Source organism: Pelophylax lessonae (assembly GCF_965119305.1).
Source record: "Pelophylax lessonae genome assembly, chromosome: 4".
Classification (NCBI taxonomy): domain Eukaryota; kingdom Metazoa; phylum Chordata; class Amphibia; order Anura; family Ranidae; genus Pelophylax; species Pelophylax lessonae.
Window position 1 is genome coordinate 677,838,665 of NC_138771.1, and position 71,430 is coordinate 677,910,094.

Sequence of the window (71,430 nt, forward strand, 5' to 3'; positions counted from 1 at the left end):
CTCTGTCAGATTGGATGGAGAGCGTCTGTGAACAGCAATTTTCAAGTCTTGCCACAGATTCTCAATGTGATTTAGGTCTGGGCTGTGACTGGGCCATTCTAACACATGAAACCATTCCATTGTAGCTCTGGCTGGATGTTTCGGGTCGTTGTCCTGCTGGAAGGTGAACCTCCGCCCCAGTCTCAAGCCTTTGCTTCTAAGATTGCCCTGTATTTGTCTCCATCCATCTTCCCATCAACTCTGACCAGCTTCCCTGTCCCTGCTGAAGAAAAGCATCCCCACACCATGATGCTGCCACCACCATGTTTCACAGTGGGGATGGTGTGTTCAGGGTGATGGGCAGTGTTAGTTTTCCTACACACATAGCGTTTTGATTAAATTTTGGTCTCCTCTGAGCAGAGCTCCTCCCCCACATGTTTGCTCCTCCCCCACATGGCTTCTCCCAAACTGCAAACAGGACTTCTTATGGCTTTCTTCCACCAATGGCTTTCTTCTTCTCACTCTTCCATAAAGGGCAGATTTGTGGAGCGCACGACTAATAGTTGTCCTGTGGACAGATTCTCCCACCTGAGCTGTGGATCTCTGCAGCTCCTCCAGAGTTCCCATGGGCCTCTTGGCTGCTTCTCTGATGAATGCTCTCCTTGCCCGGCCGGTCAGTTTAGGTAGGCGGCCATGTCTTGGTAGGGTTGCCAGGCCGGTCAGTTTAGGTGGACGGCCATGTCTTGGTAGGGGCCTGGTCGGTCAGTTTAGGTGGACGGCCATGTCTTGGTAGGGGCCCAGCTGGTCAGTTTAGGTGGACAGCCATGTCTTGGTAGGGGCCCGGTCGGTCAGTTTAGGTGGACGGCCATGTCTTGGTAGGGGCCCAGCTGGTCAGTTTAGGTGGACGGCCATGTCTTGGTAGGGGCCCGGTTGGTCAGTTTAGGTGGACGGCCATGTCTTGGTAGGGGCCCGGCCGGTCAGTTTAGGTGGATGGCCATGTCTTGGTAGGGGCCTGGCCGGTTAGTTTAGGTGGACGGCCATGTCTTTGTAGGGGCCCGGCCGGTCAGTTTAGGTGGACGGCCATGTCTTGGTAGGGGCCCGGCCGGTCAGTTTAGGTGGACGGCCATGTCTTGGTAGGGGCCCGGCCGGTCAGTTTAGGTGGATGGCCATGTCTTGGTAGGGGCCTGGCCGGTCAGTTTAGGTGGACGGCCATGTCTTTGTAGGGGCCCGGCCGGTCAGTTTAGGTGGACGGCCATGTCTTGGTAGGGGCCTGGCCGGTCAGTTTAGGTGGACGGCAATGTCTTGGTAGGGTTGCAGTTGTGCCATACTCTTTCCATTTTCCCATGATGGATTGAACAGCGCTCCGGGAGATGGTCAAAGCTTGGGAGATTATTTTATAACCTAACCCTGCTTTACACTTCTCCACAACTTTATCCTTGACCTGTCTGGGGGGTTCCTTGGCCTTCATGATGCTGTTTGTTCACTAACAAATCTCTGAGGGCTTCACAGAACAGCTGTATTTATACTGAGATTACATTACACACAGGTGGACTTTATTTACTAATTAGGTGACTTCTGAAGGCAATTGGTTCCCCTAGATTTTAGTTAGGGGTATCGGAATAAAGGGGGGTGAATACAAATGCAGCCACACTTTTCACAGATTTATTTGTATCATTTATCATTTTCCTTCCACTTCACAATTATGGCCACTTTGTGTCGTCTATCACATAAAATCCCAGTAAAATACATTTACCTTTTTGGTTGTAACATGAGAAAATGTGGGGAATGTTTAAGGGTGTGAATACTTTTTCAAGGCTCTGTACTTCCTGCAAGGTTTATCATCAGATGTGAAAGGAAAACTTCGCTTTCTGTGACTTTCAGGGCTTCCACCATAAAAATCCTCTCCAGGAATCAGCGCCATGGTCACAGTCAGGGCTGTATTCAGACATCATGTCCCAGGGACCGGCCCATTGGACCCATAGTCCCAGTCAGAGCTGTATTCAGACATCATGTCCCAGGGACCGGCCCATCAGACCCATAGTCCCAGTCAGAGCTGTATTCAGACATTATGACCAAGGTACTGGCCCACCAGAGCCATGGTCCCAGTAAGGGCTGTATTCAGACGACATGTCCCAGGGACCGGCCCATCGGACCCATAGTCCCAGTCAGAGCTGTATTCAGACGACATGTCCCAGGGACCGGCCCATCGGACCCATAGTCCCAGTCAGAGCTGTATTCAGATGACATGACCCAGGGACCGGCCAATTGGACCCATAGTCCCAGTCAGAGCTGTATTCAAACATCATGTCCCAGGGACCGGCCCATTGGACCCACAGTCCCAGTCAGAGCTGTATTCAGACGACATGACCCAGGGACCGGCCCATAGTCCCAGTCAGAGCTGTATTCAGACATCATGTCCCAGGGACCCGGCCCATCAGACCCATAGTCACAGTCAGAGCTGTATTCAGATGACATGACCCAGGGACCGGCCCATTGGACCCATAGTCCCAGTCAGAGCTGTATTCAAACATCATGTCCCAGGGACCGGCCCATTGGACCCATAGTCCCAGTCAGAGCTGTATTCAGACGACATGTCCCAGGGACCGGCCCATTGGACCCATAGTCCCAGTCAGAGCTGTATTCAGACGACATGACCCAGGGACCGGCCCATCAGACCCATAGTCACAGTCAGAGCTGTATTCAGACATCATGTCCCAGGGACCGGCCCATCAGACCCATAGTCACAGTCAGAGCTGTATTCAGATGACATGACCCAGGGACCGGCCCATTGGACCCATAGTCCCAGGGAGTATAGGGGATAACGGAAAATTCCCACTAAGTAATAAGATTGACTGCAATACTTTCACAGCCCGCACTGCCTTTGGTCACCACTAGAGGGAGACTCCAATCCAGCTGGCTGACCACACACAGGCAGATACAAATCTTACATACAATCTGGTGCACTGTAAGGGTTGGAGAGCAGTCTAGCAATTACCACACACTACTAGGATTCCTCCAGCTGTCCTACAAGCCAGAACCCCGGTGTTAATCACTCTTCCCACTGTCCCCACACCCACACACCACAAACAATAGCCTGCCACCACCCAACAGTTTGTCCGCAGACTGGTCTGCTGGGACACCACACACACGCAGATCTCTGTTTGGTTTACAATCTGCATGCAATCTGCCAACACACAGTGCAATTGCATACAGATTGGAATATAGCGTAGACCAAGCAATTAGGCACTAAAATGCAACAATTTCTCCAGAGATATGAGTCCTAGCTTAGTACACAGAAGTCACTTATTAATTTTATAATTTAATATCCCGAAAGTGGGCAGTGCATAAGAAATATATACAAAGCAAAAGGAGTTACAAAAATACAAAAAGATAAGAAGACACACAATCGGCAATTTGCTATGAAAATAAAAAGGAATAAAAACAGAAATAAACTTTACTGAAGCTTATCTCTTGGTAGAAGCAAACCGGAAACCGCGTGGGGACTCCCCAGTTTAGAACTGGCTTCAAGGAAGAACAATGTTCATTTCTCAGGTTCCCCAATTTATTGGGATATGGATGTGGGCTGGACTTTAGCCCTTGGCCAATCAACCCCAGGGAGTTGTCCCCGTTCCAGCCCACAGGATGTTCTGTGTTCTGAACTGACCAGAGTTGAATTGGCCCAGAACGGCGCTGACCGCTGAGTCAGGGATAGGAATTCTGACACCAGCGCATCGGTCTGATCGCGACAGTACCAAACACTGCCTGCCTGCCGCAATCAGGGCCATATAGCGGTTTTGTGCATTTCTGTAGGATTCCACACACGCTACAGACACAGATTTACATGTACTTGTAGCCCAACACGTGACCCATAAGAAGGAATTATTTTCATCTCTCTGCCACTAATATTTTAACTTTTATGAGAGATAAAATCCATTCCTTAGATCTGATAATACCAATCCATTCCTTAGATCTGATAATACCAATCCATTCCTTAGATCTGATAATACCAATCCATTCCTTAGATCTGATGATACCAATCCATTCCTTAGATCTGATGATACCAATCCATTCCTTAGATCTGATAATACCAATCCATTCCTTAGATCTGATAATACCAATCCATTCCTTAGATCTGATAATACCAATCCATTCCTTATATCTGATGGTATTGGGGTACAGTGGAGGATAGAGGGGGTATTGGGGTACAGTGGAGGATAGAGGGGTATTGGGGTACAGTGGAGGATAGAGGGGGTATTGGGGTACAGTGAAGGATAGAGGGGTATTGGGGTACAGTGGAGGGATAGAGGGGGTATTGGGGTACAGTGGAGGATAGAGGGGGTATTGGGGTACAGTGGAGGGATAGAGGGGTATTGGGGTACAGTGGAGGATAGAGGGGGTATTGGGGTACAGTGGAGGGATAGAGGGGTATTGGGGTACAGTGGAGGGATAGAGGGGGTATTGGGGTACAGTGGAGAATAGAGGGGGTATTGGGGTACAGTGGAGGGATAGAGGGGTATTGGGGTACAGTGGAGGATGGAGGGGGTATTGGGGTACAGTGGAGGGATAGAGGGGTATTGGGGTACAGTGGAGGATAGAGGGATATTGGGGTACAGTGGAGGGATAGAGGGGGTATTGGGGTACAGTGGAGAATAGAGGGGGTATTGGGGTACAGTGGAGGGATAGAGGGGGTATTGGGGTACAGTGGAGGATAGAGGGGGTATTGGGGTACAGTGGAGGATAGAGGGGGTATTGGGGTACAGTGGAGGATAGAGGGGGTATTGGGGTACAGTGGGGGTATTGGGGTACAGTGGAGGATAGAGGGGGTATTGGGGTACAGTGGAGGGATAGAGGGGGTATTGGGGTACAGTGGAGGATAGAGGGGGTATTGGGGTACAGTGGAGGGATAGAGGGGGTATTGGGGTACAGTGGAGGATAGAGGGGGTATTGGGGTACAGTGGAGGGATAGAGGGGGTATTGGGGTACAGTGGAGGATGGAGGGGGTATTGGGGTACAGTGGAGGGATAGAGGGGTATTGGGGTACAGTGGAGGATAGAGGGATATTGGGGTACAGTGGAGGGATAGAGGGGGTATTGGGGTACAGTGGGGGTATTGGGGTACAGTGGAGGATAGAGGGGGTATTGGGGTACAGTGGAGGGATAGAGGGGGTATTGGGGTACAGTGGAGGATAGAGGGGGTATTGGGGTACAGTGGAGGGATAGAGGGGGTATTGGGGTACAGTGGAGGATAGAGGGGGTATTGGGGTACAGTGGAGGGATAGAGGGGGTATTGGGGTACAGTGGAGGATAGAGGGGGTATTGGGGTACAGTGGAGGATAGAGGGGGTATTGGGGTACAGTGGAGGATGGAGGGGTATTGAGGGCGGGGTTGTAGGTAAAGGAAGTTACTCGGATTGGCTGAGCTGTTGCTAGGGGTAACAGAAGCTTTCTGTGGTAAAGTTAGCAGGGTCATGTGGGCGGAGCTTTGCAGCTGATTGGTCCGTAGAATGAAGGCGGGGAGTCGGTATCACTCGTGGACTGAGGTGATGGTGTGGCGGTAGGCGGGGTTTGCAGTGTTTTTCTCTCGGTCTGGGCGGAGTTTTTGTACGCATTGTCCATTACCGACAGGGGCGTGTCCTCCGCATTTCCCGCCCTTCGTTTTAGCGTACTGACGTCATACGCTGCCTCCCAAGGAGGGACCGGTGCCGTCGCTAATCGAGGCCGAGGCTCCGGGGGCTCAGCTAGGCCGCACGATGGGGGAGACGAAGGTGATTTACCACCTGGATGAGGAGGAGACGCCGTACCTGGTGAAGGTGCCGGTCCCGGCCTCTGACATCCGACTGCGGGACTTCAAGGCCGCCCTGGGCCGGGGACACGCCAAATATTTCTTCAAGGCCATGGACCAGGACTTCGGGTGAGGAGAGGGACCGGGGGGAGGGGAATAGCGGACACCGAACCCCCCCAACACCTTCTGTACTACCCCCCCCCCATGTACCCCCCTATATACCTCCAACTGAACCCCCCTCTACACCCTATATACTGCTAACCAACCCCCCCTCCCCCCAACACCCTATGTACTCCCAACTGAACCCCCCTAATATACCCCCAACACCTTATATACCCAACCCCCCCATACACCCAACCCCCCTTTACCCTCCTATATACCCCCTGTACCCCCTACACCCTATACACCCCCTGTACCCCCTACACCCTATATACACCCCCTGTACCCCCTACACCCTATATACACCCCCTGTACCCCCTACACCCTATATACACCCCCTGTACCCCCTACACCCTATATACACCCCCTGTACCCCCTACACCCTATATACACCCCCTGTACCCCCTACACCCAAGCGACCCCCCCCTGTACCCCCTACACCCTATATACACCCCCTGTACCCCCTACACCCTATATACACCCCCTGTATCCCCTACACCCTATATACACCCCCTGTACCCCCTACACCCTATATACACCCCCTGTACCCCCTACACCCTATATACACCCCCTGTACCCCCTACACCCAAGCGACCCCCCCCTGTACCCCCTACACCCTATATACACCCCCTGTACCCCCTACACCCTATATACACCCCCTGTATCCCCTACACCCTATATACACCCCCTGTACCCCCTACACCCTATATACACCCCCTGTACCCCCTACACCCTATATACACCCCCTGTACCCCCTACACCCAAGCGACCCCCCCTGTACCCCCTACACCCTATATACACCCCCTGTACCCCCTACACCCTATATACACCCCCTGTATCCCCTACACCCTATATACACCCCCTGTACCCCCTACACCCTATATACCCCCTACACCCTATATACACCCCCTGTACCCCCTACACCCTATATACACCCCCTGTACCCCCTACACCCTATACACCCCCTGTACCCCCTACACCCTATATACACCCCCTGTATCCCCTACACCCTATATACACCCCCTGTACCCCCTACACCCTATATACACCCCCTGTACCCCCTACACCCTATATACACCCCCTGTACCCCCTACACCCAAGCGACCCCCCCTGTACCCCCTACACCCTATATACACCCCCTGTACCCCCTACACCCTATATACACCCCCTGTATCCCCTACACCCTATATACACCCCCTGTACCCCCTACACCCTATATACACCCCCTGTATCCCCTACACCCTATATACACCCCCTGTACCCCCTACACCCTATATACACCCCCTGTACCCCCTACACCCTATATACACCCCCTGTACCCCCTACACCCTATATACACCCCCTGTACCCCCTACACCCTATATACACCCCCTGTACCCCCTACACCCTATATACACCCCCTGTACCCCCTACACCCTATATACACCCCCTGTACCCCCTACACCCTATATACACCCCCTGTACCCCCTACACCCTATATACCCCCTACACCCTATATACACCCCCTGTACCCCCTACACCCTATATACACCCCCTGTACCCCCTACACCCTATACACCCCCTGTACCCCCTACACCCTATATACACCCCCTGTATCCCCTACACCCTATATACACCCCCTGTACCCCCTACACCCTATATACACCCCCTGTACCCCCTACACCCTATATACACCCCCTGTACCCCCTACACCCTATATACACCCCCTGTACCCCCTACACCCTATATACACCCCCTGTACCCCCTACACCCTATATACACCCCCTGTACCCCCTACACCCAAGCGACCCCCCCCTGTACCCCAACCTGAGCCCCTGTACACCCTATATACCCCGACCCCCCCCCAACACCCTAAATACTGCAAACTGACCTCCCTCTACCCCCAACCTGCCCCCCCTGTACCCCCAACCCGCCCCCCCTGTACCCTAGGGATGCACCGATCCGATCTTTTTATCCCGATCTTTTGCTTTGTGAAATCTCTGATCCGGAAGTTTCTGTTTTGTGATCTCCTAACAAAATATTTCCGGATCAATCAGCCGATACTTTCTAAAATGTCACAGCTTTGGTCTTTAAGAGGTTAAACTTCCCTCCTCCGGCAGACGGAACAAAAAGATACATTGTAATCCGTGTGGGGTGACTTGTGGGCCCCAAGTCACCTGACATAAGAAAAGCAATGTAAATGAATGAGAGCCGTCGCTCCGACCTCAGATAAAGGTTCTGTACTTCCAGGTGACCTCCATCCCACCTCTCCCATAGACTTCAATGGGAGTCGCCTCCAAGTCTGATCTTTATCTATTATCAGGCCACTGATCCGACCTTCCAGGAAGAAGAAAGAGAATAGCCAGCCATGCCTACAGATTCTATATACCATTATCTCTGCCTGGTCTGTGCGTGGCACTGGTGGGCACTGATGCCTGGCACTAATTTGTGGTGCTGCTGGACACTTAGTGTGAGGAAAGGGATATGCAGTGTAGTTAGGGTGCTATATACCACTATAGTTATATTCAATAATCTAGTTTCTGTAGGGAAAGTGTTAAGTGTCAGGGGACCGTAGTGTAGTGTAGTGTGAACTGACTGCTATGGCAGGGTGACCTCTATAGAGAAGAGATTGTTTGTATAGAATGTTTAGTAGCGCAGGGATGGGGCTCCGCTACTTTCACACCCGGCCGATTTTGTTTCAGGCGTTTATTGGGCATTTTTGGGGTCTTTGGAGGCAGGCTTGACATCTGAACTTCTGTATACGGGTGTACACACCTACACACATATATATATACATACACCCATTATATATAGGTGTGGATAGGAGTGGAGCCCCATCCCTGTGCTACTAAAAATTCTAAGATCTTTGTTTCTGGTTCTGGAGATTCTACAGAGCTGACACTTCACAGGAACACTTTTTACCCCCCCAGGCCCTAAATACAAGGAAATCTTTTTTTTTTTTCAATAATTTTTCCAATAATTGTCTCTCTATCAAAAATAAAAAATTTTTAAGAACTTTTTTTTGGTGGGCAAAAAACAGAGAAGGGGAATTGGGTCACAACTCATCAGATTCTGATTGGCCAAAGTCGTCTATCATACGAGTCACGCTGAAAGTCACCCCTTATGAGGCGACTTTCTAGTAGCGATAGTGAGAGCCGACTCTTCCTGGGAGAGCTGTTCTCTGCTCCCTCACAGCTAAAACCGGATCGGCCCCTGGATCTCTTCATTTTACCCATCCCCCGATCCAGCTATATCGGGGCCAATATCCCATCCCAATATCAAATCAGTGCATCCTACTGTATACCCTACTTCCTACTGACCCCCCCTGTACACCCTATATACCCCCAACCGACCCCCCCTGTACCCCCAACACTCTATATACCCTGACCCCCTTGTACCCCCAACCAACCCCCCTCAACACCCTATATACCCCCAACCTGACTCCCCTTATACCCCCAACCGACCCCCCCTGTACCCCCTACACCCTATATACCCTAAACCCCTTGTACCCCCAACCAACCCCCCTCAACACCCTATATACCCCCAACCTGACTCCCCTTATACCCCCAACCGACCCCCCTCAACACCCTATATACCCTAAACCCCTTGTACCCCCAACCAACCCCCCTCAACACCCTATATACCCCCAACCTGACTCCCCTTATACCCCCAACCGACCCTCCCCCTGAACCCCCTACACCCTATATACCCTGACCCCCTCGTACCCCCAACCAACCCCCCTCAACACCCTATATACCCCCAACCTGACCCCCCCTGTACCCCCTACACCCTATATACCCTGACCCCCTTGTACCCCCAACCGACCCTCCCCCTGAACCCCCTACACCCTATATACCCTGACCCCCCTTGTACCCCCAACCGACTCCCCTGTAAACTCTACACTGATTGTATTCTATATACCCCACAGACACCCCCATATTACCTCGTATTCTATATACCCCCCCAGACACCCCCATATTACCTCATTGTATTCTATATACCCCACAGACACCCCCATATTACCTCATTGTATTCTATATACCCCCCCAGACACCCCCATATTACCTCATTGTATTCTATATACCCCCCAGACACCCCCATATTACCTCATTGTATTCTATATACCCCCCCCCCCCCAGACAATCATTCTCTGATCCCTCCCCCTTCAGGTACAGGTGGGATCCCCTGTGTTGTACTACGGGGTTAAGTCACTCTGACCCCCTCCCCCCCCCCCCCGGTATAGTTGGGGTACCCTGTGTTGTAGGACAGGGTTAATCATTCTCTGACCCCCCCCCCCCCGGTATAGTTGGGGTCCCCTGTGTTGTAGGATGGGGTTAATCATTCTCTGACCCCCCCCCCAGGTATAGTTGGGGTCCCCTGTGTTGTAGGATGGGGTTAATCATTCTCTGACCCCCCCCCCAGGTATAGTTGGGGTCCCCTGTGTTGTAGGATGGGGTTAATCATTCTCTGACCTCCTTCCCCAGGTATAGTTGGGGTCCCCTGTGTTGTAGGATGGGGTTAATCATTCTATGACCCTCCAGGTATATTTGGGGTCCCCTGTGTTGTAGGGTGGAGTTGATCATTGTCTGACCCCCCCCCCCCCCCCAGGTATAGGTGGGGTCCCCTGTGTTGTAGGGTGGAGTTAATCATTGTCTGACCCCCCCCCCCCCCCCAGGTATAGGTGGGGTCCCCGGTGTTGTAGGGTGGAGTTGATCATTCTCTGACCCCCCCCAGGTATAGTTGGGGTCCCCGGTGTTGTAGGATGGGGTTAATCATTCTCGGACCCCCCAGGTATATTTGGGGTCCCCGGTGTTGTAGGGTGGAGTTGATCATTCTCTGACCCCCCCCCCCAGGTATAGATGGGGTCCCCGGTGTTGTAGGGTAGGGTTAATCATTCTCTGACCCCCCAGGTATATTTGGGGCCCCCCGTGTTGTATGACTGGATTTGTGTTTCTCCTGTAGATGGTAAGTGGATTTTGTTGTGTGATTGCAGGGTGGTGAAGGAGGAGATCTCCGATGACAATGCCAAGCTGCCGTGTTTTAATGGTCGCGTCGTGTCCTGGGTAAGAACCGATTATAATGAGCGGAACATCTACCAGATTATGGGGGACCGTGTGTCCGAGACTTCCCAATGGGTCTCCATGATAAGACGTACCCTATGGGGGCGGGGTGTCCTAGTCTCTCCACTGGTCTCCATGATAAGAAGTACCCCCTAGTCTCTCCACTGGTCTCCATCGAGAGAGGTCCCCTATTGGGGCCCTGTGTCCTAGACTCCCCATTGATCTCCATCCAGAGATGTCCCCTAGACTCCCCATTGATCTCCATCCAGAGATGTCCCCTATTGGGGCCGTGTGTCCTAGACTCCCCATTGATCTCCATGATAAGACGTACCCTATGGGGGCGGGGTGTCCTAGTCTCTCCACTGGTCTCCATCGAGAGAGGTCCCCTATTGGGGCCCTGTGTCCTAGACTTCCCAATTGATCTCCATCCGGAGATGTCCCCTATTGGGGCCCTGTGTCCTAGACTCCCCATTGATCTCCATCCAGAGATGTCCCCTAGACTCCCCATTGATCTCCATCCAGAGATGTCCCCTATTGGGGCCGTGTGTCCTGGTCTCCCCATTGATCTCCATCCAGAGATGTCCCCTATTGGGCCGTGTGTCCTAGACTCCCTATTGATCTCAATCCAGAGATGTCTCTCTATTGGGTGAGCTGTGGATCTTTGGAAGTGAAGCCGGTTCAGGCGATGACATTGGTCAGTTGTACGGAGCCTCTGTTGCTGTATTAAGGGTGAGGGCTCCGGCCTTGCTGTCCCTCTTCTGGCATCGTTACTGGGAACAAGCCAGTGTGAAACCCAGAGCCGGTATTGAAGCCAGGTCGGGGGTGACTGCCCCAGGTTGTACCCTTACAGAAACCAGTATGCGGGGGCAGGGCCAATCTTCCATGTTTCTCAGGTATAGATCTGAGATGGGGCTATTGTGAGGTCTATCAGTCATTTGGTTATTCTGTGCAGTAATTGGGGGAAGGGGAAGTTGGGGTCCCACCAGCCAAGTGTTGGTGCTTGTGGACCTTTATTGAGCATCTGACGGCTCAGAAAGGTTTGGTCAGGCAATAGACATTGGATGTCGGGGGCTGGGGGGGTCTGTTGATATTTCAGGCCAGTGATGAGCTCCAGTCCTGGTCACCATTGATGGTTATGGTCACAGGCAGACCTGGCAAGGTTTAGTCAGGGATTGGATGTCTGGGGGTGGCGTTGGGTGATCTGGTGATGATCTCCAGCCCTAGTCAGGTCATCCTGTGTAGATCTAGTCAGGGATTGGATGTCTGGGGGTGGCATTGGGTGATCTGGTGGTGAGCTCCAGACCTAGTCAGGTCATCCTGTGTAGATCTAGTCAGGGATTGGATGTCTGGGGGTGATGTTGGGTGATCTGGTGATGATCTCCAGCCCTAGTCAGGTCATCCCGTGTAGATCTAGTCAGGGATTGGATGTCTGGGGGTGATGTTGGGTGATCTGGTGATGATCTCCAGCCCTAGTCAGGTCATCCTGTGTAGATCTAGTCAGGGATTGGATGTCTGGGGGTGATGTTGGGTGATCTGGTGATGATCTCCAGACCTAGTCAGGTCATCCTGTGTAGATCTAGTCAGGGATTGGATGTCTGGGGGTGATGTTGGGTGATCTGGTGATGATCTCCAGCCCTAGTCAGGTCATCCCGTGTAGATCTAGTCAGGGATTGGATGTCTGGGGGTGATGTTGGGTGATCTGGTGATGATCTCCAGCCCTAGTCAGGTCATCCCGTGTAGATTTAGTCAGAAATTGGATGTCTGAGGGTGATGTTGGGTGATCTGGTGATGATCTCCAGCCCTAGTCAGGTCATCCTGTGTAGATTTAGTCAGGGATTGGATGTCTGGGGGTGATGTTGGGTGATCTGGTGATGATCTCCAGACCTAGTCAGGTCATCCTGTGTAGATCTAGTCAGGGATTGGATGTCTGGGGGTGGTGTTGGGTGATCTGGTGATGATCTCCAGACCTAGTCAGGTCATCCCGTGTAGATTTAGTCAGAAATTGGATGTCTGGGGGTGATGTTGGGTGATCTGGTGATGATCTCCAGCCCTAGTCAGGTCATCCTGTGTAGATTTAGTCAGGGATTGGATGTCTGGGGGTGATGTTGGGTGATCTGGTGATGATCTCCAGACCTAGTCAGGTCATCCTGTGTAGATTTAGTCAGGGATTGGATGTCTGGGGGTGATGTTGGGTGATCTGGTGATGATCTCCAGACCTAGTCAGGTCATCCTGTGTAGATCTAGTCAGGGATTGGATGTCTGGGGGTGGCGTTGGGTGATCTAGTGATGAGCTCCAGACCTAGTCAGGTCATCCTGTGTAGATTTAGTCAGGGATTGGATGTCTGGGGGTGATGTTGGGTGATCTGGTGATGATCTCCAGCCCTAGTCAGGTCATCCTGTGTAGATCTAGTCAGGGATTGGATGTCTGGGGGTGGCGTTGGGTGATCTGGTGATGAGCTCCTGACCTAGTCAGGTCATCCTGTGTAGATTTAGTCAGGGATTGGATGTCTGGGGGTGGTGTTGGGTGATCTGGTGATGATCTCCAGCCCTAGTCAGGTCATCCTGTGTAGATCTAGTCAGGGATTGGATGTCTGGGGGTGGTGTTGGGTGATCTGGTGATGATCTCCAGACCTAGTCAGGTCATCCTGTGTAGATTTAGTCAGGGATTGGATGTCTGGGGGTGATGTTGGGTGATCTGGTGTTGAGCTCCAGACCTAGTCAGGTCATCCTGTGTAGATTTAGTCAGGGATTGGATGTCTGGGGGTGGCGTTGGGTGATCTGGTGATGAGCTCCTGACCTAGTCAGGTCATCCTGTGTAGATTTAGTCAGGGATTGGATGTCTGGGGGTGGCGTTGGGTGATCTGGTGATGATCTCCAGCCCTAGTCAGGTCATCCTGTGTAGATCTAGTCAGGGATTGGATGTCTGGGGGTGGCGTTGGGTGATCTGGTGTTGAGCTCCAGACCTAGTCAGGTCATCCTGTGTAGATCTAGTCAGGGATTGGATGTCTGGGGGTGGCGTTGGGTGATCTGGTGATGATCTCCAGCCCTAGTCAGGTCATCCTGTGTAGATTTAGTCAGGGATTGGATGTCTGGGGGTGACCTCGGCTGATCTGTTAATATTCCAGTCCTGGTCACCATCATTGCTATGGTCTCTCTATGTGTGATAGGCAGGGAAGGTTTGATCAGACAATGGATGTTGGATGCCCATTGGTGGCGTTGGGTTATTGGGTGATATTCCATGCTAGTGATGATCTCCAGCCCTAGTCCGGGTAGATTTAGTCAGGGATTGGATATCTGGGGGTGGCTTTGGGTTATTGGGTGATATTCCATGCTAGTGATGATCTCCAGCCCTAGTCCGGGTAGATTTAGTCAGGCAGTGGACATTGGATGTCCGCCATCTATGGTTATTGCCTATCTTCGTGTGACGAGTTATTTTCTTCTGGTCTTTGTAGTTGGTCTCTGCCGAGACATTACCGCCTGATCAATCTCCACCTCCACCGCCTCCTCCTCCTGAGACCAGACCGGAGCCTTCCCCTCTTCCTCCTCCTCTCCCTCCGCCCCCTGTAGAGAGGACCAGCGGCATCGGAGACTCCCGCCCTCCCTCATTCCAGTAAGTGTATACAGGAAATTGACGCACAACGATTGGTGTGTAGTCAGATCCGTATTCTGTACGATATGTTGGTGAACACATTCTGACTTTTCTCTACATTGTAGTCCCAATGTGTCTGACAGCGCGGAGAACCTGGATCAGGAAACCGAGACCGAGTCTGTTGTGTCTGTCCGAAGGGAGCGTCCCCGCAGACGGGAGAGCGCTGACCAAGGTGAGGAGGGGGAGGTGAGAGCGCTGACCGAGGTGAGGAGGGGGAGGTGAGAGCGCTGACCAAGGTGAGGAAGGGGGAGGTGAGGAGGGGGGGAGGTGAGAGCGCTGACCGAGGTGAGGAGGGGGGAGGTGAGAGCGCTGACCAAGGTAAGGAGGGGGGAGGTGAGAGCACTGACCGAGGTGAGGAGGGGGGAGGTGAGAGCGCTGACCGAGGTGAGGAAGGGGGAGGTGAGGAGGGGGGGAGGTGAGAGCGCTGACCGAGGTGAGGAGGGGGGAGGTGAGAGCGCTGACCGAGGTAAAGGGAGGGGGAGGTGAGAGTGCTGACCGAGGTAAAGGGAGGGGGAGGTGAGAGCGCTGAGCGAGGTGAGGAGGGGGGAAGGTGAGAGCGCTGAGCGAGGTGAGGAGGGGGGGAGGTGAGAGCGCTGACTGAGGTTTAGGAGGGGGGGAGGTGAGAGCGCTGAGCGAGGTAAGGAGGGGCGGAGGTGAGAGCGCTGAGCGAGGTGGGGAGGTGAGGAGGGGGGAGGTGAGGAGGGGGGAGGTGAGAGCGCTGACCGAGGAGGGGGAGGTGAGGAGGGGGGGGAGGTGAGAGCGCTGAGCGAGGTAGAGGAGGGGGGAGGTGAGAGCGCTGAGCGAGGTGAGGAGGGGGGAGGTGAGAGCGCTGACCGAGGTGAGAGCGCTGACCGAGGTGAGAGCGCTGACCGAGGTGAGAGCGCTGACCGAGGTGAGAGCGCTGACCGAGGTGAGGAGGGGGAGGTGAGAGCGCTGAGCGAGGTGAGGGAGGGGGAGGTGAGCGCTGAGCGGGGTGAGGAGAGGGGGAGGTGAGAGCGCTGAGCGAGGTAAAGGGAGGGGGAGGTGAGAGCGCTGAGCGAGGTGAGGAGGGGGGAGGTGAGAGCGCTGAGCGAGGTGAGGAGGGGGGGAGGTGAGAGCGCTGAGCGAGGTGAGGAGGGGGGGAGGTGAGAGCGCTGAGCGAGGTGAGGAGGGGGGGAGGTGAGAGCGCTGAGCGAGGTGAGGAGGGGGGGAGGTGAGAGCGCTGAGCGAGGTGAGGAGGGGGGGAGGTGAGAGCGCTGAGCGAGGTGAGGAGGGGGGGAGGTGAGAGCGCTGAGCGAGGTGAGGAGGGGGGGAGGTGAGAGCGCTGAGCGAGGTGAGGAGGGGGGGAGGTGAGAGCGCTGAGCGAGGTGAGGGGGGGAGGTGAGAGCGCTGAGCGAGGTGAGGAGGAGGGGGGGAGGTGAGAGCGCTGAGCGAGGTAAAGGGAGGGGGAGGTGAGAGCGCTGAGCGAGGTAAAGGGAGGGGGAGGTGAGAGCGCTGAGCGAGGTAAAGGGAGGGGGAGGTGAGAGCGCTGACCGAGGTGAGGAGAGGGGGAGGTGAGAGCGCTGAGCGAGGTGAGGAGGGGGGAGGTGAGAGCGCTGAGCGAGGTGAGGGAGGGGGAGGTGAGAGCGCTGACCGAGGTGAGAGCGCTGAGCGAGGTGAGGAGGGGGGAGGTGAGAGCGCTGAGCGAGGTAAAGGGAGGGGGAGGTGAGAGCGAGGTAAAAGGGAGGGGGAGGTGAGAGCGCTGAGCGAGGTGAGGGAGGGGGAGGTGAGAGCGCTGACCGAGGTGAGGAGAGGGGGAGGTGAGAGCGCTGAGCGAGGTAAGGAGGGGGGAGGTGAGAGCGCTGAGCGAGGTGAGGGGAGGTGAGAGCGCTGAGCGATGTGAGGAGGGGGGAGGTGAGAGCGATGTGAGGAGGGGGGAGGTGAGAGCGCTGAGCGAGGTGAGGAGGGGGGGGAGGTGAGAGCGCTGAGCGATGTGAGGAGAGGGGGAGGTGAGAGCGCTGAGCGATGTGAGGAGGGGGGAGGTGAGAGCGCTGACCGAGGTGAGGAGGGGGAAGGTGAGAGCGCTGACCGAGGGGGGGAGGTGAGAGCGCTGACCGAGGTGAGGAGGGGGGAAGGTGAGAGCGCTGACCGAGAGGGGGAGGTGAGAGCGCTGAGCGATGTGAGGAGGGGGGAGGTGAGAGCGCTGAGCGAGGTAAGGAGGGGGGAGGTGAGAGCGCTGAGCGAGGTGAGGAGAGGGGGAGGTGAGAGCGCTGAGCGAGGTGAGGAGGGGGGGGAGGTGAGAGCGCTGAGCGAGGTGAGGAGGGGGGGAGGTGAGAGCGCTGAGCGAGGTGAGGAGGAGGGGGGGAGGTGAGAGCGCTGAGCGAGGTGAGGAGGAGGGGGGAGGTGAGAGCGCTGAGCGAGGTAAAGGGAGGGGGAGGTGAGAGCGCTGAGCGAGGTAAAGGGAGGGGGAGGTGAGAGCGCTGAGCGAGGTAAAGGGAGGGGGAGGTGAGAGCGCTGAGCCGAGGTGAGGAGAGGGGGAGGTGAGAGCGCTGACCGAGGTGAGGAGAGGGGGAGGTGAGAGCGCTGAGCGAGGTGAGGAGGGGGGAGGTGAGAGCGCTGAGCGAGGTGAGGGAGGGGAGGAGGTGAGAGCGCTGAGCGAGGTGAGGAGGGGGGGAGGTGAGAGCGTTGAGCGAGGTAAGGGAGGGGGAGGTGAGAGCGCTGAGCGAGGTGAGGGAGGGGGAGGTGAGAGCGCTGAGCGAGGTGAGGAGAGGGGGAGGTGAGAGCGCTGAGCGAGGTAAGGAGGGGGGAGGTGAGAGCGCTGAGCGAGGTGAGGGGGAGGTGAGAGCGCTGAGCGATGTGAGGAGGGGGGAGGTGAGAGCGCTGAGCGAGGTGAGGAGGGGGGGGGGGGAGGTGAGAGCGCTGAGCGATGTGAGGAGAGGGGGAGGTGAGAGCGCTGAGCGAGGTGAGGAGGGGGGGGGGGAGGTGAGAGCGCTGAGCGATGTGAGGAGAGGGGGAGGTGAGAGCGCTGAGCGATGTGAGGAGGGGGGAGGTGAGAGCGCTGACCGAGGTGAGGAGGGGGGAAGGTGAGAGCCCTGACCGAGGGGGGGAGGTGAGAGCGCTGACCGAGGTGAGGAGGGGGGAAGGTGAGAGCGCTGACCGAGAGGGGGAGGTGAGAGCGCTGAGCGATGTGAGGAGGGGGGAGGTGAGAGCGCTGAGCGATGTGAGGAGGGGGGAGGTGAGAGCGCTGAGCGATGTGAGGAGGGGGGAGGTGAGAGCGCTGAGCGAGGTGAGGAGAGGGGGAGGTGAGAGCGCTGAGCGATGTGAGGAGGGGGGGAGGTGAGAGCGCTGACCGAGGTAGAGGAGGGGGGAGGTGAGAGCGCTGACCGAGGTAGAGGAGGGGGAGGTGAGAGCGCTGAGCGATGTGAGGAGGGGGGAGGTGAGAGCGCTGAGCGAGGTGAGGAGAGGGGGAGGTGAGAGCGCTGAGCGATGTGAGGAGGGGGGGAGGTGAGAGCGCTGACCGAGGTAGAGGAGGGGGGAGGTGAGAGCGCTGACCGAGGTAGAGGAGGGGGGAGGTGAGAGCGCTGACCGAGGTAGAGGAGGGGGGGAGGTGAGAGCGCTGAGCGATGTGAGGAGGGGGGAGGTGAGAGCGCTGACCGAGGTAGAGGAGGGGGGAGGTGAGAGCGCTGACCGAGGTAGAGGAGGGGGGGAGGTGAGAGCGCTGAGCGAGGTGAGGGGGGGGGAGGTGAGAGCGCTGAGCGATGTGAGGAGGGGGGGAGGTGAGAGCGCTGACCGAGGTAGAGGAGGGGGGAGGTGAGAGCGCTGACCGAGGTAGAGGAGGGGGGGAGGTGAGAGCGCTGAGCGATGTGAGGAGGGGGGAGGTGAGAGCGCTGACCGAGGTAGAGGAGGGGGGAGGTGAGAGCGCTGACCGAGGTGAGGAGGGGGGGAGGTGAGAGCGCTGAGCGAGGTGAGGAGGGGGGAGGGAGAGACCCATACAGGAAGGTGTGGGGATGTGATATGTATATACATGCTTTTCTTTATTTCCCATCATGCCTCAGTTCCACCCTATAAATCTAGGCTCCTCCTCTTTCTGACAGGCCGAGCTGTGAATGGGAGGAGCGATCGGCACCTGTCGGGTTATGAGTCTTCCTCCACCCTCCTCACCAGTGAGATAGAGACCAGTATCTGCGACTCCGAGGAGGACGACACCATGAGCAGGTACTGACTCCGCCCACTCACCTCACCATGTCACATGACTCTGTAATTGTAATTGTATAATAGATGAAAGCTCCGCCCATCACTCTTCTCTGCTCTTTCCTCCCGCAGCTCTGCTGTCTCTGGAGCCACTAATATGCATGTGTAGGGTATGTGTTCTCCATCCCCTCCCCCCATCCCCCGTACTAACCCCGCCCCCACCCCACCCACACATAGACCCCCATACCGTCCTCCCGCAGCTCTGCTGTCTCTGGAGCCACTAATATGCATGTGTAGGGTATGTGTTCTCCATCCCCCCCTCTCCTACAGACTCCCGTACTGTCTACACCCCCCCTACCCTACAGACCCTCATACGGTCTACAGTACAGACCACCCTCTGGTAGTCCTGTACGGGGTGTATACAGTCAGGTCCATAAATATTGGGACATGGACACAATTCTAATCTTTTTGGCTCTATACACCCCCCTCTATATACACCCCCCCCCCTCTCTATACCCCCCTCCCCCTCTCTATACACCACCACAATGGATCTGAAATGAAATAAACAAGATGTGCTTTACCTGCAGACTTTCAGCTTTAATTTGAGGGAATTTACATCCAAATCAGGTGACCGGTGTAGGAATTACAACAGTTTGTATATGTGCCTCACACTTTTTAAGGGACCAAAAGTAATGGGACAGATTACCAATCATAAATCAAACTTTCACTTTTTAATACTTGGTTGCAAATCCTTTGTAGTCAATTACAGGCTGAAGTGTGGAACGCATAGACATCACCAGACGCTGGGTTTCATCCCTGGTGATGCTCTGCCAGGCCTCTACTGCAACTGTCTTCAGTTCCTGCTTGTTCTTGGGACATTTTCCCTTCAGTTTTGTCTTCAGCAAGTGAAATGCATGCTCAATCCGATTCAGGTCAGGTGATTGACTTGGCCATTGCATAACATTCCACTTCTTTCCCTTAAACTCTTTGGTTTCTTTCGCAGTATGCTTCAGGTCATTGTCCATCTGCACTGTGAAGCGCCGTCCAATGAGTTCTGAAGCATTTGGCTGAATATGAGCCGATAATATTCCCCGAAACACTTCAGAATTCATCCTGCTGCTTCTGTCAGCAGTCACATCATCAATAAATACAAGAGAACCAGTTCCATTGGCAGCCATACATGCCCACGCCATGACACTACCACCACCATGCTTCACTGATGAGGTGGTATGCTTTGGATCATGAGCAGTTCCTTTCCTTCTCCATACTCTTCTCTTCCCATCACTCTGCTACAAGTTGATCTTGGTCTCATCTGTCCATAGGATGTTCCAGAACTGTGAAGGCTTTTTTAGATGATGTTTGGCAAACTCTAATCTGGCCTTCCTGTTTCTGAGGCTCACCAATGGTTTACATCTTGTGGTGAACCCTCTGTATTCACTCTGGTGAAGTCTTCTCTTGATTGTTGACTTTGAAACACAGACACCTACCTCCTGCAGAGTGTTCTTCATCTGACACACATACACCTACCTCCTGGAGAGTGTTCCTGATCTGACACACATACACCTACCTCCTGGAGAGTGTTCCTGATCTGACACACATACACCTACCTCCTGGAGAGTGTTCCTGATCTGACACACATACACCTACCTCCTGGAGAGTGTTCCTGATCTGACACACATACACCTACCTCCTGGAGAGTGTTCCTGATCTGACACATATACACCTACCTCCTGGAGAGTGTTCCTGATCTGACACATATACACCTACCTCCTGGAGAGTGTTCCTGATCTGACACATATACACCTACCTCCTGGAGAGTGTTCCTGATCTGACACACATACACCTACCTCCTGGAGAGTGTTCTTCATCTGACACACATACACCTACCTCCTGGAGAGTGTTCCTGATCTGACACACATACACCTACCTCCTGGAGAGTGTTCTTGTGATCTGACACACATACACCTACCTCCTGGAGAGTGTTCCTGATCTGACACACATACACCTACCTCCTGGAGAGTGTTCCTGATCTGACACATATACACCTACCTCCTGGAGAGTGTTCCTGATCTGACACACATACACCTACCTCCTGGAGAGTGTTCCTGATCTGACACACATACACCTACCTCCTGGAGAGTGTTCCTGATCTGACACATATACACCTACCTCCTGGAGAGTGTTCCTGATCTGACACACATACACCTACCTCCTGGAGAGTGTTCCTGATCTGACACATATACACCTACCTCCTGGAGAGTGTTCCTGATCTGACACACATACACCTACCTCCTGGAGAGTGTTCTTCATCTGACACACATACACCTACCTCCTGGAGAGTGTTCCTGATCTGACACACATACACCTACCTCCTGGAGAGTGTTCTTGATCTGACACACATACACCTACCTCCTGGAGAGTGTTCCTGATCTGACACACATACACCTACCTCCTGGAGAGTGTTCCTGATCTGACACACATACACCTACCTCCTGGAGAGTGTTCCTGATCTGACACACATACACCTACCTCCTGGAGAGTGTTCCTGACCTGACACACATACACCTACCTCCTGGAGAGTGTTCCTGATCTGACACACATACACCTACCTCCTGGAGAGTGTTCCTGACCTGACACACATACACCTACCTCCTGGAGAGTGTTCTTCATCTGACACACATACACCTACCTCCTGGAGAGTGTTCCTGACCTGACACACATACACCTACCTCCTGGAGAGTGTTCTTGATCTGACACGCATACACCTACCTCCTGGAGAGTGTTCCTGATCTGACACACATACACCTACCTCCTGGAGAGTGTTCTTCATCTGACACACATACACCTACCTCCTGGAGAGTGTTCTTGATCTGGCCAACTGTTGTGAAGGGTGTTTTCTTCACCAGGGAAAGAATTCTTCGGTCATCCACCACAGTTGTTTCCCGCGGTCTTCCGGGTCTTTTGGTGTTGCTGAGCTCACCGGTGCCTTCTTTCTTTTTAAGGATGTTCCAAACAGTTGATTTGGCCACACCTAATGTTCTTGCTATCTCTCTGATGGGTTTGTTTTGTTTTTTCAGCCTAATGCTGGCTTGTTTCATTTCAAATCTATTGTGGTGGTGTATAGAGCCAAAAAGATTAGAATTGTGTCCATGTCCCAATATTTATGGACCTGACTGTATATACAGGCCGGTCTCCGGTGGTCCTGTACGGGGCGTGTATATACAGACCGGTCTCCGGTGGTCCTGTACGGGGTGTGTATATACAGACCGGTCTCCGGTGGTCCTGTACGGGGTGTGTATATACAGACCGCCCTCCGGTGGTCCTGTACGGGGTGTATATATACAGACCGCCCTCCGGTGGTCCTGTACGGGGTGTGTATATACAGACCGCCCTCCGGTGGTCCTGTACGGGGTGTGTATATACAGACCGTCTCCGTATGCTGTATTAGATTTCTCCTTCTATCACACTTCAGGTTCAGCAGCTCCACAGAACAGAGCAATGCGTCCCGCTTACTGAAACGCCACCGCCGCCGCCGTAAGCAGAGACCCCCCCGCCTGGAGAGGGTAAGTACACCAAACACTGGCTCTGTCTGTCCTCCTGGGGTGGCACAGGGAGGGTCTGTCTGTCCTCCTGGGGTGGCACAGGGAGGGTCAGTCTGTCCTCCAAGGGTGGCACACGTGGGGGGCGGGGGATCGGTGGCACACATGTGAGTGGTGCTTTGTTGTTTTTCAGACGTCGTCGTTCAGCAGTGTGACGGACTCCACCATGTCCCTGAATATCATTACAGGGACCCTCAACATGGGTGAGTTCCTCCCTCCCTTCCTCTCCTCCCCTCCCCTTCCTCCCCTCCCCTTCCTCCCCTCCCCTTCCTCCCCTCCCCTTCCTCTCCTCCCCTTCCTCTCCTCCCCTTCCTCTCCTCCCCTTCCTCTCCTCCCCTTCCTCTCCTCCCCTTCCTCCCTCCCCTTCCTCTCCTCCCCTTCCTCTCCTCCCCTTCCTCTCCTCCCCTTCCTCTCCTCCCCCTCCTCTCCTCCCCCTCCTCTCCTCCCCCTCCCCTTCCTCTCCTCCCTTCCCCTTCCTCTCCTCCCCTTCCTCTCCTCCCTTCCCCTTCCTCTCCTCCCCTTCCTCTCCTCCCCTCCCCTTCCTCTCCTCCCCTTCCTCTCCTCCCCTCCCCTTCCTCTCCTCCTCTCCTCCCTCCCCTTCCTCTCCTCCTCTCCTCCCTCCCCTTCCTCTCCTCCTCTCCTCCCTCCCCTTCCTCTCCTCCTCTCCTCCCTCTCCTCCTCTCCTCCCTCCTCTCCTCCCTCCCCCTTCCTCTCCTCCCTCCCCCTTCCTCTCCTCCCTCCCCCTTCCTCTCCTCCCTCCCCCTTCCTCTCCTCCCTCCCCCTTCCTCTCCTCCCTCCCCCTTCCTCTCCTCCCTCCCCCTTCCTCTCCTCCCTCCCCCTTCCTCTCCTCCCTCCCCCTTCCTCTCCTTCCCTCCCCTTCCTCTCCTTCCCTCCCCTTCCTCTCCTTCCCTCCCCTTCCTCTCCTCTTCTTCCTCCCCTCCCCTCCCTCCCCTCCCCTCCCCTTCCTCCCCTCCCCTCCCCTTCCTCCCCTCCCCTTCCTCCCCTCCCCTCCCCTTCCTCCCCTCCCCTTCCTCTCCTCCTCTCCTCTTCTTCCTCTCCTCTCCTCTTCTTCCTCTCCTCTTCTTCCTCTCCTCTCCTCTTCTTCCTCTCCTCTCCTCTTCTTCCTCTCCTCTCCTCTTCTTCCTCTCCTCCCCTCCCCTTCCTCTCCTCTCTCTCCTCCTCTCCTCTCTCTCCTCCTCTCCTCTCTCTCCTCCCCTCCCCTTCCTCTCCTCTCTCTCTCCTCCCCTCCCCTCCCCTTCCTCTCCTCTCTCTCCTCTCCTCCCCTCCCCTTCCTCTCCTCTCTCTCCTCCCCTCCCCTCCCCTTCCTCTCCTCTCTCTCCTCCCCTCCCCTCCCCTTCCTCTCCTCTCTCTCCTCCCCTCCCCTCCCCTTCCTCTCCTCTCTCTCCTCTCCTCCCCTCCCCTTCCTCTCCTCTCTCTCCTCCCCTCCCCTCCCCTTCCTCTCCTCTCTCTCCTCCCCTCCCCTCCCCTTCCTCTCCTCTCTCTCCTCTCTCTCCTCCCCTTCCTCTCTCTCCTCTCTCCTCCCCTCCCCTCCCCTTCCTCTTCTCTCCCTCCTCCCAGATCTCCTCGGAGGATGGACTGTCCTGCTGGGGGAACGCGGCTTTCAAATGTGTTCCTAAATGTGATCACCAGGGGGCGCACTCCATTATGAGTGTAAGGGATATTCCTCCAGGCCTTCTCTTTCCCCTGTCCCCTCCCCTTCTCGCTTTTCCACCCTGTCCTCTCCTCCCTCGCTCCCTCTTCTCGCTTTTCCACCCTATCCCCCCCTACCCTCTCCTCCCCCTCTTCTCCTCCTCCCCCTCTTCTCCTCCTCCCCCTCTTCTCCTCCTCCCCCTCTTCTCCTCCTCCCCCTCTTCTCCTCCTCCCCCTCTTCTCCTCCTCCCCCTCTTCTCCTCCTCCCCCTCTTCTCCTCCTCCCCCTCTTCTCCTCCTCCCCCTCTTCTCTTCTCTCCTTTTCTTCTCTTCTCTCCTTTTCTTCTCTTCTCTCCTTTTCTTCTCTTCTCTCCTTTTCTTCTCTTCTCTCCTTTTCTTCTCTTCTCTCCTTTTCTTCTCTTCTCTTCTCTCCTTTTCTTCTCTTCTCTTCTCTCCTTTTCTTCTCTTCTCTTCTCTCCTTTTCTTCTCTTCTCTTCTCTCCTTTTCTTCTCTTCTCTTCTCTCCTTTTCTTCTCTTCTCTTCTCTCCTTTTCTTCTCTTCTCTTCTCTCCTTCTCTTCTCTTCTCTTCTCTTCTTCCTCCTTCTCCTTCTCTTCTCTTCTTCCTCCTTCTCCTTCTCTCCTCCCCTCTCCTCCCCTCCTGATTGTGTTCTACTCTTTGCAGAGAAATACAACTTTCTGGGGATCTCTATTGTTGGTCAGAGTAATGAGCGAGGGGACGGAGGAATCTACATCGGTTCTATCATGAAGGGAGGAGCGGTGGCTGCAGACGGGAGGATAGAGCCTGGAGATATGTTACTGCAGGTCAGTGCTCCTCTCCACCCAACCCCAACCCCCCCCATCCCCCAATTCCAAAATGGTAACTCCACTTTCATGTTTCCTCCTCACTCTACACATGGACACAGAGATACAAACCGCTATTTCTTCACAGTAACAAAAGGTAGGAATCTGCTACAATGTTCCACATGCCTGCAATGTACATCAATCACCCGGGGGGGGGGGGGGTTTGGATGACAACAAAAGTGGAGTTACTCTTTAACCCTCCAGAAGGTTCTACCCCCCCCCCCCCTTATGAGCAGCCCATTTTCTGCTCTTCAGCGCTTCGCTACTTTTTTTTTTTTTTTTGAAAATTCTATTTATTGAAGTTTTGTGAAAAAAAACTGCATACAAAACAGAGCCGTGTGGGCGTACCCAGGCTCAACAACATAAGAACCAAAAAATAACCCCACCAACCCCCCAACAAGGCTGCAGCTCAGGTCCGAGTACCTACATTCCAACATTCAGGTAATAAGGACGGTCCAGTGTGGTCAGGGACATTCAGGTAATAAGGACAGCACGGTCCAGTGTGGTCAGGGACATTCAGGTAATAAGGACAGCACGGTCCAGTGTGGTCAGGGACATTCAGGTAATAAGGACAGCACGGTCCAGTGTGGTCAGGGACATTCAGGTAATAAGGACAGCACGGTCCAGTGTGGTCAGGGACATTCAGGTAATAAGGACAGCACGGTCCAGTGTGGTCAGGGACATTCAGGTAATAAGGACAGCACGGTCCAGTGTGGTCAGGGAGGTGCAAACATATGGCATCAGTCTACATAGCTAGGCACAACTCACTCAGCAGTCAAAGACACACTGGGATCTGGAACGGCTGGCTCATCCGCAGTATCCGTAGCTTCCAACCACAGGTCCCAGACTTTATGAAATTTGGTTGGGTACCCCCTATACTTGTAAACTGCTTTGTATAATGGCACCATCGAATTCACCAAGGCCTTCCACTGAGAGCCGGGGCCCCCGTCTCTCTCCAGCGCATCACCACCAACTTCCTAGCATAAAAGAGCAAAAGCCCCAAAAGGGTGCAAGTGGCTACAGTATGGGCCAACGCATTCACAAGGCCCAGGATACAGGTCTCCATTCCAGCTGGGACAGCAATAGTAGTTAACCTAGTAATGAAACTCAAAACCTCAGACCAAAAGCTTTGCAGGGACGGAGAGTGCCAGATCATATGAGCATAGGAAGGGACTCCAGAGCCACAACGCCAGCATACGTCCGGGACGTCAGGAGACACCCTGTGCAATCTGGAAGGCGTGAGGTGAAATCTATGTAAAATCTTGAATTGAACTAAGCGGTCCCTTGAGGAGACTAAATGTTTGAAGGGATATTCCCATACATCCTCCCAGTCCTCCGAATCCAGCTCCGGCACTTCCACCACCCAAAACTCCTACAACTTCTCCAGACCCACATGCACACTAGGCATCAGGGATCTGTAAATGGAGGAGAGCGGTTTCTTAAGGTCCTCATCCCGGAGGACCAGTTCAAAGTCCGCCGGAGTCAAATCTGGGGGGGAATCCCCAAACTGAGTCCGGAAGGCATGACGGAGTTGCAGGAACCGGAAAAAGTAGGAGTTGGGCAGATCAAATCTATCTTTCAATTGGTCAAAACTAAAGCCCCGTACACACGTATCGAAAATTAGCAGGGAATTTTCGGCCAACGTCCGATCTGCCGATTTTCGGCTTGTTAGTATGGTGCTTCCGACTACCAACTCCGACTTTTCGGCCGAAAAAAATATGATGTGCAGGCTATAAAATTTTTGTCCTCCGTCAAAACACGTCCGATTTTCATGCAGTCAGTACAGATTTCGACAGGAAAAAATCTTATGAGCAAGACTGGGCATGCTCAGAGAAGAAAAAACACAAAGAAAGCAAACCAACACATGACATCACTTCTGAAGTAGAATTTTGTTGGCCGACAAAATTTGTGTGCATTCTAGGCACATTCCAACCAACAAAACACAACTTGGACAAAAGTCGGACGATCGGTAAGCCGATAATCGTTGCGTGTGTACGAGGCTTAAGAAGGTCACCCCCTTGACAGATGTGGGAAATACACCGAATACCCCTAGTGGCCCAAAGAGACGGATCAGGGATGGAGTAAAATTCAAGCAGTTCCGGGTTTCGCCATAGGGGGAGGTTCGGAGACAGCCGACTAAGGTCAGATTTGGCATAGGGAGAGACCAGTTTCCAAGCCCTAATGACCGCCCTCATGGAGACCGTAAGGGGATATGGAGCCCTGAGTCAACGGAAAAGGACATTACACAGCGCCTCATAGGACCCAAGCAGGGACCCCTCAAGTACCACTGCAGAATAAGTGTCATCGGAGACAAGCCAGTTGTGGGCATGAGTTAGTAAACCAGCCACAAAGTACATAGTCTGGGCAAGCCAGACCCCCATGAGTCCAGGGCCGCTGCAGTACAGATAGGCGCAGTCTGGGGGGCAAGCTCCCCAGAGGAAGGCAGTCATCAGGGAATGAAACTTTTTAAAGATCCGCTTCGGGATCCACACCGGGGACTGGCGCACAATATACAATAAAGGGGGTAGCAGCTTCATCTTGATAAGATTGATTCTCCCAATCAGTGTCAACGGAAGATTCGTCCAAGCCCTGAGCCTATCTTTGAAAGACTGGAGGAGGGGGGAAAGGTTGAGATCACAAAAGTCCTGTACCCTAGGGGAGATAGTAACTCCCAAGTATCTGACACTGTCCGCCCAGCACAACGGGAGAGAGGGGTCCGCCCGCGCCTGGGCGTCCGCGTCAACCCGGGAGCAAAAGCGACTTCTCCCAATTGACCTGGAGGCCAGATAGCTCAGTAAAGCGCGAAAGCAGGGCTAGGACAGACCTGAGGGACGTAATTGCAAGTATGCATATGCCGTGTGAGAAATAACTTGACAATTTTTTTTTTGTTTGTTTTTTACACAAAATTTAATTTTCCCAAGAATTGTGGGGAAAAAGTTACAATTTCAAAAAACTCACCATGCCTCTTATTCAATACCCTGGAATGTCGTCTTTCCAAAAAGGGTTAGTTTGAGGGGTATTTGTACTGTCCTGACATTTCAGGGCCTCAAGAAATGAGATCGGCCGTCAGTACATCTGGTTTGATCAATTTTCAATGATTGGCACCATAGCTTGTAGACTCTATAACCTTCACATAGACTAAATAATATCCACTAATTTGAGTTATTTTTACCAAAGATCTGTACCAGTATAAATGTTGGCCCAAATTTATGAATAAAAAATTACTTCTAAGTAAAAAAATTATAACATTTTGCAAACATCGCAAAAAAAAAAAAAAAAAACCCAGTGATGATTAAATATTACCAAAAGAAAGCTTTATTTGTGTGAAGAAAAAAAATATAAAAAATGTGATTGGGTACAGCGTTGCATGACTCAAAATATGAGAGCGCTGAAAGCCAAAAATTGGTCTGGGCAGGAAGGGGGTGAAAGTGCCCGGTATGGAAGTGGTTTAAATTTATCCCCCTTTGGAATGCACTGGCCAATCTTTGTTTAGTATGCTTTTGAAGCACTCCAATTTCTCCTCCGTGTTCTTTGTTCCCAGGGTTCTCTCCCATTTCTCCTCCGTGTTCTTTGTTCCCTTTCCTGTCAAGGCATGCTCTACTCGGGCGCTCAGTGCCTCCTGGGCCTTCCGTCATCAGGCGTCAGGTTTGCAAGGCGGCTACCTGGTCGTCGGTGCACACTTTTACAAAGTTCTATAAAGGGAATGTGTTGGCATCTGCGGAGGCTTCCTTTTGGCTGCAAGGTTTTGCAGGCTGCCTAGAGGACCTGGTTATTGTTTTCAGATGGGCTCCAGTTGTTTTGGTTGAGCTTCTGTTTTACCTGGTTGGCTATAGTTAGCCTTGGGAATTTCTTTTTCACTGTTCCCACCTCTCATGTTTAACACTGCTTTGGGACGTCCCAATGGTTAAGATCAGGAGCTGTGTCCGTCAATGAACGAAAGAGAAAATCTAATTTTTCTACTCTTTGATCATCTACCCTGGCCACGGTTATCTTCCCCTGCCGTGACTCTGGCCACGGTTATCTTCCCCTGCCGTGACTCTGGCCACGGGTTATCTTCCCCTGCCGTGACTCTGGCCACGGTTATCTTCCCCTGCCGTGACTCTGGCCACGGGTTATCTTCCCCTGCCGTGACTCTGGCCACGGGTTTAGACTGACATTTTAGTGTAGTGCTTCGGGTCAGGTATTGTAAAAAAATGCTATAAATCACGTGTACAGCTTGTCACTTTCTAGCTGTTGGTGGCCCTGCAGACAGGAGTAATCTTGGTGCTTTAATTCTCTAGCCGTGGACAACCCTGATCTATAAACATTGTCTGAATGTGTCACCTTCTCCTCATTGTCCCGGCCTGGGGTCACCTCTGTCCCACAAACACTCTCAGCATTTGACCTTTTTCCTTCTTTCCTTTTATTGGGAAATTTCTGCTTGTTGTCTTGCAGGTCAATGATATCAACTTCGAGAATATGAGCAACGATGATGCTGTTCGGGTCCTCAGAGACATCGTCCATAAACCGGGGTAAGTTGGTGCAGACTGGGAGAATGGACATGGTATCCCATCATAGGAGTTCATGGTAACCAACATGTAATTCCTCTTCTCTGCCTCTCTTCCAGTCCAATCGTTCTGACTGTGGCGAAATGCTGGGATCCCTCCCCCCAAGGTTACTTCACTCTTCCCCGCAGTAGGTGTCATGAGTTGTGGTATCTGGCTGTCCTCTCACACTTCTGTTCTCCTATTAATATTTCTTATTTGTGTAGATGAGCCCATCCAGCCGATTGATCCGGCTGCTTGGGTGTCCCACTCTGCAGCGATGAGCGGCTCGTTCCCCGTGTATCCTGGCAGTGCTTCAATGAGCAGCATGACTTCCAGCACCTCCGTCACCGAAACTGAGTGTGAGTTACAGCGTGGGGGATCGTCCGGGATCGTCAGGGCTTACTTTTCATCTACATGTGTGCTCACTCCGCTTTCTCCTTCTTCCTTCCTTAGTGTCTCACGCTCTCCCACCAGTGTCCCTCTTCAGTCTGTCCATACACACAGATCTGGCATCTGTAGTAAGGGCCATGGCTTCTCCAGAATCGGGCCTTGAAGTCAGAGACCGAATGTGGCTGAAGATTACCATTCCCAATGCCTTCCTGGGTGAGATTCTCAGCCTGTGTCATTGTCCTATACATAGTAAGACAGGCCACCATTCCAGTTCAGACCAGAAGCTATAGATTATATTCTAGAAAGAGTAGGGTGAAGTGATTGGATGGGGTTCAGAGGGTGCTGGGACCGGGGCATGGAAATCAGGCACCCCAGAAGCTATAGATTAGATCAGGGGTCTGCAAACTTTCCTAAAAAGAAAAAAAAGTTTACTGTCCTTTAGACTTCTTTGGGGCCGGATGTTGCCCAGTGGGAGTAAACAATGCAGATATTTATTGGGAGGAATTGTGACCCATTTTTGTTAGTGGAAGGAATTGTACCCCATTATTGGTGTCAGTGGCAGGAGCTATTTCACATTGTTGGTGTCAGTGGCAGGAATAATGCCTCAAGGGCCACATCTGACCCCAGGGCCGCAGTTTGGAGGCCACTGGATTTGATTATAGACAGGAGATTATGGGAGATGGGCGCACTCATGGCTGAGTGTTAGGACAGGTCATACAAGGTGTGGATAGGTCAGTTTCTGGAAGTTTCTCAGCATTCTGGTTCTCCTCTTCTCCTTCAGGCTCTGATGTGGTGGATTGGCTGTATCACCATGTTGAGGGCTTCCAGGACCGGCGGGAGGCTCGTAAATTTGCCAGTAATTTACTGAAAGCCGGGTTCATCCGACACACGGTGAACAAGATCACCTTCTCCGAGCAATGTTACTACATCTTCGGGGACCTCTCTGGTTGTGAGAACTGTAAGTATCTGATGGGGGTCCATCCTTCAGACACAAGAAGTCTCTCCCGGGATCATCCTTGGGCTCTCTTGTTCCCCACCCCCCACCACATTGCTAATCTATCTCTAATCTTTTACAGACATGGCTAATCTATCGCTGAATGATAATGATGGATCTAGCGGTGCCTCTGATCAGGATACCCTGGCTCCTCTTCCTCTCCCTGGAGCGTCACCTTGGCCTCTTCTTCCGACCTTCTCCTATCAGTATCCAGCTCCTCATCCATACAGCACACAACCTCCGGCCTACCACGAGCTCTCCTCATACAGCTACGGCCTGGGAAGTGCCGGGAGCCAGCACAGTGAAGGTGAGTGTCAGTGCCATCCCCTCCGATAGCCAGGTCATAGTCTTTATTTCCTAAATCCCTCCTTACTCTCCTTTTAAAGAATCCTTCAGGAATCCATTTTGGGCTTCGGTAGTCCTTTTAGCATAGACTTTGGGGGCACTATGCGTTCCATTTTTAGTAGAGACCTGAGGGAGGGTTGAGGAATTTTCTTGCTGCCTTTTGTGGATAGACTGTAGGCGAGTGATCTGGCTGCCTTTTCAGAAGAGATGCTATGGAGGGAGTCTTGGAAGCTCTTTTAAGGGAGACTGGAGAAACGTGAATGCTGTTTTTGGAGAGACTTTTAAGGGGCACTCTGGCTGCTTTTTAAGAAGACTCCACAGGGGACTCTGGCTGCCCTTTTTTTGTAAGAGATTTTGTGGGGGTGGGGTGAAATTGAATGTCTTTTTAGAAGAGACTTTGTGGGGTGGATCTGGAAACTTATTTAGCGAAGGCTTTGACTGCCCTTTTGGAAGAGATTCGATGAGGGTCTTGGTCCCCTTTTGGGGGAACTCTGGCTGCCCTTCTGTAAAACTTAATGAGAGACTTTGGCTGCATTTTGGGAAAGGTTCTGGGAGGATTCTTGCTGCCCTTCAGGAAAAGTCTTTGGGGTTAGGGTGCTCTAGCTGCCTCTTTGGGAAGGAGGCGGTGGGAGGGGTTGAATAGCCTTTTGGTGGACTCTCTGGGGCTGCTGTGAGATTCGGGTCGACTGATTTGGTTTCCTTTTTTCTTTGTTCCAGGGAGCCGGAGCAGCGGATCTACTCGTAGTGATGGAGGCCGTGGAGTGCAGAAAGAAGAGCGATCTGGAGGTGGTGGAGACTCTAAATCGGGATCTGGCAGCGAGTCTGAATATTCCACACGTAGTAGCGTGAGGAGGGGCGGAGCTGAGACGGGTCCTCCCAGCGAACGTTCTGCACGGTCTCAGCCTCATCATCACCCTCATCACCCCCCGTCGATCCATTCTTACCCGGCTCCAGGTGTCCCCCTCTCCTATAACCCCATGATGCTTATGATGATGCCACCACATCCTCTTCCTCCACCCTCGTCTTGTCCTCCTTCCTCATCCGTTCCCCCTGGTGCTCCTCCTCTCGTCCGTGACCTTGCATCGGTTCCTCCCGAGCTGACCGCCAGCCGCCAATCATTTCACATGGCCATGGGCAACCCCAGTGAATTCTTTGTGGATGTGATGTGATGAGGTCCTTGGATACTGAACCCGTTCCTCTCTCCATAGTATTAGGGTGCTGCCCATCTAGATCTGAGGTGGTTGGATTTAGAATGGCACGTACTCCCTACATTGCCATTATTACGGCTTACAATGACTGACCAATTACTGAGCCCCGGGGTCAATTTCTGGCCTTCTAGGAGGATGTCCTCATGAGAAGCTACTCCCTCCTAGCAGGTATCTAGGCACTCCATAGTTGATGCTGGGGTGAGTTAGGTTTGGAGGCTTTCCTGAGACACCGGGGTGGGTTAGGATTGGAGGCTCTCCTGAGATGCTGGGGTGAGTTGGGTTTGGAGGCTTTCCTGAGACACCGGGGTGGGTTAGGATTGGAGGCTCCCCTGAGATGCTGGGGTGAGTTGGGTTTGGAGGCTTTCCTGAGACACCGGGGTGGGTTAGGATTGGAGGCTCCCCTGAGATGCTGGGGTGAGTTGGGTTTGGAGGCTTTCCTGAGACACCGGGGTGGGTTAGGATTGGAGGCTCTCCTGAGATGCTGGGGTGAGTTGGGTTTGGAGGCTTTCCTGAGACACCGGGGTGGGTTAGGATTGGAGGCTCTCCTGAGATGCTGGGGTGAGTTGGGTTTGGAGGCTTTCCTGAGACACCGGGGTGGGTTAGGATTGGAGGCTCTCCTGAAATGCTGGGGTGAGTTGGGTTTGGAGGCTTTCCTGAGACACCGGGGTGGGTTAGGATTGGAGGCTCTCCTGAGATGCCGGGGTGGGTTAGGATTGGAGGCTCTCCTGAGATCCTGGGGTGAGTTGGGTTTGGAGGCTTTCCTGAGACACCGGGGTGGGTTAGGATTGGAGGCTCTCCTGAAATGCTGGGGTGAGTTGGGTTTGGAGGCTTTCCTGAGACACTGGGGTGGGTTAGGATTGGAGGCTCTCCTGAGAGGTCAGGGTGGGTTAGGTTTTGGATTTGTTCCTGGTATGTGAGCACACGCGTGGTCTGTCCTCCGGCCGACTTTTCCCCAATTTTATTCTGTGACTGACACTCATTGTAGCAGCTTTATCCTATGTACACGCACACGTATGTACTCTAGAACAAACGGTACTCGCGCCCACTTAGGTGCAGATATTATGAAGTATTTTTATCCCCATCCTCCATGTTAGTAGTGTTTTTTTTCTTTTTTTCGTTTTGCCCATTTCAGAGCTTTTGTATCATGACGGAATAACTTTGAGACTTCCTTTCCCCGTTGGGGAGCTGTACGACTTTATATTGCCTATGTTACTGACATTTTTTACATATATCCAATGCTGTGGCTGTGAACTTGATGGTCTTTCCAATGATGTGACCATGGAAAAGACGAGTGTGTGACTCTGAGGATTACGGAGCTTGACTCCCGGACTCCCAGGGTTATAATAAGTGCCTCGATTACTTGCCTTTTATTGTATTTATTACCTTTTTTTAGTGTATAAACTCAAAAATAAAAAAAAATGTTTTATAAATAGCTGGAAGAGTCTTGATTTGGAAGTGTGTGTGAGAAGTTGTGTAGGCCTCATTGGGAATGCGTATGACTCTGCAGGCCTGGTTGGGTATCGTATGATTGTGAATGCCTGGTTTGGTATCTGTATAATTTGTGTAGGCCTTGTTGCCCTTTTGTATGATTTGTATAGGCCTTTCTAGGTATCGTATGCTTGCGAAAGCCTGGTTGGGTGTCAGTATGATTGTTTAGGCCTGATTGGGTGTCTGTAGGATTGTGTAGACCTGGTTGGGTGTCGGTATGATTGTTTAGACCTGGTTGGGTGTCAGTATGATTGTTTAGGCCTGATTGGGTGTTAGTATGATTGATTGTGTAGACCTGGTTGGGTGTCGCTATGATTTGTGTAGACCTGGTTGGGTGTCGCTATGATTGTGTAGACCTGGTTGGGTGTCGGTATGATTGTTTAGACCTGGTTGGGTGTCAGTATGATTGTTTAGGCCTGATTGGGTGTTAGTATGATTGATTGTGTAGACCTGGTTGGGTGTCGCTATGATTTGTGTAGACCTGGTTGGGTGTCTGTATGATTTGTGTAGACCTGGTTGGGTGTTGCTATGATTTGTGTAGACCTGGTTGGGTGTCTGTATGATTTGTGTAGGCCTGGTTTGGTGTCGCTATGATTTGTGTAGGCCTGGTTGGGTGTCTGTATGATTTGTGTAGACCTGGTTGGGTGTCGCTATGATTTGTGTAGGCCTGGTTGGGTGTCGCTATGATTTGTGTAGACCTGGTTGGGTGTCTGTATGATTTGTGTAGGCCTGGTTGGGTGTCGCTATGATTTGTGTAGACCTGGTTGGGTGTCTGTATGATTTGTGTAGGCCTGGTTGGGTGTCGCTATGATTGTGTAGGCCTGGTTGGGTGTCGCTATGATTTGTGTAGACCTGGTTGGGTGTCTGTATGATTTGTGTAGACCTGGTTGGGTGTTGCTATGATTTGTGTAGACCTGGTTGGGTGTCTGTATGATTTGTATAGGCTTTGTTGCCCGTCTGTATGATTTGTGTAGGCCTTGTTGCCCATCTGTGTGATTGTGTGGGCCTAGTCGGGTATCAGTATGATTGTGTGGACCCGGTTGAGTATCGGTATGATTGTGTAGGCTTGGCTGGGTGTCTGTGTGATTTTGTAGGCCTGGTTGGGTGTCTGTGTGATTGTGTAGGCCTGGTTGGGTGTCTGTGTGATTGTGTAGGCTTGGCTGGGTGTCTGTGTGATTGTGTAGGCTTGGCTGGGTGTCTGTGCGATTGTGTAGACCTGGTTGGGTGTCTGCGCAAACAGAAAAATGTAATGGGCATTGCTTTGCGGCAAAAAATGCTGTAAAAAATTGCGTGAATTTGAGGTTGCAAAAGTGTGAAAGGGGCCTTCAGTAATTAAGGTATATTGTGCCCCCTTTGAATGCAGAGAGACCAGCGTGCCCCCTTTGAATGCACAGTGACCCCCCCCTTTGAATGCACAGTGACCCCCCCCTTTGAATGCACAGTGACCCCCCCCTTTGAATGCACAGTGACCCCCCCCCCCTTTGAATGCACAGTGACCCCCCCCCTTTGAATGCACAGTGACCCCCCCCCTTTGAATGCACAGTGACCCCCCCCCTTTGAATGCACAGTGACCCCCCCCCTTTGAATGCACAGTGACCCCCCCCCTTTGAATGCACAGTGACCCCCCCTTTGAATGCACAGTGACCCCCCCTTTGAATGCACAGTGACCCCCCGCCCCCTTTCAAAACAGTGACCAGCGTGCCCCCTTTCAATGCAGTGTCCAGCGTACATGCCCCCTTTGAATGCAGTGACCAGCGTACATGCCCCCTTCAATGCAGTGTGCCCCCCCCCCGAGACCAGTGTACTTACCTGGAGCAGCTGCGGCGGCACCTTCTCTTCAGTGTTTCGGCGGCGGCTTCAATCCCCCAGCGTCTCCTCCAGTCCTCCCGCTCCCGCCTCGGCCAATGGCATGGGGCTTGCCTTGCGGCCAATCAAGAAGCGCGTATCGGACGCGCTCCCTAATTGACCAGGAGGAGGATCCGTGGGACAATAGTGAATTTTCATTCGCTATTGTCACACAATGGATGGGCTTGGGACGCATTGCTCTGCGCCCCGGGTCCACCCTTTGCATCGCCCTATTAGAGCCTCTGGCTCTAATCAGGTGATGTAAAAAAAAAAAAAACCCCATTGAGCTCCATGCGTCCGGCGCCCCTGCATGTAGATTAGGGGGCCGGATGCATGGATAGGGGGGGCGGCACCCCTGCGCCCCCAACGCACCGGCCGCCACTGCAGTACACACCACATACGAAGCAGTGGGCTCAGCCTCTGAGTTCAAAATGCTGCTCCCAGTCTGCTGTTCTTTAGAGGTCCTAAGACCTTTCTGGTGCAACTGCTGCTTCAAGTCTTCCTTTGCGGACACCTAAAAATGTCTAGACAAGCTTTGTTCTCTCAAACCCTTATCTTTGTATGCATTGAAGAGGACCCTTCCAGGCCCACATATGGGGCAGACCAGTGTTGTTTTGTTTAGCATTGATTTTTATTGAAAAGACCACTTTTTTATAACCGTGTCTCATTAAAGCAACCACTATCCCAGTGGAAGACTCACCTGTCTTTGAGGACCCCACCACTATCCCAGTGGAAGACTCACCTGTCTTTAAGGACCCCACCACTATCCCAGTGGAAGACTCGCCTGTCTTTGAGGACCCCACCACTATCCCAGTGGAAGACTCACCTGTCTTTAAGGACCCCCACCTATGAGCAGAGCTCTATCCTTTCTGGCAGGTCCTGCTCTTTGCCCTATTCTAGCTGTAGCCTTCATCCGTCCAACCCTGATTGACTGGCCTGAGACTATCAGATGGGACCTGGTCACTATGGCTGTTGATCCTTTGATCAGATGTTTAGATGGGATCTGGTTACTATGGCTGTTAATCCCTTGATCAAATAGGATCTGGTTACTAAGGCTGTTAATACCATGGGTCCGATGATCAGCTAGGTCCTAGCTGCTAGGATCTGGTTACCATGGCCGTTGATCTCTTGGTCAGATGGGGTCTGGTTACTATGGCCGTTGATCTCTTGGTCAGATATATGATCTGGTTACTATAGCCATTGATTCCATGGGTCAGATGGGATTCGGTTACCATGGTCGTTGATCAGATGAGATCCGGTTACTATGGATGTTGATTCCTTGGTCAGATGTGATCTCGTTACTATGGCCATTGATCCCTGGGTCAGATCAGATAAAATCTGGTTACTATGGCCGTTGATTCCGGTGTCCGGTGGGATCTGGTTACTATGGCTATTGATCCCTAGGTCAGATGGGATACAGCTACCATGGCTGAAAGTTTGAAATAAATTGCCATAGCCATTAGCTAAAGTGATGATGGGTTGTTGTGGGGGGGGGGGGGGGGGGGAGAAGCATCTTCCCTCGATAGTCCCATTGCATGTGTTGTGGCCTTTGCTGCTCACGTACAGAGACCTGGTCACCTCTGGTCTAACGCTCCCCTGCTACCAGTGTTCTGGCCTTGGAAACTATTTTTCAATAAAAATACCCCTGGGACAGTCGGGGCTAGTACATTTCACAATGGATAGCTTCTGAACTGTCCCAGGTTGCACTTACCTTTTAGAAGAAATACTTACCTTGAAAATGTCTTGTCCAGCGCTGCCATCTCAGGTGTGGGTGTCCTCTTTGGCCCCCCAATGCCCTGCACCAGCCCCGCTTGTCAGTTCCGGGGCATGCCCAGAAGCGGTTTAGCAGGGAATGACACACCTGCCCCAGAACTGACTAGCGGGGCCGGTGCAGGCGCATTGATTCCTGGAAGCGATGACGTTCAGCTCCCAGGAATCAATGCAAGCAGGAAGTGACGGCACGGGCCGCGGCTGCAGAGGGAGGAAGTGGAAGAAAGGCAAGTATATTTTCTTCAATATCAAGGTAAGTAATTGGAAAAAAAATGGGACTATCCATTTCTTTTTTAGGTGACACTGAGAAAGCGGATGGCCCAAAGTGGATTTTGAGGCCGGAACTCCGCTTTAAACAACGTTGCCCATACTTTGCAATGTTGGATCCTAGAAGTATGGGCAGCAGTCCCAATGTAAGGGGTCCTCTCCAGCTTATGATCCACTAATGGTTCCAGTGCTGCCTGTAGTGCACTCAGTGAAGGGTCTGGAATATACTCTGCTGGAGAATCTGCCTTCCTCGTACTTTCTTTGCACCATAAGGCATGACTCCCTCCTCTGTTCTATGCTGGGTAAACTTCAGTGCTTTTAGAATTTAATTGGCCAGATTGCAACCTTGATTGCGAATTCTTGGCTGAAGAGGTGACAAAGCTTCCCCCTCCCCTTCTGTACTCCTTTCCCCTGCAAAATTGTCTGATCTGCCTGCAGACTTTGCTGCTTCTGAGGCAGGCTCTCTCAAATTCTTTTATGGATGATGTTGCCAACTGAGGAGTAGCAGGTTATCGCCCATACTCCCATATTTTGTACAGACCATTTGGTTCTTTTCCAGCACATCTGTGGGACTCGAATTCCATAACGTGTTACAGCCCTGCATCGGTTTTTGGGAGTCTTATTTTGAGACGTGGGCTGTTCTACCATAGACCCAGCAGTATCCATTCCTGACAAAGTGCTGACAATCTCTGTGTAAGACACGCCTGTGTTTAAGGATCCCATTAATTCCAACTTGGCCAATCTTTAGGTGAATAGATCTGATGACCTTCCAAGCCAATGTCCTGCTTTTGGGGCAGTTAGCTTGTGCCTGCAGTCCTGAGCTAGTGGTGGGTGTACATCTTGACTTGGATGCCTGGCTTTGGGAGGTAGTTTCCAGGGCCCTACAGGCTAGAATTCAGCTCTTTGCTGCTGCCTCCTCGATTTTATTTATTCCAACTTCCCTGTCTCATGGCACAGATGAGCAGATCTCTATGCAGCCCTTGGTGGCTATTCTGGAGCATGAGGTCATACCTTCCTACGTCCAACATACTGGAGATGTACTGGCTAGGATCTCCTCAGAAAAGATGGTCAGATGCTACCCTGGTAGGTGATTGACGTAGAGTCCCTATATACATTGATACCCCACTCCTGGGGCTTAGCAGCCACTGTGTATTCTCTGGACTACACCTTCCTATTGATGGAAATACAGAATGAGTTTTTACTAGAACTGTTGCAGTTTGCCCTCTGCAACAACTATTTCCAGTTTACAGGGGCTAGTTATAAACAGATATGTGGCACTTCTATGGGAGCCCCGTGGGCACCTGCCTATGTGTGCCTCCACCTGGATTGGTGGGAGGAGGAGATAGTCTACTGTTCCAAAATGTTCCTTGGCCATGCTCCGTTATGGCTAAGTTACATTGATGATGTGTTTACACATCAAGGTTTTCAGGTTCTCTGGGGTCCCTTGCCATAGTAGTAAACTGAATTCCAACAATAGGAACATCAACTTAACCTAGGACAGTGGTCGAATCTCATTCTTGGATCTTTGGATAAGCATAAATTATGGCATGCTCACCACTAAGAGATTCAGGAAGGAGATGGCTGCCAACACCCTCCTGGAAGCAACCAGTCATCCCCACAATCACTAATAAGGGGAATACTGACTGGCCAGTTCTGCCGGAACTAGTCTCAAGAATCTGAATATAGGCAAGAAGCTTCTGAGCTACATGGGAGATTCAGGGAAAGGAGATACCCACACAGACTGTTGAGGAAGTCCAAAAAACGGCATCCTTGAGACCAAGAGAGAAGTTGCTTAAGAAGCAAAGAAAACACTATTCTTTCTGACCATGTGAGGATCATTACACCCTTTGGCACACAATGGGAAGAGTAGTCTTTCTGACCATGTGAGGGTCATTACACCCTTTGGCACACAATGGGAAGAGGTATGTGCCATCCTAACAAGACATTGCCATATACTCACCTGTTCATCACCGCTGCCTGATATTGTTGACCCTAGACCCCTGATGGTAGCCAGAAAGGTGCAAAATCCGTCAGATGCGCTCGTAGAGGCGGAGTTTATTAGAGCCACGCCCAGGAACTGGCTAACGGATCTGCCAGAAGTAAAAGGCATTGTACCCTGGGGGAAAATGTCATATATGCAGATACATACAAAGGACTGATGTATTCACCGATGCGGGCTGCTCATACAAGATTAAGCAATTCATTAATTGTGACACAACCCGGGTACTCTACATACTAGAGTGCCCTTGCGATAAACACTACATGGGTAAGGCAAAACGCCCCCTAAAAATTTGCATTGGGGGAACATCTCTCAACTAACCAGGGAAAAAAAAAATGACTCCCCACTGGCTCAGCATTTCATGCTGTGTCATAAGGGCCAACTGAAAGGATTTTTTGCCCTAAAATTATCAAGTAGAAGAGGCAATTTTAATACTGCTTCAGCGTGAGAGGGAATTGATCTGTCACCTGGGGACTTCGGTGCCCAGGGGCCTGAACACTGAAATGAATCTGCAGGTATTCCTGAGACCCTGATTCCCATGAACAGCACTGAACCCCAACCTCCACTGAACGGATGCTGAGCCATGGGGGTGAGATAGATATACACTTATATGTGCTGTACCTTATTGTAACGGAACTGCGACCCACACTGTGTGGGCTTCCGTCAGTATACGGCTTCCTACAATCTTGAACATAGATACTGTATCAGATATTCCACCCCCCCCCCCCCCCCCATACAAAACTAGCCTAAACTTAGCTTGTATGCAATGTTCCCTCTAATTTTTTACTGTGCTGAGCAAATAAAAAAATTTCTGAGCGCAAACCTTTAGACTGAGCAATGGGGGGGGGGCGACGTCAATGCAGAGTGACCAGCGTGCCCCCAATCAATTGCAGAGTGCCACAGCAATGCCCCCAATCAATTGCAGAGTGCCACAGCAATGCCCCCAATCAATTGCAGAGTGCCTACAGCAATGCCCCCAATAAATTGCAGAGTGCCTACAGCAATGCCCCCAATAAATTGCAGAATGCACAGCAATGCCCCCAATAAATTGTGAGTGCCCACAGCAATGCCCCCAATAAATTGCAGAATGCACAGCAATGCCCCCAATAAATTGTGAGTGCCCACAGCAATGCCCCCAATAAATTGCAGAGTGCACAGCATTGCCCCCAATAAATTGCAGAGTGCACAGCAATGCCCCCAATAAATTGCAGAGTGCACAGCATTGCCCCCAATAAACTGCAGAGTGCACAGCAATGCCCCCAATAAATTGCAGAGTGCACAGCATTGCCCCCAATAAATTGCAGAGTGCACAGCAATGCCCCCAATAAATGCAGAGTGCCACAGCATTGCCCCCAATAAATTGCAGAGTGCACAGCATTGCCCCGAATAAATTGCAGAGTGCACAGCAATGCCCCCAATAAATGCAGAGTGCCACAGCAATGCCCCCAATAAATGCAGAGTGCACAGCAATGCCCCCAATAAATGCAGAGTGCCACAGCATTGCCCCCAATAAATTGCAGAGTGCACAGCATTGCCCCCAATAAATTGCAGAGTGCCACAGCAATGCCCCCAATAAATTGCAGAGTGCCACAGCAATGCCCCCAATAAATTGCAGAGTGCACAGCAATGCCCCCAATAAATGCAGAGTGCACAGCATTGCCCCCAATAAATTGCAGAGTGCCACAGCAATGCCCCCAATAAATTGCAGAGTGCCACAGCAATGCCCCCAATAAACTGCAGAGTGCACAGCAATGCCCCCAATAAATTGCAGAGTGCACAGCATTGCCCCCAATAAATTGCAGAGTGCACAGCAATGCCCCCAATAAATGCAGAGTGCCACAGCATTGCCCCCAATAAATTGCAGAGTGCACAGCATTGCCCCGAATAAATTGCAGAGTGCACAGCAATGCCCCCAATAAATGCAGAGTGCCACAGCAATGCCCCCAATAAATGCAGAGTGCACAGCAATGCCCCCAATAAATGCAGAGTGCCACAGCATTGCCCCCAATAAATTGCAGAGTGCACAGCATTGCCCCCAATAAATTGCAGAGTGCCACAGCAATGCCCCAATAAATTGCAGAGTGCCACAGCAATGCCCCCAATAAATTGCAGAGTGCACAGCAATGCCCCCAATAAATGCAGAGTGCACAGCATTGCCCCCAATAAATTGCAGAGTGCCACAGCAATGCCCCCAATAAATTGCAGAGTGCACAGCATTGCCCCGAATAAATTGCAGAGTGCACAGCAATGCCCCCAATAAATGCAGAGTGCACAGCAATGCCCCCAATAAATGCAGAGTGCCACAGCATTGCCCCCAATAAATTGCAGAGTGCCACAGCAATGCCCCCAATAAATTGCAGAGTGCCACAGCAATGCCCCCAATAAATGCAGAGTGCACAGCATTGCCCCCAATAAATTGCAGAGTGCCACAGCAATGCCCCCAATAAATTGCAGAGTGCACAGCATTGCCCCCAATAAATTGCAGAGTGCACAGCAATGCCCCCAATAAATGCAGAGTGCACAGCATTGCCCCCAATAAATTGCAGAGTGCCACAGCAATGCCCCCAATAAATTGCAGAGTGCACAGCAATGCCCCCAATAAATGCAGAGTGCACAGCATTGCCCCCAATAAACTGCAGAGTGCACAGCATTGCCCCCAATAAATTGCAACCTGCATGGAGTGAATTGATATCCCTGGGTACGATCATGGCAGCGATCCTCCGCTCTCCCCAGCACTTCCAGCGATGCCTCCTGGCTGAGTGGATCTTCTGGTGTTTGACCACCATCCGTTAGTGACTTGGCCCCCGCGAGACCCCCCCCGTGCACTTACCTTAAGGACGGTCACGGACCCGCTCACTTCAGTCCCCGGCTTCCCGCGTCTCCGTGCTCCCAAGTCCCGGCGCCTCCTCCTCGGCCAATGGCATGAAGTTGGCCTTTCGGCCAATCAGGAAGCAGGAGGACCCGCTCCCTGATTGGCCAGGAGGAGGATCCATGTGACAATAGCGAATTTTCATTCGCTATTGTCATACAATGGGCGTGCTCTCAGGGAGCACGCTCTGCTCCCCGGCCGCCTCGTCTGCGCTGTTTAACTAGGTGCGCGGTCTACATAGCTGCTTGCGCGGGACCATAAATTTCACTGCGCGTCCGCGCATGCGCGCACTTTAGGGGGAACATTGCTTGTATGTATCTGAAAACATCAACGCCTTTATTGAACAAGAAACAGACTTTTATACACTTGAGAAGTATGTCAGTCACTACATGAACAATGACCTGAATATTCACCCAAAACATCACACAATGGTTAGATAACGAGGTACAGCTGACTCATGGCTAATCCCATCTAGACAAGGTTATTATTCCCATGCTAATTAACTCAGCGCACTTAAACCAGCATGGAAGACTAGACTGCCGACAACAAGACTAAAACAAAATACAAAATTACACATTATCCAAAGTATAAACACAGAACACCTTATTCTACAGACAATAGGAAGAGACCACCAGTGACAGTCTGTCCGTCTCTGACATTGAAGAACATGGACCAGAGGCCAATGTGATTGGCTCTTACAATGAACATGTTCAGAATCAAACAGGCCAGGAATAGTCTTCATATATTTCCTGAGATATATGGTTGATAAATATTACTGTCCCATTTGAAGTAATTCAAACCGTATTCTCAGTGTCCATTAATTAGCTGTCCATCATTTCATTGGTCACCCTGTGTCCCTAATGGACACAGGGTGACTTACACATAAGAGGAGCTGAAAGAGGGATTTCCCAACCTCTCTAAGGTAAGCTGGGTTCCACAGGCCCCCCAACCAAAGTGACTCCCGTCACACTTGCCATTACCTACCTTCTAACTAAACTAAATCCACTGGAAAATCAAAGTATCTCTGTCTTTATAAATATCTGCATAGATGTATATGACCACTAGATGGTGACAGACTTTTACCCGTGATGTTATGGGACTACTGTATGCGATTAAATGTGCCTCTATACATATGCAAACAAATTAATGTTGCTGTAATTTAAATTACCACAAGATGGTGATACTGAAATGCAAACACACTGCATACCACCCTTTAATGAGTTAAAGATTTGGTCAGGTGTGACATCACAGGATATCCTGTTAAGGAGACACCATTCATGCTATTTAAGGCAAGGAAAATGGTTGTCACACTACCCTGAAGAAGCCCAGGTGAGCACTGGGTGAAACGTTTAGGTCTAATCGTCCCCACATGGACATTACCACACTGCGGCTGATGAAATCCTGCCGCTTAGCGCCACCACCCTGATCTGGATATCAAGACTACCACCCTCACTTGAGGCTCCCACTCCCAAGACTACCACGCGGACTCGAGGCTCCCACTCCCGAGGTTACCACCCTGACTCGAGGCTACCACCCTGACTCAAGGCTCCTACTCCCGAGGCTACCACACTGACTCGAGGCTCCCACTCCCGAGGCTACCACCCTGACTCGAGGCTCCCACTCCTGAGGCTACCACCCTGACTCGAGGCTCCTACTCCCGAGGCTACCACACTGACTCGAGGCTCCCACTCCCGAGGCTACCACAATGACTCGAGGCTCCCACTCCCGAGGTTACCACCCTGACTCGAGGCTCCCACTCCCGAGGCTACCACACTGACTCGAGGCTCCCACTCCCGAGGCTACCACCCTGACTCGAGGCTCCCATTCCTGAGGCTACCACCCTGACTCAAGGCTCCTACTCCCGAGGCTCCCACTCCCGAGGCTACCACACTGACCCGTGGCTCCCACTCCCGAGGCTACCACACTGACCCGTGGCTCCCACTCCCGAGGCTACCACACTGACCCGAGGCTTCCACTCCCGAGGCTATCACACCGACTTAAGGCTCCTACTCCCGAGGCTGCCACACCGAATTAAGGCTCCCACTCCCGAGGCTGCCACACCGACTCAAGGCTCCCACTCCCGAGGCTGCCACACCGACTCAAGGCTCCCACTCCCGAGGCTGCCACACCGACTCAAGGCTCCCACTCCTGAGGCTATCACACCGACTCAAGGCTCCCACTCCCGAGGCTGCCACACCGACTCAAGGCTCCTTCTCCCGAGGCTGCCACACCGACTCAAGGCTCCCACTCCCGAGGCTGCCACACCGACTCAAGGCTCCCACTCCCGAGGCTGCCACACCGACTCAAGGCTCCCACTCCCGAGGCTCCCACACCGACTCAAGGCTCCCACTCCCGAGGCTACCACACTGACTCGAGGCTCCCACTCCCGAGGCTACCACCCTGACTCGAGGCTCCCATTCCTGAGGCTACCACCCTGACTCAAGGTTCCTACTCCCGAGGCTCCCACTCCCGAGGCTACCACACTGACCCGTGGCTCCCACTCCCGAGGCTACCACACTGACCCGTGGCTCCCACTCCCGAGGCTACCACACTGACCCGAGGCTTCCACTCCCGAGGCTATCACACTGACTCAAGGCTCCTACTCCCGAGGCTGCCACACCGACTCAAGGCTCCCACTCCCGAGGCTGCCACACCGACTCAAGGCTCCCACTCCCGAGGCTGCCACACTGACTCAAGGCTCCCACTCCCGAGGCTGCCACACCGACTCAAGGCTCCCACTCCTGAGGCTATCACACTGACTCAAGGCTCCTACTCCCGAGGCTGCCACACCGACTCAAGGCTCCCACTCCCGAGGCTGCCACACCGACTCAAGGCTCCCACTCCCGAGGCTGCCACACCGACTCAAGGCTCCCACTCCCGAGGCTGCCACACCGACTCAAGGCTCCCACTCCCGAGGCTGCCACACCGACTCAAGGCTCCTACTCCCGAGGCTCCCACTCCCGAGGCTACCACACTGACCCGTGGCTCCCACTCCCGAGGCTACCACACTGACCCGTGGCTCCCACTCCCGAGGCTACCACACTGACCCGAGGCTTCCACTCCCGAGGCTATCACACTGACTCAAGGCTCCTACTCCCGAGGCTGCCACACCGACTCAAGGCTCCCACTCCCGAGGCTGCCACACCGACTCAAGGCTCCCACTCCCGAGGCTGCCACACCGACTCAAGGCTCCCACTCCCGAGGCTGCCACACCGACTCAAGGCTCCCACTCCCGAGGCTGCCACACCGACTCAAGGCTCCTACTCCCGAGGCTCCCACTCCCGAGGCTACCACACTGACCCGTGGCTCCCACTCCCGAGGCTACCACACTGACCCGTGGCTCCCACTCCCGAGGCTACCACACTGACCCGAGGCTTCCACTCCCGAGGCTATCACACTGACTCAAGGCTCCTACTCCCGAGGCTGCCACACCGACTCAAGGCTCCCACTCCCGAGGCTGCCACACCGACTCAAGGCTCCCACTCCCGAGGCTGCCACACCGACTCAAGGCTCCCACTCCCGAGGCTGCCACACCGACTCAAGGCTCCCACTCCTGAGGCTATCACACTGACTCAAGGCTCCCACTCCCGAGGCTGCCACACCGACTCAAGGCTCCCACTCCCGAGGCTGCCACACCGACTCAAGGCTCCCACTCCCGAGGCTGCCACACCGACTCAAGGCTCCCACTCCCGAGGCTCCCACACCGACTCAAGGCTCCCACTCCCGAGGCTACCACACTGACTCGAGGCTCCCACTCCCGAGGCTACCACCCTGACTCGAGGCTCCCATTCCTGAGGCTACCACCCTGACTCAAGGCTCCTACTCCCGAGGCTCCCACTCCCGAGGCTACCACACTGACCCGTGGCTCCCACTCCCGAGGCTACCACACTGACCCGTGGCTCCCACTCCCGAGGCTACCACACTGACCCGAGGCTTCCACTCCCGAGGCTATCACACTGACTCAAGGCTCCTACTCCCGAGGCTGCCACACCGACTCAAGGCTCCCACTCCCGAGGCTGCCACACCGACTCAAGGCTCCCACTCCCGAGGCTGCCACACCGACTCAAGGCTCCCACTCCCGAGGCTGCCACACCGACTCAAGGCTCCCACTCCTGAGGCTATCACACTGACTCAAGGCTCCCACTCCCGAGGCTGCCACACCGACTCAAGGCTCCCACTCCCGAGGCTGCCACACCGACTCAAGGCTCCCACTCCCGAGGCTCCCACACCGACTCAAGGCTCCCACTCCCGAGGCTACCACACTGACTCGAGGCTCCCACTCCCGAGGCTACCACCCTGACTCGAGGCTCCCATTCCTGAGGCTACCACCCTGACTCAAGGCTCCTACTCCCGAGGCTCCCACACTGACCCGTGGCTCCCACTCCCGAGGCTACCACACTGACCCGTGGCTCCCACTCCCGAGGCTACCACACTGACCCGAGGCTTCCACTCCCGAGGCTATCACACTGACTCAAGGCTCCTACTCCCGAGGCTGCCACACCGACTCAAGGCTCCCACTCCCGAGGCTGCCACACCGACTCAAGGCTCCCACTCCCGAGGCTGCCACACCGACTCAAGGCTCCCACTCCCGAGGCTGCCACACCGACTCAAGGCTCCCACTCCTGAGGCTATCACACTGACTCAAGGCTCCTACTCCCGAGGCTGCCACACCGACTCAAGGCTCCCACTCCCGAGGCTGCCACACCGACTCAAGGCTCCCACTCCCGAGGCTGCCACACCGACTCAAGGCTCCCACTCCCGAGGCTGCCACACCGACTCAAGGCTCCCACTCCCGAGGCTCCCACACCGACTCAAGGCTACCACACTGACTCAAGGCTCCCATTCCCAAGGCTACCACACCGACTCAAGGCTCCCACTTCCGAGTCTACCACGCTGACTCAAGGCTCCCGAGGCTACTAACTTGACCCGAGGCTCCCACTTCCACATCTGATGCTGGGAAACAGCAATGCAGGAATGATGATTTCGTACAGAGTGGAGAGTGTACCGGTGTCCTTCTGCGGCTGATTCAAGAAATGTGAGTTATCCCCAGCAGGGAACAGGGCTACCTGTCCACACGTCAGATTACCGTGAACTGACGGTTACATACATTGCCCGTGTGAACTTGATCAGATCTCTTACCGCACCTGACACTGCACGGAATGGCATGTATCTATATGCACAACACAGACTGCCATAGGTTATACTGAGACCATCACTCAGTCAGCAGAACTGCAGATACTTGCATTAGTAAATTGCTCTAAAGAACCTACAGATCGGTCCATTCCAGCTGCAGCTCACGCATTCCAAGCACGCCATCTGTAGGAACCTAAAGCAGGCCATAGACGATTCGTATTTCGTACGATTTATCGTTCGATAAACGAAAGCGGCACTCGTGCACATCATCGAGTGTACCATCAATGTGAGCCGAAAATCGTGCGACAAAACACTATTTTTTGTGCCTTTTAACCACATCTCTACCGGACACACTCCCTACTGTTCTGTGTTTTGTTAGGTGAAATCATACAACTTCCCCACTAATGATATGAAATTCGGCCGATTTTCGCAAAAAAACCCAACATGTTGGATATGTGAATTTTTGCTGTCGTACGAAAATCGAACGTTTTACATACCACACTAACGATACGAAAATCGTTCGATAACACTGCCATTTACGATTTTCGAACGAAATTCGAATCGTCTATGGCCTGCCTTAGTCCATGTAGTGACCTACCTTTTCTTCTTCAGCTCATTTGGTTCAGAAGCCCAGACGTCCACTGTAAGCTGTACGGCCGCTAAGCGCTGACACCACGGTGGGTACTCCTTTAGACCCCATATACACTGCCCTTCACCCACTGAGCTGGTATAATCATGACCTTTGGTTTATGTGGTATTACAGCGTGTTGACCTAGATTTGGTTATGTATACCCGGCTATGCGTTTTATGTATGATGTTGTCAGTCTTTTAACTATTGCCTATCAACTGTGTATAATTTTCGAATGTTTCTGATTAATAAAGTTTTTCAAGGAGAGACCGCAGCTTGCTCTATTCACTTTTCACAATTTTGAACTACTTACAGGCTTTTCCTATACATTTCTCCTGCATGAGGTCATTACCCTACTACCAGAGGTGGAAGGGTTCTGTTCCTGAACCGAAAGGAGGTATCTTCTCCATCTTGGATCTAAAGGGCTCAAATGTGTTCATTCATGTTTAGAAATTCTGCAATGGAGTCGGCCAGATCTTTCATCCTCTCACTTTACTAGGGAGATTTTCTGGCACCTCTAAAGCCTGTTCCATCACTGAGTCTCCTAGAGCAGTGGTCCTCAACTCTGGCCTACAGGGCCCACTAACAGGCCAGATTTGCAAGATAACTGAAATACATCCCAGGTGATATAATTTGCTGCTCAGTGATTGCAGTATTCTAGTCTGCATCTCCCCAAGGTAATACTTTAATACTTAGTGGGTCCCGAGGACCGGAATTGAGAACCACTGACCTAGAGGAGCTCCTCCTAATGTGTATCTCTTTATTGGACATCACAGGACACAGGTCCATTCATAGCCAGTGTGATGGGGTTGTCCTTCAGGTGATTGGATGCCAGTTTTAAAAAAAAAAAAGAAAAGAAAATCAGGAAAGTCCCCACCCATGAAGAACTTCTTCCAGATAATCAGAGCGTCAACTTATCTGCTCGTGTCTCTGGTGATGGATGGTCTGTGAAATCTACAATATTTGTTTCTTTCAGCCAGTTTTTCCTCAGTATTCTGTCTGGACTTACTTATCCAGATCTGTTGCCTATAGTGGTCAGCTAAGAGGAATGGAACCTGGAACCCGTGATGGACACACAGAGACTGTTAACATCAGCACTGGATTCTAAAGCCTTGTACACACGTAACAAATTTCCACCGAGCGGTCGTCCATCTTTTGTCCAGAGTTGTGTTTTGTTGGTTGGAATGTGCCTAGACTGCACACGAATTTTCCCGCACAACAAAATTCTACTTCAGAAGTGATGTCATGTGTTGGTTTGCTTTCTTTGTGTTCTTTCTTCTCTGAGCATGCCCAGTCTTGCTCATCAGATTTTTTCCTGTCGAAATCTGTACTGACTGCATGAAAATCGGACGTGTTTTGACGGAGGACAAAAATTTTATAGCCTGCACACCAGACTTTTTTCGGCCGAAAAGTCTGAGTCGGTTGTCGGAAGCATCATACTAACAAGCCGGAAATTGGCAGATCGGTCGTCAATTGAAAATTCCCGGCCGAATTTTGATGCGTGTGTACGAGGCTTTAGTATTGAGACGTTAGGGTGCAATGGTAGATTTCCTTTGGGACTGGCTCGTGGTGATCCCCAGCTGGGGAGTTGTGTCCCTGAAGGCTCTTGTGGCAGGAAATACTAGGAACCCCTCTCTGGGAGGGCCCCCAGTGGAAGCCCCACTATTGCTGGTACCCAGGAGGGCCAGAAGATCCCCTTGTTTTCCTGGGCCCTTGTGTTATATGCACCCACCTTTTGACTGTGCCCTGAGCACCATATGGCGCTGGAGGAGCTTAGGAGCCCCCTAGGAGGCTCTTGGTGCCAAAAGGCATAGAGCAGATTGTTTTTCCACCCCCCACCTGCCCAGGAACACCAGTGCAGGGCAGGTATGTTATGGAAGGGGTGGAGTCAGCCATATTGGTATTCTTATACAGCAGAACCGATCTGTTTTCCTGGCCATTGCACAACTGCTAAGCTGGGTAGGTACTACAGTATACTGCTGTTACAGGGGAGTGAACCACTGGTAGAAAAAAAAAAGCTGGACATGGTTGGATTAGAGTTTCTCCCTTGTTCTGGGGGTACCAGCAGGATTGTCTTATAATGGCACCCGCTCTCCTCAGCTGAGTTCATTAAGAATTGCAGCCTGAGACCCCAAAGGTTCCAGTGGATGAGATACTTTGATCAAACTTCCAGAGGCCTTATTCAAAGCCTCTTTGCTCTTGTGGGGGCATCCTTGCAACCTGTGGGCTCATCAGACGTCTGCTGTGATATAGAGCTGCCCTGCAAGACAACTGAAGAAAAAAGGAAGACTAAAAAAGGTGTGTGGAAAACAGCCGAACCCTAGCTTTATATACTCACCCACCAGTCTGCTAACAAACCAAATAAACCGGTCTAACAATGTAGGTTAAAAACTGGTTTAGCTAACACACATTTGCAAACGCATGTGTAAGCTGCAAGGCCAGCAACAATGCACCCTGTGTATCCTGCAGTCTTAACACTTCCTAACACTACTCAACCTGAGTGTCTCCACAATGGAAGTACATGAATGCTGATGGATGGATGGGATACAGGTGGGCTTGGAGATGGCCCAATCCCCCCCAACCTGCTCCCATCCATGACTGGTATTGAAAACCGAATGGCTGTGTAATAGCCATAGGGTGCAAACTCAATAATTACCGGCTGGGAAGCACACACCTCCACACCTTTAGTATAGGTAGTTAAGACAAATTGGGACTTTAAATGAGACACCAGCCTGTAAAGCACAGCGTCTCCATCCCTGTATATAACAAAACTGAAGAAAAAAGGAGACTAAAAAAAGTTGGTTTTTCTTCAGTTTTGTCATATACAGGGATGGAGACTCAGAGCATTACCTGCCCGTGTCTCATTTAAAGTCCCAAAACTGCCCATATTTTATATGTTATCAGGGATGGAAATGCTGTGCTTTACAGGCTGGTGCCTCATTTAAAGTCCCAATTTGTCTTTACTACCTATACTAAAGGGATGGAGGTGTGTGCTTCCCAGCTGCTCATTTTTTAGTTTGCACCCCATGGCTATTCCACAGCCATTCGTTTTTTCAATACCAGTCATGGAGGGGAGCAGGTTGGGGGAGGATCGGGCCATCTCCAAGCCCACCTGTATCCCATCCATCCATCAGCATTCATGTGCTTCCATTGTGGAGACACTCAGGTTGAGTAGTGTTAGGACTGCAGGATACACAGGGTGCCTTGTTGCTGGCCTTGCAGCTTACACATGCGTTTGCAAATGTGTGTTAACTAAACCCCTGTTTTTAACCTACACTGTTAGACCGGTTTATTTGGTTTGTTAGCAAGCTAGGGTCCGGCTGTTTTCCACACACCTCTTTTAGTCTCCCTTTTCTTCAGTTTTGTCATATACAGGGATGGAGATGCAGAGCAATACCTGCCGGTGTCTCATTTAAAGTCCCAAAACTTCCCATATTTTATCATTTTTATATCCTCTAAAGTCTAGTTCTAAGGGGTCAATGAGGCCCCGCCTTCATGCTCCTGGTACCACTTTTCTACAGACTGAGGCATGCTGGGAGCAGGCAGCCACCTTTTGTCTCCGGCTGTAGGTGGCAGTGTAACCCAACAGTCAATGAATTGCGGAGCCCCTAATGGACTACAAGAAATGGATTTTATAGTATTGTTGTCACTCCAGACACCACATGAAGGCTACGGGATGCTTCTTTATACCCCCGTCCCTCTTATCACCCCTCCCTGACAACACCCCCTGGGTTGGGGGGGGGGGGGTCTGTGGAACCCAGCTTACCTTAGAGAAGTTGTGAAATCCCTGTCTCCGCCCCTCAGGCCCCTCTTATGTGTAAGTCACCCTGTGTCTGTTAGGGGCACAGGGTGACCAAGGAAATGATGGACTTAATGGACACTCAGAATATGGTTTTGATTACTCAAATGGGACAGTAATAATTGTCAGCCATATATCTCGGGAACTGTGAGGATTTGGTCCCACTTTACACCGTGAGACCTAGACTGTTTTAGACTGTTGCCATGAAGTCTGTGACTGCTGAATAGTCGGGGCAGTGCTTTGGTGTGTGTTCCATGTGCTTCGGTGTGGGAGACGGACAGACTGATACTGGGGTCTCTTGCCATTTTTTTTGCCTTGTTGCTGGGCAGTCTGGTCATCCCAGTCTGGTTTAAGTGCGCTGAGTTAATGAGCATGCTATGGCTAATCCCATCTAGACAAGGTTATCATTGAGTCAGCTGTACCTCGTTATCTAACCATTGTGTGATGTTTTGGGTAAATATTTGGGTCATTGTTCATGTAGTGACTGACATACTTCAAGTGTATAAAAAGTCTGTTTCTTCTTCAATAAAGGAGTTGGCTTGTATGTGTCTGAAAACAACTAAGGGCTCTTTCACACGGGCGGTCCGATCAGATCCGCCTGTCAGTTTTTAGGCGGATCTGATCGGATCCTCCATGCAGCTCTATGGGGCAGCGGGTGTCAGCGGAGGTCACCTCCGCTGACACCCGCTGCCATCCGCATCCGATCCTGTGCTGAAATCTGGACGGATGGAAACCCTATTTTTCCATCCGTTCAGTAATCGGAGCGGAGCGGATCTGATGAGAGCGGACAAGCGGTCCGCTCTCCTCCGATCCCCCATAGAGGGCAGCGGGTGCTGAGACACCTCCCTCTCCGCTCTGCAAGCGGAGACGGAGCTGTCATCCGCCCGGCTCAGCGGGGATCGCGGATCGATCCCCGCTGAGCAACACGGATCCGCCTGCGGAGGCGGACCGTGTGAAAGAGCTCTAAAGCTGGATACACACTATCCAACTTTTGTGGTTAGATTTCCTTCAGATTTACCTTTTCTATGTAGTGAAGGGCCTGCCAGATTGCATACAAATTGAAAGTGTTTAGGTTTGACCTCATATTATATGGTTTTGGTAAGTCTAAAGGAAAAAGTCTTCAGAAAATCTTATAGTGTGTATGGCCCATAAGTGTCAGGCTAGTTTTTGTATGTATTGTTTGTTTGTCTTGTTTCCTGTATATACCACTGGTTACTTCTTGCATGTATACTGCACGGTAGTGAATTTTCACGTGATACTTTATAAATATCTATGATTACACTTACAATTGTTCTCCGATTCTTACTCTGCCGACAATAGTAACCTACTTTGCATCCTATGCAGAATAACCTTTTTTATATGCATTCTTGGTTATGTTGGCAACCCACCCAAAGATATAGGGGTATTTTCATACTTACTCCAAAACAACCACTTTTTATACTAGTTTTTGTATGTAGGGTGGCTGGAATCTCTATATATGTTCAAGACTGGAGGAAGCCGTATACTGGCAGAAGCCCACAAACCCAGTGTGGGTCGGCAGTTCCCTTAAACCCCCCCTTACCCCAATATTTCCATAGACATCACATGTAACCTACAGGATCTTCCTGTGCACCCCCAGACATCACATGCAGACTCAGGGATTCTCTTGTACACCCCCCCCCCCCCAGACATCACACAGCCTATAGATCTTCCAGTGCACCCCCCCCCCCCCCCCCAGAGATCACACACACGAGGTCCAGGATTGCACACAATGTATTTCTGGCACAGTTGGTGGAATTATAAGGCAGTTGTGAATCCGTAAACATACAATAAATTACAATCTGCAGCCTAGGAACCGTCCACGACCTTCACTCAGAATCCCAGCGGGTGAGAAGCCACCACCCCACCGTTCTCAATCAGGGCGGAGGAGGCTGAGCGCAGGTTCCTGAAGAGAGCGGATCCCCCTCCTCCACCACGCAGGCTCTTTAGGTTTCCCCGGACGCGCTCCGCCGCCTGCAAGAAGAGAGAAAGCGATGAAGACAAAGCGGCTTCACATCTACAGACCGACCGACAGATAGGAAAGACAGACAGACGCTCACCTCTGCACACCAAATGTCACACAGAACCTTCTCATGGACGGCGGTGGGGAGACCCTGCGAGAGCGCCCGAGATGACCTGAAATACAAGAGACAGTCTAAGCTCCACCCAAAAAGATGATCCCTCACCAACCAATCAGCTCCCTCCTCTCTAATGCAGGAGAACGGAAGCGGGCAATTTTACATCAGATCCAATGGTGGGCATGATCCTAAGAGGCAAGGTACGGAAACCCCGTACCCCAAATCCACCCTGAGACAGCACACACAGCTTCCATATTCCTCCCCTACCCCCAAATCCCCCCACCCCCGAGACATCACACCCAGCCTCAATGTTCCTCCCGTACCCCAAATCACCCCCGAGACATCACACCCAGCCTCCATGTTCCTCCCGTACCCCAAATCCCCCGAGACATCACACCCAGCCTCCATATTCCTCCCGTACCCCAAACCCCCCCCCTGAGACATCACACCCAGCCTCCATATTCCTCCCGTACCCCAAACCCCCCCCTGAGACATCACACCCAGCCTCCATATTCCTCCCGTACCCCAAACCCCCCCCTGAGACATCACACCCAGCCTCCATATTCCTCCCGTACCCCAAATCCCCCCCTGAGACATCACACCCAGCCTCCATATTCCTCCCGTACCCCAAACCCCCCCCCCCCCCCGAGACATCACACCCAGCCTCCATATTCCTTCCGTACCCCAAATCCCCCCCGAGACATCACACCCAGCCTCCAATGTCCTCCCATACACCCCCGTACCCCTCCCCAGATTACAGGGAACCTCTACTCATTCCTCTCTTTTGTAAAATACTTCCCTCCCCAACCCCCCCCCCCCCTGCCAAAACACAGGGAGCCACTTCCCCTCCCAACTCTCCACCTCCAATAACAGAGGGAGCCACTTCCCTCCCCAACTCCCCCCTCTCCCAAAACACAGCCACTTCCCCTCCCAAAATACAGGGAGTCACTTCCCTCCTCAACCCCCCTCCCCCCAACAACACAGGGAGCCACTACCTACCCCTTCCTTTAACATAAGCCAACCCCCTGTGGGCAGAATCATACCCACCTACCGGCCCCCTTCCCCCTCATTCTACCTCCTCCCACGGAATACAGGCTGCAACTACCTGCTCCTCCCCCCTTCTATGGGCGGAGTCACACCTACCTGGAGAGTACCACAATCATTGCGTACAGATCAATGGCGGCATCGGCGACTCTGTGCAATATGAACTGTTCATCTGTGGAGGGAATAAGAACCAATCAGCAGAGAGAACTCACAAGATGGGAGGAGACAGTACCACCTACCTAACATGAACCGGATATAACCGGAGTAACTGGTACTCAGCAAAGGAGTCTCCATTGTGTTGCTGCAAACCGATTTCGACTTCCTTTGGCCCTGTCCCTCCTGTGTTTTCCATTAGTCCTTTAATGTAGTGGATGAGACTGGGAGGTTGAAAGAGGTGGGGCTAGGAGGGAGTGCGGCCCTCATCCTGTGGATATAAAGCTCCGGGGTGCGATCCGTATTCTGTATACGGCGCTGTGCAAAAATCTTAGGCAGGGTGGAGAAATGACCGCCCTTCAAATCGGCATCAGTTCTTACACCCTGCCCACACTCCGCACACCCCTCCCAACCCACACACTCTGCACCCCGTGTACACTCCACACACCCTGCCCACACCCTGTAGACCCCACCTTGTACACTCCATACACCCCTCCCAACCCACACACTCTGCACCCCCTGTACACTCCACACACCCTGTAGACCCCACCTTGTACACTCCATACACCCCTCCCACCCCACACACACTCTGCACCCCCTGTACATCCCGCCCACCCCACACACTCCATATTCCTGCACACCCCGCCCTTGCTCCGTACACCCCGCCCACACCCTGCACACTCCGTACACCTGCACAACTTAAGTGATTTTGTAGGATAAGTGTATAATGAACCAAAAATACTGAGCAGGTGCTAATGATCATCAATTTCATATGTAGGTGCAAACACAGTCATTACCTGAAACAGAAACAGCTTTGAAAACAGGGTGAGGAACAGCCAAACTCTGCTACTAAAGGTAAGGATTCATGGCGCAGGTCATACACCATGGCAGACTGGGGGTGCAAGAAACAGTTAACGTTGAGCGTAGACGCGGTGGTCGGGTAACATTGAGGAGTGTAGATGTGGTGGTCTGGTAACGTTGAGGAGCGTAGACGCAGTGGTCGGGTAACGTTGAGGAGCGTAGACGCAGTGGTAGGGTAACGTTGAGGAGAGTAGACGCAGTGGTTGGGTAACGTTGAGAGTACACGCGGTGGTCGGGTAACGTTGAGGAGAGTAGACGCAGTGGTCGGGTAACGTTGAGGAGCGTAGACGCAGTGGTAGGGTAACGTTGAGGAGAGTAGACGCAGTGGTCGGGTAACGTTGAGAGTACACGCGGTGGTCGGGTAACGTTGAGGAGAGTAGACGCAGTGGTCGGGTAACGTTGAGGAGCGTAGACGCAGTGGTCGGGTAACGTTGAGGAGCGTAGACGCAGTGGTAGGGTAACGTTGAGGAGCGTAGACGCAGTGGTCGGGTAACGTTGAGGAGCGTAGACGCAGTGGTAGGGTAACGTTGAGGAGAGTAGACGCAGTGGTCGGGTAACATTGAGGAGAGTAGACGCAGTGGTAGGGTAACATTGAGGAGAGTAGACGCAGTGGTAGGGTAACGTTGAGGAGCGTAGACGAAGTGGTCGGGTAACATTGAGGAGTGTAGATGTGGTGGTCTGGTAACGTTGAGGAGCGTAGACGCAGTGGTCGGGTAACGTTGAGGAGCGTAGACGCAGTGGTAGGGTAACGTTGAGGAGAGTAGACGCAGTGGTCGGGTAACATTGAGGAGAGTAGACGCAGTGGTAGGGTAACGTTGAGGAGCGTAGACGAAGTGGTCGGGTAACATTGAGGAGTGTAGATGTGGTGGTCTGGTAACGTTGAGGAGCGTAGACGCAGTGGTCGGGTAACGTTGAGGAGCGTAGACGCAGTGGTAGGGTAACGTTGAGGAGCGTAGACGCAGTGGTCGGGTAACGTTGAGGAGCGTAGACGCAGTGGTAGGGTAACGTTGAGGAGCGTAGACACAGTGGTAGGGTAACGTTGAGGAGAGTAGACGCAGTGGTTGGGTAACGTTGAGAGTACACGCGGTGGTCGGGTAACGTTGAGGAGAGTAGACGCAGTGGTCGGGTAACGTTGAGGAGCGTAGACGCAGTGGTAGGGTAACGTTGAGGAGAGTAGACGCAGTGGTCGGGTAACGTTGAGATACACGCGGTGGTCGGGTAACGTTGAGGAGAGTAGACGCAGTGGTCGGGTAACGTTGAGGAGCGTAGACGCAGTGGTCGGGTAACGTCGAGGAGCGTAGACGCAGTGGTCGGGTAACGTCGAGGAGCGTAGACGCAGTGGTAGGGTAACGTTGAGGAGAGTAGACGCAGTGGTCGGGTAACGTTGAGAGTACACGCGGTGGTCGGGTAACGTTGAGGAGAGTAGACGCAGTGGTCGGGTAACGTTGAGGAGCGTAGACGCAGTGGTCGGGTAACGTCGAGGAGCGTAGACGCAGTGGTCGGGTAACATCGAGGAGCGTAGACGCAGTGGTCGGGTAACGTCGAGGAGCGTAGACGCAGTGGTAGGGTAACGTCGAGGAGAGTAGACGCAGTGGTAGGGTAACGTCGAGGAGCGTAGACCCAGTGGTAGGGTAACGTTGAGGAGCGTAGACGCGGTGGTCGGGTAACGTTGAGGAGAGTAGACGCAGTGGTCGGGTAACGTTGAGGAGCGTAGACGCAGTGGTCGGGTAACGTTGAGGAGCGTAGACGCAGTGGTAGGGTAACGTTGAGGAGCGTAGACGCAGTGGTAGGGTAACGTCGAGGATCGTAGACGCAGTGGTAGGGTAACGTTGAGGAGAGTAGACGCAGTGGTCGGGTAACGTTGAGGAGCGTAGACGCAGTGGTAGGGTAACGTTGAGGAGCGTAGACGCAGTGGTAGGGTAACGTTGAGGAGCGTAGACGCAGTGGTAGGGTAACATCGAGGAGAGTAGACGCAGTGGTAGGGTAACGTCGAGGAGCGTAGACCCAGTGGTAGGGTAACGTTGAGGAGCGTAGACGCGGTGGTCGGGTAACGTTGAGGAGAGTAGACGCAGTGGTCGGGTAACGTTGAGGAGCGTAGACGCAGTGGTCGGGTAACGTTGAGGAGCGTAGACGCAGTGGTAGGGTAACGTTGAGGAGCGTAGACGCAGTGGTAGGGTAACGTCGAGGATCGTAGACGCAGTGGTAGGGTAACGTTGAGGAGAGTAGACGCAGTGGTCGGGTAACGTTGAGGAGCGTAGACGCAGTGGTAGGGTAACGTTGAGGAGCGTAGACGCAGTGGTAGGGTAACGTTGAGGAGCGTAGACGCAGTGGTAGGGCAACATCGAGGAGAGTAGACGCAGTGGTAGGGTAACGTCGAGGAGCGTAGACCCAGTGGTAGGGTAACGTTGAGGAGCGTAGACGCGGTGGTCGGGTAACGTTGAGGAGAGTAGACGCAGTGGTCGGGTAACGTTGAGGAGCGTAGACGCAGTGGTCGGGTAACGTTGAGGAGAGTAGACACAGTGGTAGGGTAACGTTGAGGAGAGTAGACACAGTGGTAGGGTAACGTTGAGGAGAGTAGACACAGTGGTAGGGTAACGTTGAGGAGCGTAGACGCGGTGGTCGGGTAACGTTGAGGAGAGTAGACGCAGTGGTCGGGTAACGTCGAGGAGAGTAGACGCAGTGGTAGGGTAACGTCGAGGAGCGTAGACGCAGTGGTCGGGTAATGTTGAGGAGCGTAGACGCAGTGGTCGGGTAACGTTGAGGAGAGTAGACGCAGTGGTCGGGTAACATTGAGGAGAGTAGACGCAGTGGTAGGGTAACGTTGAGGAGCGTAGACACAGTGGTAGGGCAGCCAAATGTGAAGCATGGTGGAGGTTTCTTGCAAATTTGGGGCAGTATTTTTGCAGATGGAGTTGGAGATTTGGTCAGGATGAATGGTGTCCCCAATTCTGAGAAATACCCGACACAGAACCACCTACCTGCCGAGTCCCTTCACCAACTGGGTGCAAGTGGCCCTAGAAGAAGGCAAGGAGGGGGAGGGACACCCCAAATGTAGACTGGATTTCACTTCATTGATAAAGCTATTAACACTCCGATGTCTGGAAGCGTTCATTTACAGCGTCACACCTGCCCAAGACTTTTGCACAGTACTGTATATAGGCACGCACTAATATGTCTGAGGGGTGCTGTCACGGGGTGGGGGGGGTTGGGGATCGCTGACTCTGCACTCCCTCCATTCAATAAAGACAAGGTTGGGACAGTATTCACCGTCACTGGGGGTGGAAGACAGATAATTAATGGTTTGAATTGCTTCAGATGGGACAGTAATATTTGTCAGCAATATCTTCATATAGAAATATGAAGATTTATTCCTGCTTTACACTGGGAGACTTAGACTGTTATAGACAATCGCCATGAAGCCTGACTCCTAGATAATGTGTATTCTGTGTGCTTGTCTGTGAGAGAGACACACAGACTGTCATTGGCAGACTTCCCTATTGTTTGTAAATGGAGCTGGAATGTGGATTGTGTCTGTCCCATTGTTAAATATTAATGACCTCACATTGTTCTCTCCAGATGGCTAGATTATTTAGTTCAGGTTAATTCTGTTTCTGTATACACTTTCCTCTGCATATGATAATGTAATCAGGCAGAGGGGAGGGATTGCGTACACTGTATGGGAGTGACTGAGTGTAAAACCCTGTTTCTATTGGAATTTGAATTTCATGTCCTGTCCCCAACAAGGTCCACCTGGGCGGTAACCTTGTGGGAGAAAACTGTATAAAAGAGCAGCTGTACCATTAAAGTTAGAGTTATACTTCACCCTCAATCTAGAGTCTTGTCTCTTATTGGGGGAATCGGCTACAAGGGATTGCTATGCTCTTCATACTCCCTTAGATAATCACTGAGCTCTGAGCTTGTTCCTGTTCCTGCTTCACTCTCTGGGGAAAGAGAGGTTCACCCACTGTAACCTGGAGCCTTGTCGTAGGCCCAGGGTGGGTAGGGGACGGCGAGACCCCAACAAAGCTGCGGCGGTTTGTTGGGTCTGAGGTGGTTATGGTGTCTGGTGGAGTGCGAGGGAAGCACCAGGAGCATCCGTCAACTGAGGTACCCAGTCGGGGTGCCGGTTGATCCGTTACAAAGGTGTTCCCTGATTGGACGAGTTGGAGGCGCGGGATGGTGATAGGTCTGTGTGCATTGAATGGTACCACAATATCGCCCGCAGGTCAGTACTTCGTCACATCACCCTGATGGCAGCAATCACTATATTATATGAATACACCGTGCCAAGCTGGACCAATGTCCCTGGGAGGGGCCCCGGGGCCCACCCCGCCTAGATACCGACAATCTTACCCACAATCCTCTTCCCGTATTTCACCAGAACTTCCTCCACCACCAATCCGAACTCTTCCAGAGCGCCAACAGCCTGAAAAAAGGAAAATACCATCCTTACTGGGCTCCGCCCACATTACTACCACTGGGCTCCACCCACATTACTATCACCATGCTCTACCGCCATGCTCCGCCCACATGACTACCCCTTCTCCGTCCACATTACTACCTCCATGCTCCGCCCACATGACTATCACCATGCTCCGCCCACATTACTACTGACATGCTCCGCCCACATGACTACCACCTTGTTCCGCCCACATTACTACCTCCATGCTCTAACGACACGCTCCGCCCCGCCTACATTACTATTGACACGCTCAGTCCACATGACTACCACCTTGCTCAGCCCACATTACTACCGCCATGCTCTAGACGCTCCGCCCACATTACTACTGACACGCTACGCCCAGATGACTATCACCTTGCTCCACCCACAGTACTACCGCCATACTGCTCCCACATTTATCCCACCATGCTCCGCCCACATTACTACCGCCATGCTCTAGACGCTCCGCCCACATTACTACTGACACGCTACGCCCAGATGACTATCACCTTGCTCCACCCACAGTACTACCGCCATACTGCTCCCACATTTATCCCACCATGCTCCGCCCACATTACTACCGCCATGCTCTAGACGCTCCGCCCACATTACTACTGACACGCTACGCCCAGATGTCTATCACCTTGCTCCACCCACATTACTACCGCCATGCTCTAATGACACGCTCCGCCCACATAACCACCATGCTCCGCCCGCTTTACTACCACCACGCTCCGCCCACATTACTACCAACATGCGCTGCCCATCATAGCATTGCTGTGCTCCACCCCTAATACTATCTTCATACTCCACCCCTTTATCGCCGAGCTCCATCACTAATTAAATTGCTCTGCTCCACCCCTAAAACTATCCCCGTGCTCCACCCCTAATAGTAGCGCCCTCCCCCTCCATAACTTACCAGTTCTGCACTCTTCTCCATCTCTGGATGGACGTTTCCTTTAAGGGTGAGTCCCGTTCCCAGACCGGCCCTCCTACAGGGAGACAATGGGGCAATTATATGACAGACAGCCCCTCCCCCATATCGAATACTGCCCCTCCTTCCCAACTTACCCACCCCGTATATCTATTACCCCTTCCCCCATATATGTGATAATACTACCCCCTATAAATATTACTGCCCCTCCTCCTACCCCCTCCCCCACCTTTTGGCTCTCCGCACCCCCTCCCTCAGCAGTAGTTGGGAGTTGCTCAGTGGACTGGCGATGGCCTTCTGGAGAGATTTCAGCTCCTTCCCGGCGCTCTGCAGAGGAAAGAAGGGTGAGAGGTTAATGGAGACACGGTATGGGGGAGGGGGTGGAGGGGGGGGATCAGTTCTGGAGAGCTCATTACCTGCAGTCCATTAAGTGCAACAAACAGCCTGAGGATGTCATTGGTTCCTTCAAAGATTCGGAAAATGCGCAAATCGCGGAGGACGCGTTCCACTCCACCATCCTGGAAGAGGAGTAGAGATCAGACACACAGCAAGGACAACCCACCCAATCCCAGAGCCTGGAACCCAATCCCGGGGACCCACAGAGGCCAGAGCCCAATCCCAGAGCCTGGAACCCAATCCCGGGGACCCACAGAGGCCAGAGCCCAATCCCAGAGCCTGGAACCCAATCCTGGGGCCCCGCAGAGGCCAGAGCCCAATCCCAGAACCTGGAACCCAATCCCGGGGACCCACAGAGGCCAGAGCCTGGTACCCAATCCCGGGGGCCCACAGAGGCCAGAGCCCAATCCCAGAGCCTGGAACCCAATCCCGGGGGCCCACAGAGGCCAGAGCCCAATCCCAGAGCCTGGAACCCAATCCTGGGGCCCCACAGAGGCCAGAGCCCAATCCCAGAGCCTGGAACCCAATCCCGGGGGCCCACAGAGGCCAGAGCCCAATCCCAGAGCCTGGAACCCAATCCTGGGGCCCCGCAGAGGCCAGAGCCCAATCCCAGAGCCTGGAACCCAATCCCGGGGGCCCACAGAGGCCAGAGCCTGGTACCCAATCCCAGGGGCCCACAGAGGCCAGAGCCCAATCCCAGAGCCTGGAACCCAATCCTGGGGCCCCGCAGAGGCCAGAGCCCAATCCCAGAGCCTGGAACCCAATCTCGGGGACCCACAGAGGCCAGAGCCCAATCCCAGAGCCTGGAACCCAATCCCGGGGGCCCACAGAGGCCAGAGCCCAATCCCAGAGCCTGGAACCCAATCCTGGGGCCCCGCAGAGGCCAGAGCCTGGTACCCAATCCCGGGGGCCCACAGAGGCCAGAGCCCAATCCCAGAGCCTGGAACCCAATCCCGGGGACCCACAGAGGCCAGAGCCTGGTACCCAATCCCGGGGCCCGCAGAGGCCAGAGCCCAATCCCAGAACCTAGAACCCAATCCCGGGGACCCACAGAGGCCAGAGCCCAATCCCAGAACCTGGAACCCAATCCCGGGGACCCACAGAGGCCAGAGCCTGGTACCCAATCCCAGGGGCCCACAGAGGCCAGAGCCCAATCCCAGAGCTTGGAACCCAACCTCGAGGCCCACGGAGGCCAGGGCCCAATGCCAGAGCCTAGAACCCAATCCTGGGTGCCTGCAGAGGCCAGAGCCCAATCCCAGAGCCTGGAACCCAACCTCAGGGCCCACAGAGGCCAGAGCCCAATCCCAGAGCCTGGAACCCAATCTCGGGGGCTCGCAGAGACCGGACTCCCAGAGCCTGCAGAGTGAAGTCATCCAATCCCAGTGTCCATAGAGGCCAACCAACCCCCCTTCCCAGTGTCCATAGAGGACCCCTCCCAGTGTTCATAGAGGTCCTCCCCCCAGTGTCTATGGAGTACCCCCTACCCCCAGTGTCCATGGAGGACCCCCCCAGTGTCCCTAGCCCTCCATGAGGCAGAATAAGGGCTGAGGCCCCCGGAGAGAAGTAGGAGACACAGCGCTCCGCTCAGCGCAGTACACGGAGTGGAGGGGAGATGGTGCTGCTCAGCGCAGTACATGGAGTGGAGATGGCGCCAGCGCAGTACACGGAGTGGAGGGGAGATGGCGCCAGCGCTCACCTTCATGAATCCGGTTCCTCCCAGTATTTGGATACATTCATCGGTCACAGCCCAGGCCGCTTCCTAAAAACAAACAATCGTCACACATTACAGATCACCGGACAACTGTCTGCTCTCCGCCGCAGCCAATCACATCTTCCCTTTCATACACCGGGAACATCAGGAATGAACTGGATTGGCTGCGATGGGCAGAGAGTTCATACACGGATAGTGATTGGTCCTCACCGAGCCGAACACTTTACTGATGGCGGCTTCTATCTGGAAGTCCTTGGCCCCGGAATCCATGTTTGCGCTGATCATGTACGCCATCGACTGAGGGAGACAACAGACAGGCAATGACACCGATACCCCTACATGGGGGGAGGGGGGGGGGGCAGAAGAGGGGCAAGAGAGGAAATTACACTGATACCCCTACATGGGGGGAGGGGGCAAACCATGGGAGCAGAAGAGGGGAGAGAGAGGAAATGACACCGAAACCCCTACATGGGGGGAGGGGGGGGGGGCAGAAGAGGGGCAAGATAGGAAATTACACTGATACCCCTACATGGGGGGAGGGGGCAAACCATGGGGGCAGAAGAGGGGCAAGAGAGGAAATTACACTGATACCTACATGGGGGGGGGGGGGGGCAAACCATGGGGAGAGAGGAGGGGGGGGGGTTGGGAGGAGAGAACAGAGACAGGCGATGACACTAATACCCCTACATGGGGGGGGGCAAACCAAGGGGAGAGAGGAGAGGGGAGTGAGAGAGGAGGGAACAGAGACATGAGATGACACTAATACCCCTACACACGGTGGGGGGAGGGGTTACCTCGGTGACGTACTGTAAGACCGCCATTCGCGCCAACTTCTCCTGAATGACTCCAAACGTGTGCAGCTTACTTCCAAACTGCGTGCGATTGGTGGCGTGATCCACCTGATGTGTCCAATGGGAAGAAAGACAAGTTACCACAGAGACAGAGCCCCTCCCATTACTCAGAACTCCTCCCACTAAAACTTCTTACCACAACTCCTTCCACCTCATTTTCTTTTACCTTACATAACCCCTCCCACTTCCTCCTGTAATTCTCATATGACCCCTCCCATTACCGACATTTATAAACATTGCTTCTCCAATGGCCACTTATTAAACTTCATACATAAACCCATCACTCATCAGCTCCTCCCCTTATCATGTGACTTCATAAACTCTGACCTACTACTGCCTACAGCTCCACCTATCACTCACTTTAGCTCCTCCCATTAGTCTACACTCTGCTGCCCCTGATGGGGACATTGGGTGCTGCGCTCACCGCTCTCTGGATCATTCCCTTCATAGTTCCGGACAGGGCAGCGGCCATCCCGAAGCGGCCATTGTTGAGGATATTCATCGCCACCTTGAACCCGTTTCCCTCTCCTCCGAGTACATTCTCTGCGGGGACCCGGACCTCATCGAAGTGCAGAGCGGCTGTGTTACTGGCCCGGATACCCAACTTCTTGTCCGGGGGGCCACTAGGAGAGAGCCCAACCATTGTCAAAGGTCAGCTGGACGCAGCTCAGGAGAAGAGCAACTGCAGGTCAATAAAGTTCACTCATCTCTCCCACTTACCGAGGGGTCCCCATCCAGATATCGGCTACAATACATGTGACAGAGACCCCCCCATAGGGATCATTGGTCTCTCCCACTTACCGAGGGGTCCCCATCCAGATATCGGCTACAATACATGTGACGGAGACCCCCCAATACAGATCATTGGTCTCTCCCACTTACCGAGGGGTCCCCATCCAGATATCGGCTACAATACATGTGACAGAGACCCCCCCCATAGGGATCATTGGTCTCTCCCACTTACCGAGGGGTCCCCGTCCAGATATCGGCTACAATACATGTGACGGAGACCCCCCAATAGAGATCATTGGTCTCTCCCACTTACCGAGGGGTCCCCATCCAGATATCGGCTACAATACATGTGACGGAGACCCCCCCATAGGGATCATTGGTCTCTCCCACTTACCGAGGGGTCCCCGTCCAGATATCGGCTACAATACATGTGACGGAGACCCCCCAATAGAGATCATTGGTCTCTCCCACTTACCGAGGGGTCCCCATCCAGATATCGGCTACAATACATGTGACGGAGACCCCCCAATAGAGATCATTGGTCTCTCCCGCTTACCGAGGGGTCCCCGTCCAGATATCGGCTACAATACATGTGACTGAGACCCCCCCAATACAGATCATTGGTCTCTCCCACTTACCGAGGGGTCCCCATCCAGATATCGGCTACAATACATGTGACGGAGACCCCCCCATAGGGATCATTGGTCTCTCCCACTTACCGAGGGGTCCCCGTCCAGATATCGGCTACAATACATGTGACGGAGACCCCCCAATAGAGATCATTGGTCTCTCCCACTTACCGAGGGGTCCCCATCCAGATATCGGCTACAATACATGTGACGGAGACCCCCCAATAGAGATCATTGGTCTCTCCCGCTTACCGAGGGGTCCCCGTCCAGATATCGGCTACAATACATGTGACGGAGACCCCCCAATAGAGATCATTGGTCTCTCCCACTTACCGAGGGGTCCCCATCCAGATATCGGCTACAATACATGTGACAGAGACCCCCCCATAGGGATCATTGGTCTCTCCCACTTACCGAGGGGTCCCCGTCCAGATATCGGCTACAATACATGTGACTGAGACCCCCCAATAGAGGTCATTGGTCTCTTCTGCTTACTGAGGGGTCCCCGTCCAGATATCGCCTCAGTATCTACAATATATGTGATGAAGACCCCCCCCCAAAACAGATCATTGGTCTCTCCCACTAACTGAGGGGTTCCCCACCAGACATCGGCTCCAGTAACTACAATACATGTGATGGAGACCCCCCCCCCCCAAATAGAGATCATTGGTCTCTCCTGCTTACCGAGGGGTTCCCCACCAGATATCGGCTCCAGTATCTACAATATATGTGATGGAGACCCCCCAAAACAGATCATTGGTCTCTCCCACTTACTCAGGGGTTCCTCACCAGATATTGGCTCCAGTATCTATAACAATGTACACCACAGAGACCCCCCCCATAAAAATCAATGATCTCTCCCGCTCACCAACAGGTTTCACTCTCTCTCCACCCCTGCAGAGGTCCAAGCCATGATATTGGTTCCACCCAGCCCCCCATACACCGCCATATTCCCATCACTCACTGTGACACGCCTTCTCCCCTCTCCACGATGAATGCCGTGATCTTCTCTTTCATCTCTCCACTGGACGGGTCGGGGATTTGGGTTTTGGCAAAAACTGTGAACAGGTCAGCAATTCCTCCGTTACTGCAAGAGAGATGAAACGTGGTAAATACACCGACATGAACCAGATTTCCTCAGAATCACCATCAGAATCCGACATACACCAGATTCCCTGAGACTGGACCACCATCAGAATCCGACATACACCAGATTCCCTGAGACTGGACCACCATCAGAAGCCGACATACACCAGATTCCATGAGACCAGATCACCATCAGAATCCGACATACACCAGATTCCCGGAGACCAGACCACCATCAGAAGCCAACATACGCCAGATTCCCGGAGACTGGACCACCATCAGAATCCGACATACACCAGATTCCCTGAGACCGGATGGATGTACACTGATACAGACATATTGGACAGGAAAAGTATTCACACCTGATCCAGAGTTTGCCCCCGTTGAGGGTATAGAAGCTTCCACAGGGGCTCTTCTTCGCTGTGGTTCGGATGGATGCGGCGTCAGATCCACTGGAGGGTTCCGTCAGACAAAACGCTGCAATCGTTTCACCTAGATCGAATGGTGACAAAATTATATTCACTCCTATATTCTGACTCCTATATACCCTCTACTACCCCCTCCCTGACTCCTATATACCCTCTACTACCCCCTCCCTGACTCCTATATACCCTCTACTACCCCCTCCCTGACTCCTATATACCCTCTACTACTCCCTCCCTGACTCCTATATACCCTCTACTACCCCCTCCCTGACTCCTATATACCCTCTACTACTCCCTCCCTGACTCCTATATACCCTCTACTACCCCCTCCCTGACTCCTATATACCCTCTTCTACTCCCTCCCTGACTCCTATATACTCTCTACTACCCCCTCCCTGACTCCTATATATCCTCTACTACCCCCTCACTGACTCCTATATATCCTCTACTACCCCCTCACTGACTCCTATATGCCCTCTACTACCCCCTCCCTGACTCCTATATACCCTCAACTACCCCCTCACTGACTCCTATATACCCTCTACTACCCCCTCACTGACTCCTATATACCCTCTACTACCCCCTGCCTGACTCCATAATACTCTCAACTACCCCCTCCCTGACTCCTATATATGCTCTACTACCCCCTCCCTGACTCCATAATACTCTCTACTACTCCCTCCCTGACTCCTATATACCCTCTACTACCCCCTCCCTGACTCCTATATACCCTCTACTACCCCCTCCCTGACTCCTATATACTCTCTACTACCCCCTCCCTGACTCCTATATATCCTCTACTACCCCCTCACTGACTCCTATATATCCTCTACTACCCCCTCACTGACTCCTATATATCCTCTACTACCCCCTCACTGACTCCTATATGCCCTCTACTACCCCCTCCCCGACTCCTATATACCCTCAACTACCCCCTCACTGACTCCTATATACCCTCTACTACCCCCTCACTGACTCCTATATACCCTCTACTACCCCCTCCCTGACTCCATAATACTCTCTACTACCCCCTCCCTGACTCCATAATACTCTCAACTACCCCCTCCCTGACTCCTATATATGCTCTACTACCCCCTCCCTGACTCCATAATACTCTCTACTACCCCCTCCCTGACTCCTATATACCCTCTACTACCCCCTCCCTGACTCCTATATACTCTCTACTACCCCCTCCCTGACTCCTATATACCTTCTACTACCCCCTCCCTGACTCCTATATATCCTGAACTACCCCCTCACTGACTCCTATATATCCTGAACTACCCCCTCACTGACTCCTATATACCCTCTACTACCCCCTCCCTGACTCCTATATACCCTCAACTACCCCCTCCCTGACTCCTATATATCCTCAACTACCCCCTCCCTGACTCCTATATACTCTCTACTACCCCCCTCACTTACTCCTATATACCCTCTACTACCCCCTCCCTGACTCTTATATATACTCTCTACTACCCCCTCCCTGACTCCTATATATCCTCTTCTACCCCCTCCCTGACTTCTATATATCCTCTTCTACCCCCTCCCTGACTTCTATATATCCTCTACTACCCCCTCCCTGACTCCTACACACTAACACCCTTCTTAATGACTTCTATATACAGTTAAGATGAAGAGTTACCCCCCCCCCCAAGGATGTTGGGATAGGTGGTGATGAGGGGGGAGGAGTATGTATTGGGGGGTGATGATGGGGGAGGGGTACAGTTGTGACGAAGAGCCCCCCCCACCCCCCGGAATGTTGGGCCTTGGTATGGACACAAGGTGACACACACAGGAGGTCATTCCCCTCATCTGTGGTGTCTGGGTATAAATAGTCAATGGGTTTATCTCTCACGTGGATGCACTGATCAGGCTAAATACTGAGCCATGGGGAGCAGAAAAGAACTGTCAAAAGACCTGCGTAACAAGGTAATGGGACTTTACAAAGATGGGAAAGGATACAAAGCCTTGAATATGGCAGTCAGTACTGTTCAATCACTTAAGAAGTTGAACATTCGGGGATCTCTTGATACCAAGCCAAGGTCAGGTAGACCAAGAAAGTTTGCAGCCACAACTGCTGGAAGACCCCACAGGTGACCTCAGGAGAAATAGCGGCTGCTCTGGAAAAAGACGGTGTGGGTGTTCCAAGGAGCCCAATACCGCGATACTGGAATAAAAATGAGCCGCATGGTGGAGTCACCAGAAAGAAGACACTACTGCGACAATGCCACAAAAAAGCCCGGTTACAATATGGCCGACCACACCTTGACACGCCTCCCAGCCTTTGGCACACCGTAATCTGGAGTGACGAGAGCAAAATAGAGCTTTATGGTCACAACCATCACCAATGTTTTGGGGATGTGTGAGCTCTAAATGCACGGGGGATGGGGTGGGGGCGGGGATCTTGCGTATTATCAGAAAATACTGCTGAACTTTATATCATGACAATGACCCCCCAAGCACAAGCTGACCCTCCGACCCTCCAGCAGGACAATAACCCCCCCCCCCCCCCCAAGCACAGGGCCAAGCTGACCCTCCAGCAGGACAATGACCCCAAGCACAGGGCCAAGCTGACCCTCCAGCAGGACAATGACCCCAAGCACAGGGCCAAGCTGACCCTCCAGCAGGACAATGACCCCAAGCACAAGGCCAAGCTGACCCTCCAGCAGGACAATGACCCCAAGCACAAGGCCAAGCTGACCCTCAAGTGGTTCCAGCAGAAAAAGGTGAAGGTTCTGGAGTGGCCATCTCCTGACCTTAATATCATCGAGCTGCTCTGCGGGGGCGGGGGGAGGCAAGAGTGATCTCAAGGGACAATACACAGGATTAAGGGGGTGCAGACTTCTGCACAGAGGGGGCGTTTCATTGGTTTGTTTTATGATTGGGCCGTTCTGTTATCTCACTTCCAATACAAGAAATGGGTTATGCTATTCTCCAAGGGGGGGGGCGCACACTTTTCATCACAACTGTATCCCCCTCCCTCTAATACCCCCTCACTGACTCCTATATACCCCCTCCCTCTAATACCCCCTTCCATTACCCCCTCACTGACTCCTATATACCCCCTCCCTCTAATACCCCCTTCCATTACCCCCTCCCTCTACTACAGCCCTACCCACTATTACCCCCTCCTTACCAGAGGCCAGTCGGGGCAGATACTTCTTCTTCTGCTCTTCTGTCCCATACAGGAGGATTCCCTTGAAGCCGATGGACTGGTGAGCGCCGAGAGTGATGCCGACTCCCAGATCGTGCAACCCGACAACCTCCACCAGGCGGGCGTACTGAGCACCGGGGAGAGAGAACATGGAGGAGGCTAAGTGTTCGGGGGAGGAGCAGCATGACACAACAATACCCTGACCACTCCCCCCCCCCAGTACATACAATGGAGGCGGAGTGTCTTACCAGCCACACCTCATCCCACCCAACTCGCCTTCTGCCCAGCCCCCCTAAATCTCACCCCACCCATCTCCGCCTTCTGCCCACTCCACCCATCTCCACCTTCTGCCCAGCCCCCCTACATCTCACCCCACCCATCTCCGCCTTCTGCCCAGCACCCCTAAATCTCACCCCACCCATCTCCGCCTTCTGCCCAGCCCCCCTACATCTCACCCCACCCATCTCCACCTTCTGCCCAGCCCCCTACATCTCACCCCACCCATCTCCACCTTCTGCCCAGCCCCCCTACATCTCACCCCACCCATCTCCACCTTCTGCCCAGCCCCCCTACATCTCACCCCACCCATCTCCACCTTCTGCCCAGCCCCCCTACATCTCACCCCACCCATCTCCGCCTTCTGCCCAGCCCCCCTACATCTCACCCCACCCATCTCCACCTTCTGCCCAGCCCCCCTACATCTCACCCCACCCATCTCCACCTTCTGCCCAGCCCCCCTAAATCTCACCCCACCCATCTCCGCCTTCTGCCCAGCCCCCCTATATCTCA

General features: G+C 52.9%; 2 protein-coding genes across 2 annotated transcripts in view; one reads left to right on the forward strand and one right to left on the reverse strand.

Annotated features, from left to right (window-relative positions):
* Positions 1-5,612: 5,612 nt before the first annotated feature.
* DVL2 (dishevelled segment polarity protein 2) lies at positions 5,613-32,518 on the forward strand. Its single transcript, XM_082256948.1, has 15 exons — positions 5,613-5,888; positions 10,891-10,960; positions 14,410-14,567; positions 14,672-14,778; positions 18,659-18,779; positions 22,228-22,318; positions 22,488-22,557; positions 24,686-24,825; positions 29,299-29,375; positions 29,471-29,538; positions 29,615-29,749; positions 29,844-29,993; positions 30,562-30,738; positions 30,857-31,081; positions 31,837-32,518. The coding sequence occupies exons 1-15, from the start codon at positions 5,728-5,730 to the stop codon at positions 32,286-32,288; spliced, it is 2,202 nt and encodes a 733-aa protein (XP_082113074.1). The 5' UTR covers positions 5,613-5,727; the 3' UTR covers positions 32,289-32,518.
* A 21,341-nt stretch (positions 32,519-53,859) lies between these two features.
* Positions 53,860-71,430, reverse strand: part of ACADVL (acyl-CoA dehydrogenase very long chain) — a 31,964-nt gene continuing 14,393 nt past the window's right edge. Inside the window, exons 5-18 of the mRNA XM_082255620.1 lie at positions 70,624-70,768; positions 67,422-67,551; positions 66,938-67,060; positions 65,037-65,235; positions 64,556-64,660; positions 63,972-64,058; positions 63,747-63,809; positions 62,071-62,172; positions 61,884-61,981; positions 61,640-61,712; positions 60,633-60,705; positions 55,365-55,437; positions 54,204-54,279; positions 53,860-54,117 (exon numbers count right to left, since the gene is read on the reverse strand). Coding sequence (XP_082111746.1) covers positions 53,977-54,117; positions 54,204-54,279; positions 55,365-55,437; positions 60,633-60,705; positions 61,640-61,712; positions 61,884-61,981; positions 62,071-62,172; positions 63,747-63,809; positions 63,972-64,058; positions 64,556-64,660; positions 65,037-65,235; positions 66,938-67,060; positions 67,422-67,551; positions 70,624-70,768 — 1,488 coding nt within the window. The 3' untranslated portion in view covers positions 53,860-53,976. The remainder of the gene's footprint in view (positions 54,118-54,203; positions 54,280-55,364; positions 55,438-60,632; positions 60,706-61,639; positions 61,713-61,883; positions 61,982-62,070; positions 62,173-63,746; positions 63,810-63,971; positions 64,059-64,555; positions 64,661-65,036; positions 65,236-66,937; positions 67,061-67,421; positions 67,552-70,623; positions 70,769-71,430) is intronic.

What these genes read in the sequence shown, in the direction of transcription:
- DVL2 (XM_082256948.1), top strand. Translation starts at nt 5,728, where the DNA reads ATGGGGGAGACGAAGGTGATTTACCACCTGGATGAGGAGGAGACGCCG. An exon ending in GAGGACGACACCATGAGCAG is followed by an intron (nt 18,780 to 22,227) that starts GTACTGACTCCG and finishes ATCACACTTCAG; the next exon opens with GTTCAGCAGCTCCACAGAAC. An exon ending in TTACTTCACTCTTCCCCGCA is followed by an intron (nt 29,539 to 29,614) that starts GTAGGTGTCATG and finishes TTATTTGTGTAG; the next exon opens with ATGAGCCCATCCAGCCGATT.